The 72,089-nt window shown below is 43.2% G+C and overlaps 2 protein-coding genes across 2 annotated transcripts in view; both read right to left on the bottom strand.

The window, feature by feature from the left end:
• Positions 1–26,878: 26,878 nt before the first annotated feature.
• On the bottom strand, positions 26,879–62,651 carry MIEF1 (mitochondrial elongation factor 1). Its single transcript, XM_073592554.1, has 4 exons — positions 62,508–62,651; positions 57,408–57,588; positions 53,382–53,635; positions 26,879–29,742 (listed from the first exon to the last, which is right to left on the bottom strand). The coding sequence occupies exons 1-4, from the start codon at positions 62,649–62,651 to the stop codon at positions 28,930–28,932; spliced, it is 1,392 nt and encodes a 463-aa protein (XP_073448655.1). The 3' UTR covers positions 26,879–28,929.
• Positions 62,652–67,578: 4,927 nt separating this feature from the next.
• The window catches only part of MIURF (mitochondrial elongation factor 1 upstream open reading frame), a 13,423-nt gene continuing 8,912 nt past the window's right edge, over positions 67,579–72,089 (bottom strand). The window contains exon 2 of the mRNA XM_073592556.1: positions 67,579–67,827. Coding sequence (XP_073448657.1) covers positions 67,579–67,791 — 213 coding nt within the window. The 5' untranslated portion in view covers positions 67,792–67,827. The remainder of the gene's footprint in view (positions 67,828–72,089) is intronic.

Below are 72,089 nucleotides of genomic sequence, written 5' to 3'. Positions count from 1 at the left end.
CAGGGGTGGAAGCCTGAGGAGTGGACACCGGAGCCGCCACTGCCCGTACTGGAGGAGAGGAGGATGACAGCCCCGCCACTGAATGAGAGGAGGAGGACAGCCCCGTCACACAGTGGGTGGTCAGTGCTGTGGGTGGTCCAGCGGGTGCTGCTGTTGTCAGTGCCGCAGGTGGTCCGGCGGGTGCCGCTGGTGGTCAGTGCCACCCCCCAAAAGGAGAACCCATCAGCCACCACTGGCACAGAGCAGCCCCGATCCTCCTCTTCCCGGGTCCCTCTTCGCTGCTCCTGGTCCCTCTCTCCTATTGAGTGCCCCCACAGCCAGCAGCTCTCTATGGGGCACCTGACCCAAGTCAGAGCTCTGTGTATCCATTCAGACACGGAGCTCTGACCTGGCCCCACCCCCTCTCTCCCCTGATTGGCTGACTGACTTTGATTAACAGCCACGGGAGCCAACGACACCACTGCTGTGTCTCTGCCAATCAGGAGGAGTGTTCTGGGCGGCTTAGACACTCGTGGACATTTCTGGAGAGAGATGGGGCTCAGGTAAGTAAGTGGGGGTGCTGGGGAGGCTGCTACACACAGGTTTTTTATCTTAATGCATAGAATGCATTAAAGCGGAGTTCCGCTGAAAAAAAAATAAAAGTTTGCAGCTACAAATACTGCAGCTGTGGACTTTTAAAATAAGGACACTTACCAATCCAGGGCGCCCGCACTCTCCTCACCTGAAGCCGACCCGTCCCTCGGCTCCGGGTGCAGGCACCAGCATCTTCAGTAAGGGAATCAGGAAGTGAAGCCTTGCGGCTTCACAGCCTGGTTCCCTACTGCGCATGCGTGAGTCGCGCTGCGCATCCTGACTGGTCCCTGTCTGTCTTCTGGGAGACAGCGGGGGGGGGACAGAGGAGGGGCCGGATATGGCGTAGATCGCAGTGGATTCTGTGGTGATCTTTCGCCGGAAGTGGGAGCAAATACCTGTATTAGAGAGGTATCTGCTTCCCCCCTCCTGCCTGAAAGGTGCCAAATGTGACATCAGCGGAGGGGGGAGGAACCGGATAAGCAGAAGTTCAATTTTTGGGTGGAGCTTCGCTTTAAGATAAAAAAATCTTCTGCCTTTACCTAGTGCCTCAACGGGTTATTATGGGTGGTCATAAGGTTGTGGGTAATCGGTGCGTGTGTGTACAGTAGATACATATGAGTGTATATACAGCATCTCACAAAAGTGAGTACAACCCTCACATTTTTTTAAATATTTTATTATATCTCTTCATGTGACAACACTGAAAAAATGACACTTTGCTACAATTTAAATTAGTGAGTGTACAGCTTGTATAACAGTGTATATTTGCTGTCCCCTCAAAATAACTCAACACAGAGCCATTAATGTCTAAACCGCTGGGAACAAAAGTGAGTACACCCCTAATTGAAAATGTCCAAATTGGGCCCAAGGTGTCAACATTTTGTGTGGCCACCATTATTTTCCAGCACTCCCTTAACCCTCTTGGGCATGGAGTTCACCAAAGCTTCACAGGTTGCCACTGGAGTCCTCTTCCACCTCTCCATGACGACATCATGGAGCTGATGGATGTTAGAGACCTTGCGCTCTTCCACCTTTCCGTTGTGGATGCCCCACAGATGCTCAATAGGGTTTAGGTCTGAAGGCTTGCTTGGCCAGTCCATCACCTTTACCCTCAGCTTCTTTAGCAAGGCAGTGGTTGTCTTGGAGGTGTGTTTGAGGTCGTTATGTTGGAATACTGCCCTGTGGCCCAGTCTCCAAAGGGAGGGGATCATGCTCTGCTTCAGTATGTCACAGTACATGTTGACATTCATGGTTCCCTCAATGAACTGTAGCTCCCCAGTGGCGGCAGCACTCATTCAGCCCCAGACCATGACACTTCCACCACCATGCTTGACTGTAGGCAAGACACACTTGTCTTTGTACTCCTCACCTGGTTGCCGCCACACATGCTTGAAACTATCTTTATGTAGGGTAACAATTCTTTTTTTCAGATCCTCAGAGTTATTTGCCATGAGGTGCCATGTGGAACTTTCGATGACCAGTATGAGAGTGAGAGCGATAACACCAAATTTAACACACCTGCTCCCCATTCACACCTGAGACCTTGTAACACTAACGAGTCACATGACACCAGGGAGGGAAAATGGCTAATTGGTGTACTCACTTTTGTTGCCAGCGGTTTAAACATTAACGGCTGTGTGTAAGAGCCCTTGCACACTGGGGCGGTTTGCAGGCGCTATTGCGCTAATAATAGCGCCTGCAAACCGCCCCAAAAGTGCCGCTGCTTTCATTCCAGTGTGAAAGCCCCGAGGGCTTGCACAATGGAGCGATGCGCTGGCAGGACGGTAAAAAAAGTCCTGCCAGCAGCATCTTCGGAGCGGTGAAGGAGCGGTGTGTATACCGCTCCTTTACCGCTCCTGCCCATTGAAATCAATGGGACAGCGCGGCTATACCGCCGGCAAAGCACCTCTGCAGAGGCGCTTTGCGGTGGTATTTAACCCTTTCTCGGCCGCTAGCGGGGGGTAAAACTGCCCCGCTAGCGGCCGCATACCGACGGTAAAACGTTTTACCGCCGACGCCGCCCCCCGCCCCAGTGTGCAAGGGCTCTAAAGCTATTTTGAGGGGACAGCAAATTTACACTGTTATACAAGCTATACACTCACTACTTTACATTGTAGCAAAGTGTAATTTCTTCAGTGTTGTCACATGAAAAGATAGAATAACATATTTACAAAAATGTGAGGGGTGTACTCACTTTTGTGAGATACTGTATATACCTACACATATATATGCGTATATATTTTTTTCGGTACCCTTTTTTATTTTATTTTTGTCTTTCTTTCTTTAAACCAGTAAAAATGTATAGTTTGACACTGTTTCTGTAATTGCTTATCACTATATAATAAAATGTAAAAACTTTCTGGTGAGTGCTTTGTGAACAAAGGTATTGGCACAAGGATTTCAGTGGATTACAGTGGTCTTTTTGCATCAATTGAAAAAAAAAAAAAAAGGATATTGGCGACTTAATAAAGTGATAAAGTGATAGTATTGCATTGATTTTACACTGGATAGCAGTACTTAGTATTTTGCTCGATTTTGTTTATATGTACAGTGCATCCAGAAAGTATTCACAGCGCTTCCCTTTTTTCACATTTTGTTATGTTACAGCCTTATTATACAAACAATACCCCATAATTACAATGTGAAAGAAGTTTGTTTGAAATCTTTGCAAATTTTAAAAAAATAAAAAATCACATGTACATAAGTATTCACAGTATTTGCCATGACACTCAAAATTGAGCTCAGGTGCATCCTGTTTCCACTGATCATCCTTAAAGTGTTACTAAACCCACAACAGTAAAATCTGTCTGTATATGTAGAATAGCATGCTGGTTATACTCACTGTGGAACTTAAGGGGTTAATTCTCTGTATTATGTATAAAGGCTCTTTGATTCTGTATGGACAGTTCCTCTCCTCCTGCAGGGTCTCTCTTTGCAAGGCCAGATAAGACACAGTCAGAGTAGTAAGGCTGCACATGCTCAGTTTGGTCTCTATTGCTGGAGAGAATAGTTCCTGGTTGATCAGAGCTAGCTAGGTCACATGGTATTGACATCACACATTTGGGTGTGTATGCCCAGTAACTAAAAATGAACACAGTGGGTGGGATGTCATATCTTAATTGATGTACGACCCGCCTCCCATAACAGCATGAGGACATAGGCTATAGTGGAAATTTCCTCCAGACCCTGCAGTTTATCATGTGACTATAGTATACAGATCAGCTAAAAAGGTATATAGTGACAGTATTTTAATGTAAAAATATGTATAAGATTTGGGCACATGAACTATTTTCATACCACTGGGTTTAGTAACACGAAGATGTTCCTACAACTTGATTAGAGTCAACCTGTCGTAAATTCAGTTGATTGGATAAGATTTAGAAAGGCGCACACCATCTATATGAGATCCCACAGTTAATAGTGCATGTCAGAGCACAAACCAAGCCATGAAGTCCAAGGAATTGTCTGTAGATCTCAGAGACAGGATTGTATCGAGGCACAGATCTGGGGAAGGGTACAGAAGAATGTCTACAGCATTGAAGGTCCCAATGAGCACAGTGGCCTCCATCATCCATAAATGGAAGGAGATTGCACTAAGCAGGCTAGACACTGAGCCATGAAGAGGTAGAAAAGAACAGTCAATAGACCTGCGTAACAAGGTAATGAAACTTTACAAAGATGGAAAAGAATATAAAAAGATATCAAAAGCCTTGAATATGCCAGTCAGCATTGTTCAATCACTTAAGTGGAAAATTTGGGGATCTCTCGATACCAAGCCAAAGTCAGGTAGATCAAGAAAGATTTCAGCCACAACTGCCACAGGAACTGTTCAGGATACAAAGAAAAACCCACAGGTAACCTCAGAAGAAATACAGGCTGTTCTGGAAAAAGATGGCATGGTTGTTTAACGAGCACAATATGATGATACTTGAACAAAAAAGAGCTGCATGGTCAAGTTGCCAGAAAGAAGCCTTTACAGTACAAGTTCCACAAAAAAGCCTGGTTTCAATATGCCCAACAGCTTGACATGCCTCATTGGCTTTTTTATGGCATTGGCGCAGTAAAGGCTTCCTTCTGGCAGCTCAACCATGCAGCTCTTTTTTGTTTCAAGTATCGTTGAATTGTGCTCCTTAAAAACAACCACACCATCTTTTTGGAGAGCAGCCTGTATGTCTCCTGCGGTTACTTGTGGGTTTTTCTTTGTATCCTTCCACCAGTTGTGATCTTTCTTGGTCTACCTGACCTTGGCTTGGCATCAAAAGAGCCCCTATAATTTTCCACTTCTTAAAGTGGCACTAAAATTATGTTTGTTATTTAAAAAAAAAAAAAATGATCATACTTACCTCCACAGTGCAGCTCATTTTGCACAGAGTGGCCCAGATCCTGGTCTTCTGGGGTCCCTCTGCAACTCTCTCGGCTCCTTCCCGCTTCAGATAACCCCCTGGAAGAAGCGCTCTCCTGGGGGGGTTACCTTGGTGGCGCGCTCCCGCGTCCAGCATTTGGCGTCCATAGACGCCAAATACAGGACCCGGTCCCACCCCTGGGTCATTGAATTTGATTAACAGCAGCGGGAGCCAATGGCTGCGCTGCTATCAATCTATCCAACAGCTGAGAACCCCCTAGCTGAGAGATGGCGCATCCCTGTGGGACAAGTTCGAGGGTAAGTAAAGACCTGGGGGGCTGGGGGCTGGTCATTAAGGTGAAAAAACACTTAGCTTTACAAACCCTTTAATAAGTGATTAAACAGTACTGACTGGCATATTCAAGGCTTTGGATATCTTTTTATATCCTTTTCCATCTTTGTAAAGTTTCATTAACTTGTTTCGCAGGTCTTTTGATTGTTCTTTTCTACCTCCTCATGGCTCAGTGTCTAGCCTGCTTAGTGCATCCATATGAGAGCTAACAAACTCATTGACTATTAATACACAGACACTAATTGTGATTTATAAAGCGACAAATGTGGGAAATTAACCTTTAATTGCCATTTTAACCCGCGTGTGCCACCTTCTGTGTCTGTACCAATGCCAAACATTCCAGGGCATGTCAATTTTTTATCAGGGCCATTTGGGTGATTTCTGTTATCATTATGATTTAAAAAGGATCCAAAAAAACTATGTGATAAAAAAAAAAGGCTTCATGTGATTGCTATCCTTAAATCAAAGACAGTTTTTTGGCATGATCAGTCATACTTTCAATATTAATGCCAAAATTTCTGCCAGGGTATGCAAACTTTTGAGCACAACTGTATATTCATTATGATCGCTGTGTAAATGCATGTTACTATGTTATATCACTTTTACACCCCCTCTTCATGGGACTTCTGATGAAAAGCAGCTGCATATGAACTTTTCACTTGTGATATTATATTGTACATGTTATGATTTATTTTAAACTGTACCAATTATTGCACAATTGCACTTTATTATACCATATTTGGATGTATGCACATGTGTTGTGTGATTCGCATGAATTGTACCTTTTGCCTTAGCGCTGCACTTTTATTTAAACCTTTTTCTTTGTGCCCGATATCTGGGTTTCAGTGCTCAGCTGCTGGCTATTTTATGTACTAAGCACAGATATCCCTTTACACATGTAATATCACTGTATTACCTTGAGTGTAAAAAGATCTTCAGTGAAGATGTAGACTGAAACACGTCTGCACAGGCTAGGATGCTGCATGTAGTACAAAAATAAAAAAGGGAGCTGCTTTTTTTTTATTTTTATCAAACAATTTGAAAGCTTAGTTTAGGCAAGGAGTGTCCAGGTGTAATAAAATAGGCCATCTCAGTCAATAGCAAAACCTGTTTTTTTGTAAAATCTTTATTTATAAACAATTTAGCATGAAACAACATACAAAATCAGATACCATATTTATCGGCGTATAACACACACTTTTTCCCTCTCAAAATCAGGGGCAAATCGTGGGTGCGTGTTTTACGCCGATCCCCGCCATTCCCCCGTTGATTGTGAGAGGAGCGAGCGCCGGCCACCGAGATACATACATAGCCTAGTGTACTCGGCTAAGCTCGGCTAGTTCCGCTCACAGTCACGCCCAGTCCCACCCTATGATGGACATAAGACAGGGAACTGGGCGTGACTGTGAGCGGAGCTAGCCGAGTACACTCGGCTATGTATGCATATCGGTGACGCTCGGCTCCGCTCACAGTCACGCTCAGTCCCGCTATTGGACGTGTGGTATGTCCATCATAGGGCGGGACTGGGCCAGACTGCGAGAGGAGCGAAAAGAGCCGAGAAGAGCCGAGATACACAGGACCGACTGTATCTCGGCGGCGCCATTTTTAAACTGCAGTGACACTGACAAATCACTGCAGTTTAACTGCAGCCTGGGCAAGGCTGCAAATGATCTGACAAGGCCGCAAGTGACACTGACAAGGCTGCAAGTGACACTGACAAGCATGCAGATGGACGCTGTGCAAGGCTGCAGATGGACACTGTGCAAGGCTGCAGATGGACACTGATAAGGCTGCATTGATGTATGTAAGTTTTTTCCTTAAAAATTTTTTTCCCTAAAATTCCCTCCTAAACTTGGGGTGCGTGTTATATACCGTTGCATGTTATACACCAATACGGTAGTCAAAAACCGTACTGAAATATGCGAACACCAAGAAAAACATACAGACATGTATAAACTATCTTGAGAATAAAGAAGCGGAGAGGGCATCACAATATAAATAGAAATTACGCCTTGATACAGGTCAGTGGTTGTAACTCTTCCCTGGACTTAGAATGGCAGTGCTTTTTGTGATCAATATCCCAAAAATGTGTCTAGTGTTGACCGGGGGAGCAGAAGCTGGCACGCAGCCAGTTCCACCTCCACCGAGGTCTTGTGTGTTCAAAAGGATAGTGGGCATCCTGCTGGTGGTAGCCCCAGGAGAGGGGGGACAAATCTGCCTCCATCAACCTCTCCCGGCTCACCGCACCAGATGGGAATGCCCATGGTGCTCTGTTAGTGCTGGGAGGGAAAAAAACAAAGGCCAACCCCATTAGAGGAGGCTTGCCTCTCTACAGCTAGCCACTATGACCATAAGTCTAGTTGGTGCAAAAAAGTTATTGTAAAAGGACCAAAACCGTGTAACAAGGAGACTGTAAATAGTAGAAAAACAAAAGATAAGAGAGAGAGAAAAAGGGAAAAGATTAGAAGAGGAGGAAGATAAGGGGGGGGGGGAGGGGCGGAGCATACCTGCTATTTAAGGTAGAGTCTTCAATTCTGCACCGAGCGAGCTTCATTAGGGTTGAGCCACCTCCAAAGGGAGCGGATGAAGGGGGGGGGGTTTCAAGGGCCCATAGTGCCATTGTCTATACGAGATCTAAGGGACGGTTCTGCTAGTTCTAGCAGCGCCAGGTCTAAACTGGAGGTTACCTGCCCCGTGTTGGCCACATAGTCCATCCAGGGTTCCCATGTGATGTTGAAGCGTTCCACAGTACCTCTACAAGTTGCTATCCAGTGTTCGGCCTCTCTAATATCGTTTACTTTTTTAATCCATTCTTCCCTTGAGGGGATTCTGGACTGCTTCCAATAGATTGGGAGTAGACACCTGGCCGCAGTTAAGAGATGTGGCAGTGTGCTTTTTTTGTATCTGCTAAAAGGAATCTGGCGGACACATAGAAGGAAGTGGGCCGGTGATAAAGGGACATCCAGGTCTAGGATTTCTATTATTTGGGATTTAATGTCTGCCCAGTATGGCTTGATCCGGGGACACTCCCACCAAATGTGTAGAAGTGTGCCTTTGTGGCCACATTCCCTCCAGCACTGGTCTGACACCGAGGTGTAGATACGCGCTAGATCAGCTGGCACCCTGTACCAGCGCGACAGAATTTTGTAGTTAGTTTCTTGGGTTTTAGATTCAATAGAGCTGGAGTGAGTGAGCTGGTAGAGGTGTGTCAGCTGAGTCGCGGAGAAATCGAGTTTAAGGTCTCTCTCCCATGCCGTACGTAAGCTGGTCTAATGTCTTGGGTGGTAGAACTTAATAGGCGGTACAATTCCAAGATCATTTGAGAGATCGGTTCTTCTTCTACAAAAAGGTGTTCAAAGGGTCTGAGAGAGGAAATGTCTCTTATAGAGGGGCCATGGACCTCGAAAAAGTGGTGGAGCTGTCTATACCTCCAAAAATGTATTTGGGAGCCGCTATGTCTGGTCTGCAGGGACTCGAAGTTCAGTAGTTTACAATTTCTCATTAGCTTTCCACAACTGGCGTTGCCATCATCCACCCAAGGAGCCAAAAAAGGCCATTTGTTCGCCTGTCAGGAACCACAGAAACTCCCCCAACGGAGCCAGCGGGGACATGGGAGGGGATAGGTTTAAGGCTGGGTTTATCCAATCCCAAATTGAGAGAATGTGTGCCGTTAGCGGGGAGGTAGTGTCGACAGTCCTCTATGCTCCTGGGAAAGCCACGGTGCATAGGCTAAGTTCCTCCCTGCCAAACATTTTTCCAGGGAGACCCAAAGCTTGGACTGGGTGTGGAAATGCCAGTTGAGGATCATCTGAAGAGCGACAGCCTGTAGTCCTGTAGTATCTCAAGATGTCTGGAATCCCCAGACCACCTGCCTGTTTTGAGCGCCTTAGCACCCTCAGAACTATTCTGGGTTTCCGTGCATTCCACACAAACCCAGACAGCATACTAGACATCCGGGTAAAAAAATATCTGGGCAAGGGGACTGGTATCATCTATAAGAAAAAGAGTATGCGTGGCAGAATGTTAATTTTTATGATGTTAATGCGACTTAACCACGTAAAGGCGGTCTTGGTCCATTGGGAAAGATCCCTCTTGACTGCTTCAAGTAAGGGGGGATAATTTGCGGCATAGAGGGTGTCATAACGGTCTGTTAATCGTATACCCAAATATCTAATGGAGGACTTGGCCCAAGTAAAGGGAAAGGCAGCTTGTAGGCTATTTGCTAAGGAAGGAGTCAGGTGAATGGGCAGTATCCTCGACTTAGAGAAGTTAATCTTAAAATTGGAGAGCATCCCAAATCGCTTTAATGTGTTCAGTGTTTCCCACCTTCAGGCCCTTTATGTCCGCGTTCACTCTTACAGTGCATAATAACGGCTCTAATACCAGGGCGAAGAGGAGGGGGGGAAAGGGGGCACTCCTGTCTCGTGCCATTCCTGATTGGGAACCGGGGGAGAGCACTCCATTTACTTTGACCTGCATGCAAGGAGTAGAGTATAGGGCCATAATTGAGGTCAGCATGCGCTGTCCCATCCCCTGGGCCTCTAACACCGCCCTTAGGTATGACCAATCAACAAGGTTGAAAGCCTTTTCGGCATCGGTCGAAAGAATTATATAGGGCTTCTGATCGGGACTGGTGCGGGCCCAGTGGATGAGTTGGATGGCTCTTATGGAGTTGTCCCTCGCCTCTCTATTTTGCTGCCTGAGATCTGGAAAGGGCAAGTTTTATGATTCGCGATCGTAGTACCCTTGGACTTGGAGGTAGGGGAGGCACTGTGGAACCACTGATTGTATAAATGGGTGGTAGTCTAGGCAGGGAGTGATGGGCAAAATGGGTTTCCTGTAGGAAGACCACTTGTGCTCCTAACTTCTTAAGTTCCCACCATAATTTGTTTTGTTTCCCTGGGGAACAGAGGCCTCGTACGTTATAGGATATTACCTTAAGCGTAGTCATGGAGGATCTGGAAGACGGAGGGGATGCCGAATATTCCAACTCTCCCGATGCAGACTATGAAGCAGAGTGACGCTCCTGGGAGGGGAGGAAAGGGGAGGAGAAGGGAGAGAGAAAAAAGAAGAAAGAATAGAGAATAAACAGAGAATTATCTGTTGAAGCAAAGAAAACACAATAAAGTAGCATTAACCATATCAATAAACAAAACATCTGTAAGCCGAGTGTGGGAACCTCAGATCACAACCTAGTGTCCCAATAGGTAACTGTACCCAAAAATGCAGGGCCTACGTGGGGAACGTGTGCCAACATGGGGGGGGGGGTAGGAAGTCCCATCCCTGTCCACCGCATCTTACATGGTGTCAAGATCAGGTGAGGGGGTTATTTTGGTTAGAGCAAATGTTCACGGACTCCTAGTGAGGGTCAGAGTGGTAAAGTTGGGGAGCCCCATCTATGGCCCTGGTGGGGGCAGCAAGGTTCAGCTGGCAAGGAACCAGGAACATCTGTAGTGTCATGAAAGGGCAAAGGCTCCATCTGGGGCAGTCCCAAAGGCCAGACATGAGTGCCAAGTCACATGGGTCAGTCTAATAAGGGGTTCGGTATATGGGGGCAAGATCTCCCCATAGCAACTGAACAATGGAACGATTACCACCGGATTATCCAAAAAAGAGAGACATCAGCATCAGTCTCGGGTAGTGGATGGGCCCACTGAAGGATCATTATTCGGGTACTGTCTATCCCTCTTTTGTTTTTTGCACGTAGCTGTTGACCATGGTTGGGGAAGCTGTATCCCAGGGGCGTCAGGTGGTCCCGTCCAATCTTGGAAATTCACAGGATCCAGTCCGAGAGAGGAGAGAAAGTGTGCGAGATCATCTTTATTGCGTAGGGTGACCTGTCGTCCATCTTTAGTCACCTGCAAGAAGAAGGAGAAGCCCCAGCGGTAGGGCAATCCTGCCTCCTGGATCACAGTCAGGAGGGGGTGGAGAGCCCTGCGCTGCATGAGGGTGCGCCTTGAGATGTCCTGATAGAAAAATAAACGTGCACCATCAAAGTCATAAAAGGGCTTGCCATGCATTTTTTGCATAATGCGGTCCTTGAAGGTGTATTTGTGAAGCTTACAAATTATGTCTCTCGGATTGTCCACATCTTGAGACGGGGATCTTAGTGCTCTATGTGACCGGTCAATTTCAATGGGAGCAGAGGCTGGTAGGCCCAGTACGTCTCTGAAAATATCTGTCAGTGTGGGGATAATGTCTCTCAAAGCTGCGGCCTCAGGCAGAACCCGGATCATATTAGCCCTCCTGCTGCGATTTTCAACATCATCTAGTTAACACAGTAAGTTTTCAGTCTGCTGATTTTGCATTTGGCACTTAGACTGCAGCAAAGCAATAGTGGGGAGAGCCTCCTCTAGATTCTCTTCTAGGGATTCCACCCTGTTGCCCAAATGTGAGTTATCGGCCTTAAGCTGAGCTGTATCCTCAGTGAAAGCTTTTTCCACTCTGCATGTGAAACGTTCTAGGTCCTCTCTAGTGGGGAGGGACATAATATGGTGCCTAATGTCCTCATCCTCAAGGAAGTCAGACACCTCAGAACGTCCACCCAGGCATGCAGGGGAGACTGGGGGGGCTGAGTCACTCACCGACCCTGGGGATGGAACCGGAGAGGTTGGGGAAACTGTCCCTTTCGGTGGCCGAGCCGTGGCCAAGGCTGGCTGAGAGATTTGCTGCTCTCTGGGCCTTCCCGGTCGATGCCATATTGGAGGCCTCGCGGCCCTGTCCTTGGGTCCCCGGGAAATAAGAAGCCAGCTGTCCCTGCCGCGTTCTGTCAGTCTGTGATGGTTGGGAAGACTGCCGTGGTCGCTGTGACATGGGGGGAGCCGTTAACTGCAGGTAACCCCCGTTCTAGCTGTGTTAAAAGTGGCGATGGAGCAGAGCTGAGGCAAAGCACGTCCTCACTCCTCCATAGCCAGGACAGGCTCTCCTTGCCCAGCCTTTCAGTTTAGGTGGATGGCCATGTCTTGGTAGGCTTGCTGTGTGCCATACTCTTTTCATTTTCGGATAATGGATTGAACATTGCTCCGCGAGATGTTCAAACCTTGGGATATTTTTTTTATAACCTAAGCCTGCTTTAACCACTTCAGCCCCGGAAGATTTTACCCCCTTTCTGACCAGAGCACTTTTTACAATTTGGCACTGCGTTGCTTTAACTGGTAATCGCGCGGTTGTGCGACACTGTACCCTAATTAAATTTGCGTCCTTTTTTCCCACAAGTAAAGCTTTCTTTTGGTGGTATTTGATCACCTCTGCGTTTTTTATTTTTTGCGTTATTAACAAAAAAAGCAACAATTTTGAAAAAAAACTATTTTTTTAGTTTTTGCTATAATAAAAATCCCCAAAAATGTTTTTAAAAAACAAATTTCTTCATCAGTTTAGGCCAATATATGTTCCTTTACATAATCTTGGGAAAAAAAAAAACAAAAAACGCAATAAGCGTATATCGATTGGTTTGCGCAAAAATTATAGTGCCTGCAAAGTATGGGAAAGATTTATGGCATTTTTATTATTTTTTACTAGTAATGGCGGCAATCTGTGATTTTTATTGGGATTGCGACATTGCGGCGGTGTTCCCTCAGTGTGGTCTAACTGTATGGGGATAGGATCTACTAGGAACAAACGACATGTCTCCTCTCCCCTGACATCACAGGGATTTGTGTGTTTACACACACAAATCCCTGTGCTGGCACCCGTGCACGTGATCGTGCCTGCCGGCCACGTCCAGGGGGCGTGCACGTCCCCTTGCGGCTCTTAAAGGGCTGTGGGATTACGGGATTTTGCGCATCCGTGCCACTTTTCCGACGTGTATCGGCATGAGCCTGTCGGCAAGTGGTTAAACATCTCTACAACTTTTTCCCTGACCTGTCTAGTGTATTCCTTTGGCCTCCATGATGATGTTTGTTCACTAAGGTTCTCTAACAAACCTCTGAGGGCTTCTCAGAACATCTGTATTTATACTGAGATTAAATTACACACAGGTGGACTATTTATGTGACTTCTGAAGGCAATTGGTTCCACTAGATTTTAATTAGGGGTAATCAGGGTAATTAGGGGTAATTAGGGGTTTAACCACTTGCCAACCACCTCACGCTGATATACGTCAGCAGAATGGCACGGGCAGGCAGAATCACGTACCCATACGTCAGCAGAATGGCACGGGCAGGCAGAATCACGGACCCCCCCCCCCCCCCCCGGTGCCTGAGGCGGTCGGCTTTGGTCTGGGAGCGTTCAGAGATGAGGGGGAGGCCATCCTCTCGTGGCCCACCCCTCGCGATCGCTCCCAGCCATTGAGAATCTTCCCCTGCCTGTGTGTAGTACACAGAGGCAGAGGATGTGATGTCATCTCGGCTCGGCAGTTTCCATTCCGGCGCCAAGGAGAGAAGACATCTGAGTGAGTGCACAAACACACACACACACACACAGTAGAACATGCCAGGCACACTTTACACCCCTGATCACCCCCCGATCGCCCCCTGATCACCCCCCCCCCCTGTCACACTGACACCAAGCAGTTTTTTTTTTTTCTGATTACTGCATGGTGTCAGTTTGTGACAGTTAGAAGTGGTAGGGCAGTTAGTGTTAGCCCCCTGTAGGTCTAGGGTACCCCCCTAACCCCCCCTAATAAAGTTTTAACCCCTTGATCACCCCCCGTCACCAGTGTCGCTAAGCGATCATTAGTGTCGCTGGTGACGCTAGTTAGGGACGTAAATATTTAGGTTCGCCGTCAGCGTTTTATAGCGACAGGGACCCCCATATACTACCGAATAAATGTTTTAACCCCTTGATTGCCCCCTAGTTAACCCTTTCACCACTGATCACCATATAACTGTTACGGGTGACGCTGGTTAGTTCGTTTTTTTTTTTATAGTGTCAGGGCACCCGCCGTTTATTACCGAATAAAGGTTTAGCCCCCTGATCGCCCGGCGGTGATATGCGTCGCCCCAGGCAGCGTCAGATTAGCGCCAGTACCGCTAACACCCACGCACGCAGCATACGCCTCCCTTAGTGGTATAGTATCTGAACGGATCAATATCTGATCCGATCAGATCTATACTAGCGTCCCCAGCAGTTTAGGGTTCCCAAAAACGCAGTGTTAGCGGGATCAGCCCAGATACCTGCTAGCACCTGCGTTTTGCCCCTCCGCCCGGCCCAGCCCAGCCCACCCAAGTGCAGTATCGATCGATCACTGTCACTTACAAAACACTAAACGCATAACTGCAGCGTTCGCACAGTCAGGCCTGATCCCTGCGATCGCTAACAGTTTTTTTGGTAGTGTTTTGGTGAACTGGCAAGCACCAGCCCCAGGCAGCGTCAGGTTAGCGCCAGTACCGCTAACACCCACGCACGCACCGTACACCTCCCTTAGTGGTATAGTATCTGATCGGATCAATATCTGATCCGATCAGATCTATACTAGCGTCCCCAGCAGTTTAGGGTTCCCAAAAACGCAGTGTTAGCGGGATCAGCCCAGATACCTGCTAGCACCTGCGTTTTGCCCCTCCGCCTGGCCCAGCCCAGCCCAGCCCAGCCCACCCAAGTGCAGTATCGATCGATCACTGTCACTTACAAAACACTAAACGCATAACTGCAGCGTTCGCAGAGTCAGGCCTGATCCCTGCGATCGCTAACAGTTTTTTTGGTAGCGTTTTGGTGAACTGGCAAGCACCAGCGGCCTAGTACACCCCGATCGCAGTCAAACCAGCACTGCAGTAACACGTGGTGACGTGGCGAGTCCCATAAGTGCAGTTCAAGCTGGTGAGGTGGCAAGCACAAGTAGTGTCCCGCAGCCACCAAGAAGAAGACAAACACAGCCCCGTCGTGCCCATAGTGCCCTTCCTGCTGCATTCGCCAATCCTAATTGGGAACCCACCACTTCTGCAGCACCCGTACTTCCCCCATTCACATCCCCAACCAAATGCAGTCGGCTGCATGAGAGGCATTTTCTTTATGTCCTCCCGAGTACCCCTACCCAACGAACCCCCCAAAAAAGATGTTGTGTCTGCAGCAAGCGCGGATATAGGCATGACACCTGCTATTATTGTCCCTCCTGTCCTGACAATCCTGGTCTTTGCATTGATGAATGTTTTGAACGCTACCATACACTAGTTGAGTATTAGCGTAGGGTACAGCATTCCACAGACTAGGCGCCATTTCACAGGGTCTCCCAAGATGCCATCGCATTTTGAGAGACCCGAACCTGGAACCGGTTACAGTTATAAAAGTTACAGTTACAAAAAAAAGTGTAAAAAAACAAAAAAAAACTAACAAAAATATAAAATAAAAAAAAAATAGTTGTCGTTTTATCGTCCTCTCTCTCTCTATTTTTCTGCTCTTTTTTACTGTATTCTATTCTGCAATGTTTTATTGTTATTATGTTTTATCATGTTTGCTTTTCAGGTATGCAATTTTTTATACTTTACCGTTTACTGTGCTTTATTGTTAACCATTTTTTTGTCTTCAGGTACGCCATTCACGACTTTGAGTGGTTATACCAGAATGATGCCTGCAGGTTTAGGTATCATCTTGGTATCATTCTTTTCAGCCAGCGGTCGGCTTTCATGTAAAAGCAATCCTAGCGGCTAATTAGCCTCTAGACTGCTTCTACAAGCAGTGGGAGGTAATGCCCCCCCCCCCCACACCGTCTTCCGTGTTTTTCTCTGGCTCTCCTGTCTCAACAGGGAACCTGAGAATGCAGGCGGCGATTCAGCCAGCTGACCATAGAGCTGATCAGAGACCAGAGTGGCTCCAAACATCTCTATGGCCTAAGAAACCAGAAGCTACGAGCATTTTATGACTTCGATTTCGCCGGATGTAAACAGCGCCATTGGGAAATTGGGGAAGCATTTTATCACACCGATCTTGGTGTGGTCAGATGCTTTGAGGGCAGAGGAGAAATCTAGGGTCTAATAGACCCCAATTTTTTCAAAAAAAGAGTACCTGTCACTACCTATTGCTATCATAGGGAATATTTACATTCCCTGAGATAACAATAAAAATGATTTAAAAAAAAAAAAAAATTAAAGGAACAGTTTAAAAATAAGATAAAAAAGCAAAAAAATAATAAAGAAAAAAAAAAAAAAAAAAAAAGCACCCGTCCCCCCTGCTCTCGCGCTAAGGCGAACGCAAGCGTCGGTCTGGCGTCAAATGTAAACAGCAATTGCACCATGCATGTGAGGTATCACCGCAAAGGTCAGATCGAGGGCAGTAATTTTAGCAGTAGACCTCCTCTGCAAATCTAAAGTGGTAACCTGTAAAGGCTTTTAAAAATGTATTAATTTTGTTGCCACTGCACGTTTGTGCGCAATTTTAAAGCATGTCATGTTTGGTATCCATGTACTCGGCCTAAGATCATCTTTTTTATTCCATCAAACATTTGGGCAATATAGTGTGTTTTAGTGCATTAAAATTTAAAAAAGTGTGTTTTTTCCCCAAAAATTGCGTTTGAAAAATCGCTGCGCAAATACTGTGTGAAAAAAAAAAATGAAACACCCACCATTTTAATCTGTAGGGCATTTGCTTTAAAAAATATATAATGTTTGGGGGTTCAAAGTAATTTTCTTGCAAAAAAAAAAATAATTTTTTCATGTGATCAAAAAGTGTCAGAAAGGGCTTTGTCTTCAAGTGGTTAGAAGAGTGGGTGATGTGTGACATAAGCTTCTAAATGTTGTGCATAAAATGCCAGGACAGTTCAAACCCCCCCCAAATGACCCAGTTTTGGAAAGTAGACACCCCAAGCTATTTGCTGAGAGGCATGTCGAGTCCATGGAATATTTTATATTGTGACACAAGTTGCAGGAAAGAGACAATTTTTTTTTTTTTTTTTTTTGCACAAAGTTGTCACTAAATGATATATTGCTCAAACATGCCATGGGAATATGTGAAATTACACCCCAAAATACATTCTGTTGCTTCTCCTGAGTATGGGGATACCACATGTGTGGGACTTTTTGGGAGCCTAGCCACGCACGGGACCCCGAAAACCAAGCACCACCTTCAGGCGTAAATTTTTCATTTCACTCTTCACTGCCTATCACAGTTTCGGAGGCCATGGAATGCCCAGGTGGCAACCCCCCCCCCCCCCCAAATGACCCCATTTTGGAAAGTAGACACCCCAAGCTATTTGCTGAGAGGTATAGTGAGTATTTTGCAGACCTCACTTTTTGTCACAAAGTTTTGAAAATTGAAAAAAAAAAATGTTTTTTCTTGTCTTTCTTCATTTTCAAAAACAAATGAGAGCTGCAAAATACTCACCATGCCTCTCAGCAAATAGCTTGGGGTGTCTACTTTCCAAAATGGGGTCATTTGGGGGGGGGGGGGGGGTTGTGCCACCTGGGCATTCCATGGCCTCCGAAACTGTGATAGGCAGTGAAGAGTGAAATCAAAAATTTACACCCTTAGAAATCCTGAAGGCGGTGATTGGTTTTCGGGGCCCCGTACGTGGCTAGGCTCCTAAAAAGTCCCACACATGTGGTATCCCCATACTCAGGAGAAGCAGCTAAATGTATTTTGGGGTGCAATTCCACATATGCCCATGGCCTGTGTGAGCAATATATCATTTAGTGACAACTTTGTGCAAAAAAAAAAAAAAAAATTTTTAAAAATTTGTCACTTTCCCGCAACTTGTGTCAAAATAAAAAATATTCCATGGACTCAACATGCCTCAAAGCAAATAGCTTGGGGTGTCTACTTTCCAAAATGGGGTCATTTGGGGGGGGTTTATGCCATCTGGGCATTTTATGGCCTTCAAAACTGTGATAGGTAGTGAGGAGTAAAATCAAAAATTTACACCCTTAGAAATCCTGAAGGCAGTGATTGGTTTTCGGGGCCCCGTACGCGGCTAGGCTCCCAAAAAGTCCCACACATGTGGTATCCCCATACTCAGGAGAAGCAGCTAAATGTATTTTGGGGTGCAATTCCACATATGCCCATGGCCTGTGTGAGCAATATATCATTTAGTGACAACTTTTTGTAATTTTTTTGTCATTATTCAATCACTTGGGACAAAAAAAATGAATATTCAATGGGCTCAACATGCCTCACAGCAATTTCCTTGGGGTGTCTACTTTCCAAAATGGGGTCATTTGTGGGGGTTTTGTACTGCCCTGCCATTTTAGCACCTCAAGAAACGACATAGGCAGTCATAAATTAAAGGCTGTGTAAATTCCAGAAAATGTACCCTAGTTTGTAGGCGCTATAACTTTTGCGCAAACCAATAAATATACACTTATTGACATTTTTTTTACCAAAGACATGTGGCCGAATACATTTTGGCATAAATGTATGACTAAAATTGAGTTTATTGGATTTTTTTTAGAACAAAAAGTAGAAAATATCATTTTTTTTTCAAAATTTTCGGTCTTTTTCCGTGTATAGCGCAAAAAATAAAAACGGCAGAGGTGATCAAATACCATCAAAAGAAGGCTCTATTTGTGGGAAGAAAAGGACGCAAATTTCGTTTGGGTGCAGCATTGCATGACCGCGCAATTAGCAGTTAAAGCGACGCAGTGCCAAATTGTAAAAAGTGCTCTGGTCAGGAAGGGGGTAAATCCTTCTGGGGCTGAAGTGGTTAATCAGAGTAAAGGGGGCTGAATATAAATGCACGCCACTCTTTTCAGATATTTGTAAAAAAAAATTGAACACCATTTTCCTTTCACTTCCCAATTAAGTGCTACTATGTGTTAGTCTATCATATAAAATACATTTTTGTTTTCGGTTGTAACATGACAAAATGTGGAAAATTTCAAAGGGTAAAAATACTTTTCAAGGAACTGTAAATTATGGAACTTCTAGGTACCTGCATTTAGATTTTGTGGTCAGTTTACCAGTTTGGAGTGTACGAGTTTGCTTTAAACAAGAACCTGTGCCCGGATCACGAACACAAGTGTGTTTACATATTCTGAACAAGCAGTATAATTTATAAGTAAGGGATCCACACCCAATTATGTTTAGTGAAATTTCTTAAAAATGTTTCTTTCCTCTTTGTCCAACAGGTCCCAAAACGGCTGTTCCCATGGTGTGCACTTCTATCTGGAACTTGAACCAATCCGTGTGCATCCATAGACACACACAATGCCTAGAAAGTCATGCTCATGATTGATGGCAGCAGGAGCTTATCAGGGCTTGTTTCATTTGCAGCAGCCCTTGCCACCCCCCTGAATAGCGGATGTGCAGTAGATCACATTCCAGAGGGCGTTTTTTAGGCGGCTGGGAGAAAATATGTTGCTTCCTCTCCACCTATTTTAACTCTGTAAGCCTCTACCACCGTGCCGAAACTGCATGCATTGCACAGTTGAAGGGCATGGCCCCATTCACCTACATGGGTCGTGTTCAGTTGCAAGAAGAACTGTTGACAACAAGTATAAACTAGGCCTGTCTACTGTAGGACAAGGAAGTTTGGGGAAGAATGCAGACTGTCCCCAAACACTTGCCCATGGTTATTAACTGCTGCTAGCTCCAGGACAGAGGGTTGCAAATGTACAGGTGTGTTTTTGACCTTAAAGCTGTAAATGCATGAGGGCTAATTTATATAGGCACTTAGCCCCACAAAGCATGAAGAGACCTTTTTTTTCATACTATTCTGTCCTAGTGCTTAGCTGCATACAAAGCAGCCCCTATTAGTGAATGGACATGCATTGGTTGTACAGCTCACCCACACAGCCATGTTTGACAGGTACACAGGACCCTGATGCAGTGCCTGTTTTTCCAGTACCCTGCCAAACCAAGCGCTGGAAGTACTTGTTTATTGCAATTACTTGTTGAAAATGCTTGAGTAATTTTAAAATCATTTTTACTACCCTACGAAAAAAAAAGCCCAGTCCCAGCATCCATTCAAAGGCTGAGTCTGGAAAAAACCTCAACAGCGTTAGCAGTAAGTAAGCTACGTAAAGGCGAGAAGATTTCTCACTTTGTCATTCTTGCTGAGAAATCTGCTCTGTAACGGCTGTCCTTGCTCCATTTAGAAAAACACACAACTAGGATTTTAATAATTTTTTTATTGGTTATAATGCTTTCTGACACACGCTCCCTCAAAACAAACAAAATAAAAACATGCACAATATATCCTTTCAAACCATTTCATTGATAAATATTCAAGATACCTAGTAAAATACATAGGGGAGTAACATTTACCTCCATACACAGTGTGAAGTGAAACCCGTTACTGAAAAGGTTGCATAACCATAGTCAATACAGGAAAATTAAGGAACTTACACAAAACATTTCCAACTTACAACTAATACACGTTATTACAATGATGGATTATTACATGGAAGTGCAAATTTCTTCGCTATGCTCCATTAAAAAAAAAAAAAATGTGTGTCAAAATTATACCAAATGTCATCCTTATCCTTAGGAGGCTTGCTTTGAGTTCATCTAAAACTGGAAGCACAAGAGAAAAACCATTCAAAGATTCACATTCTATATTTAACTAGTAGTGCATTCTGGTTGAAGTTTACTAAAACTAGAGCAGACAGAATCTGGAACAGCTGTGCATGGTAAACAATCAGCTTCTATCTGTAACTGGCTCAGGTAAACTTTGAAAATGAAACCTAGAAACTAATTGGTTACCATGCAGAGCTGCTCCAAATTCTGTTTTCTCCAGTTTTTTTAAATTCCCCTCTATGTATTTTAGAACGAATTTGGTGTAAAAAAAAAAAAAAAAAATTATACAACCATACAATTATACAGCTGCTGCTCCTCCACGTGATTGAATAGACAACCATGTAGTAGAAGTAAATTGTGGGCAAAATGGCAAAACTTGTTAGAATGAAGTGCTCCTGACCTGGCAGCTGATCTACTAAATCTGAAGCACTTAAAAGGGGAACTAAAAAGGGCTCACCTTAATGTAACTAATGTTATCAATGTCTAGTGTGCTAAAAGCCATGTTTACTTATGTAATTATGCATTTGGGGGCAGCCATTTTTGCTTATGACATATGCATACCTTGCTCCGTGTAATAGTACTCTACAATGATTGCACCTTGCAGATCTTTAAGGCTGCTTTCACACTGGGGCAGGCGGGCGTTGACGGTAAAACGGAGCTAGTTTTAGCAGCGCTTTCCTGTTGTTTTAGCGGCGCTATTCGGCCACTAGAGGGGCGTTTTTAACCCCCGTTAGCATCCGAATAAAGGGTTAAATGCGCCCGTGTAGCGCCACTGCCAAAGCGCTTTGCAGGTGCTAGAGTTCTCCCAGGACAGGTTTCCCCATTGGACGATTTTCTTTCACCCTCTCTTCCTGTGCCTGCTTTAATAGGGCAAAGTTTGCTTTGACACACATTTGACAATAAATTGCGGGGTGAAGCAATAAGTTAGCTTAATGGTTGCCATTCTGTTTCATATACCTTCATTTCACACCCCAATGGCTTATAGAGAAAGAAAGCCAAAAATATGCAGCTTTATCTGCTGTTAGCGAAGCAGCCACCTTGGGCACGCTCATTAAAATTCACATTATGGCCGATTTTAGATGGAGCCAAAGAGTGTGGGAGAAAACTGGAGTACCCATGCAAGCCCACTATATAACTAGGGTGTCAAACAAATCAATATACCTTAATGTTGTACTTCAGCGTAAGGAACATTTCCTTAAAGCAAACCTGTGATTGGTCCATGCAGGGCAAAGCAGTAAGTTTGATTCAATGTTTATCAAAAGCAAATACACAGCTGCCAGTAGAGAGTAAAGAAGCTTTTTGTAAACTCCAGCTCGCTTTAGTCAAAGCTTACACAGGGCTAAGGTCTCTCAAGCCCCATTTGACAACAATCAGCTAATCACCAAGCCCCAAAGCTGCCACGTGACAGAAAGGTGAGCAAGTCACATATTCCATCATAAGTAGATGTACCAGGTATTTTATTCACTCTTGGTAGCAGCAGAGGAGCAAACTGAAGGTATTTGCTGCTGGGCATTAAGGAAAAACAAGGTTTGCTTCTTCATGTATTCTATATTCAAGGACGGCAGCATTATGTTTTTAGTGTCAGATTCCTCCAGTTCTCATTTCAACAGAATTGAACGATAGGATAGAGCATATGGCTTTCTCGGCACTAGTGTAAGAACAGTCATCGGATCAAGCTGGCAACAATACCCAGCATAAAAACAAAGTCTTTCTAGCACCAGTATCTCACAGTTTGACAAACTGTATAGGGCTTGGTATGGTCATATTGTTATGGCATGGTTTATCTAGCTGTTCTGTAAACTTAGAAGACATAGTTTGCATAAAGAACAATAAATGGTGGCACACCAAAATGTTATTTCATGCTCAATAAAATGCTAGAGGGTCATACAAGCAGTGAGGTAATCAATAAAGATTTATATGGACTGTTGCCACGCACAGGAAACAGATATGCACTGCACACACAACTATAAAGGAAATGCTCAACAGCCACAAAACAGATTAAAAGAATCTTGTTAAAAAAAAAAAAAAAGCTGGAAGATGTAATGAAACTGCCAGTTGCCCAACTGTCGAGCAATTATTTGAACACTTCTTGAGTCACTGCCATCAAACAAGCATACAAACCAGGAGTTTTTAGTTTACGTGTAATACATTTGTTCTGGGTGGTTAGTTACTCATAGAAAGGCACCCCCCACAGATTTAAACTGTCATTTCTGGTGTACACATCTGATAACAAAACACAAGAAGTGCATTGGCTGCTATATGCAACACCTGCTATAAAGATAATACCCTTTCTTTCCATGATTTGTATACCAGAACCATGAAAATTTGTTAAATACTGATTTGGGCAAAAAAAGGCAATAAAAAGCATAATCCAAAGCTCACATATGAACTGAAGCTTGGCAAAGTTCTGTTTCCTGAACAGCACCTGAAAATGATCATGCATATACAATTTTTAAAAAAACTAAATCTGGATAACATTCCTACTACCAGAAGGAAGAGAGATGTAGGCAAATACTTTGTTAATATCATTCATGTCACAGATATTTACACAGACGTTCTCAAAAAAGATCCCTTATCCGGCGCTTAGGAAAATAACTCATGAAGTAGAAAAGCAGCTGCTATCGTGTAAAAAATATTTCTGAAAAAAGAAAGCAATCAAAACTACAATTTAAAATAAATTTGATCAAAAAGTAGTCTTTCAAACTTCAGCAGCGCTAAAGATTTTAAATAAAAACTTGATAGTCTATAAATCCAGCTAAAATCAGAATACAAACACATTCTTTTGCATATAACAGTTCATAAGTGATTTATCTGCTGTTTAAAACATTCGACCATCGATACATCTAGTGCTTAAGATCCCTCTAGGAATTGCACTCACCAGAAACAAGATCAATCAAAGCCTCGTAGAGTATATGAAGTGGCTATGATCGCTGCCAAACGAACATCCGTCCAATCAACAGTGAACGATCAGCTGATATGAAGACCAACATTCACGTCCTCTGATTCAACAAGATCCGGTCAGCTGAAAGCTATCCATAATACTCGGACAAATAAGGAGAGAGGAAGCCTCATAGTGTAAAACTGTAAAGCTTTTTATTATCCAAAAAATCCCCTTCCCTTAATACATTAATACATAGACGCCTATTGATAAAGACGGATTCACGAAACGCGTCAGTGTACCACATGGCTTGCCTTACAGGTCATTGGCTCTGGTTTCTCCTCGGGAATCACCACGGATGATTACAGCTCTCCGACAGGTGGTGAGATTGACAGAACTGAATGCACTGCGCTACTATTTATTGGATGCCTTTTTTGATCATTCGTTTGTAAGTTTAATGTATTAATAGATAGCTTTCAGCTGACCGGATTTTGGTGAATCAGAGGACGTGAGTGTTGGTCTTCATATCAGCTGATCGTTCACTGTGGATTGGACGTTCGTTCGGAAGCGATTGTAGCCACTTCACATACTCTACGAGGCTTTGATTGATCTTGTTTCTGGTGAGTGCAAATCCTAGAAGGATATTAAGCACTAGATGTATCGATGGTCAAACATTTTAAACAGCAGATGAATCACTTATGAACTGTTATATGCAAAAGACTGTGTTTGTATTCCGGTTTTAGCTGGATTTATAGACTATCAAGTTTCTATTTAAAATCTTTAGCGCTGCTGAAGTTTGATAGACTACTTTTTGATCGAATTTATTTTAAATTGTAGTTTTGATTGCTTCCTTTTTTCATGTCACAGATATGACATATAGATGTGGACGTCAATGATACACATTTAGCAGCTGTGGAGTAAAAAAGTAGGCATTACAATCAATTTTCCTATCTTCAGACTCTGCCATAGCATGTGATTCACATCAACAAAACACAAATGTTGCTTATTTGACTGTCAGGTTATACAATCTGCCTGATGTTTTCGGCTAGTCTTCTTGTAATAAAATACAGTGGAACCTTGGATTACGCACATAATTCGTTCCAGAAGAATGCTTGTAATCCAAAGCACTCGTATATCAAAGCGAGTTTCCCCATAGAAGTCAATGGAAACTCCGATAATGTGTTCCACAGTAACTTCTATGGTATGCAGTACCGCATGTGACCAGAGGTGGGGGACTCCGGAGACATTCGAAAACACTCAAACAGCTCAGATGCACTCGGAGAGGCTCGGAAACACTTGGTAACCGAGTGTTTCCGAGTGACTCCGAATGTCACCGGCGCATCCCCAACTCTGGCCAAATGCAGTACTGCACACTGCAGAGGCTTGAATCCTGCTCGTTTTGCGAGACAATGCTTGCAAACCAAGTCAGGATTTAAAAAAATAATAGCTTGTATTATGAAACGCTCATTAACCGCGTTACTCGTAATGCGAGGTATTACTGTATAGAAGAACAGCATAGTAACCTGGCATTCACAATGTTAGCTTTCCAGAAGAAACATCCAATTATTATAAGCAGAATACAAAATGTAGTTGTTGAGGATCTCAATTCAATGACTGCTCACTAAAATGTATTATATGTGATTGGCATTAGACATGTGCAATTTGTTTCATTCCGAATTAGTTTTTTTAACGAATTGCGACAAATTAGTTCATTCGGAAATATCCGAATTAATGAAAACCCTTTTAACGAATTTTTCAGAATATTTGAAAATTCAAAAATCTGAAATAATAACCAATAACTTAACTATTAAAATTAAATTATAGGTATTGGAATTTCCTTTCAAATTTGGCTGGTAGTGAAAGTAACGAATGTGAATTTATCCGAAGTTACAAATTATCCGAAATAATGAATGCTGTAGCTAAATGAATGGAACGTAACGAATTAATAATAATAAATAATAATAAAAGCTTTTTATTATTATTATTAATTCGTTCCATTCCAGTTGTTTAGATGCGGCATTCGTTATTTCGGATAATTCGTAGCTTCGGATAAATTCGTATTCCTTACGTTCACTAACAGCCAAATTTGAAAGGAAATTCCAGTACCTATTAGTTTTCATTAGTTATTCTTTCAAATTTTTGAATTGTGATCATAACGAATGACCCGAAAAACGAAAAAAAAAAAAACAGAAAAAAACCCCCAAAAAAACTAATGAAACGAAAACAAACACATTTTTTGGCAATGCAAACATCTAATTGGCATCTTAGAAGGCATGATTTAATGAAACACGTATCTTTTTTTCTTACCAAAAGTGAATGTATTTTTCACTCTAGGAGAATATTTTAGAAAGCAGCTCATGCAACATTTATCATATATTCACTGCAAGTGAATGTTCCTGGTGCTAGTTTTTTAAATTACAGGGAATGCTTCACCTGCAGTAATTATTTGGTGAACGTCACACTCCCTGCTTTATCCCTGCCTCAATCCTGCAAGTACTTACTGATGTAGCATTTCCACATCTAGTATAACATGTGAGAGAAAAAAAGAAGTGAATAAAGTGGAGGTAAAATCTCAAATAGCCTCAGATGATACACAGGGATGAAACAAATCCTCCTACATACGTTTATCTGCAGTCTTCTCTTATCTACAACCCTTCAAAAGTGCAAATATGTGATACAATCCTTATGCATCTGTGAGGAGTACAGAGGAGGGGTGGAGAACTGCAGTTAGAGCTCTTATAACACTGTGTGAGAGCTGATTGAAGATAAGGGACAACACCTCCCCTTTACATAGGCAGAGGAATGAAGGAACATGCAGAGCTGTATTCTGAATAGACAAGCTGTGTGCTCATCTCCCTCCCTGTCACTAATTTCATTTCATGTGTCAGGAAAATGTCTCAGAAGTGACTCCTGCTGATGACAGAGGAATGAAACACACTGAAGAAATTACACTTAGAGCTTTGGAGAGAGACAAGTAAACACTACAGATATGTATATGTGCTTAGTTCAAATTTTATGACTGGCTTTACAACCACTTTAAATTACTACATAGTTTTTCACAACCATCAGATATTCAAGTAGATACCTGCCAGCTCTCAAAAAATCTCCCACGGTGCAAAGCTGACTCATCAACTTATAACTGGCCTAGGTATTGGCACCTAAAGTGGAACTAAACTGATCAACATAATGGCTTCCCAAAACACTTAGGGCTCTTTCACACGGGGCGGATCAGTGATGATCCGCCCTGTGAACACCCGCTTGCTCAGCGGGGATTGCTCCGGCGATCCCCGCTGAGCAGGAAAATGACAGGTCCGTCGCTGCACATTGTGCAGCGACGGACCTGTCAGAGCGCCGTTCTCCCCTATGGGGGATCGGGTGATGACGGACCGTAGAGTCCGTCGTCACCCGATCCGATCCAAAAACGGATGGAAAAGTAGGGTTTTCCTCCGTTACACTTTTCGGATCTGAGCGGGTCGGATGTCAGCGGACATGTCACCGCTGACATCCGACGCTCCATAGGGATACATGTATGTCCGTTTTTCATCCGAAAACGGAAGGATGAAAAACAGACATATGGATCCCCCGTGTGAAAGAGCCCTAACATTCACGGCATATCTTAATGATAACAGTCACAGTCGCTTGTGTTCTTGACTGAACTGTCAAGCCATCAAATGGCTGCTGTCATAACTGATCACATGTACAGCACAATGGCAACTGCAGATCAAACAGGGGCTAAAGATGGCAGCCTCTTTGGATGTAAAGGATAGGAGAGCTCAGCTCCGATTTAAGGGGCACCTGCACTTTCATTCCTAGACTTTACCTTTTAGCCCCCCCCCAGCGCTCTCCGCCATTGGCTGAGCACACTGATAGGTTGCCAATCGACATACCTTTTTTGGTTGTGCTCCTTCGACAGAAGCCGTACATGTGGGCCGAACGTCAGGCAGTTTCTATTAAACCAGCCGATGCAGCCCGATATTTGGCCGTGTTATGGCCCTTTAGTTACAATAGCCTTTAAAAAGATGTGGTAAGATAGAACTATATTATGGCTGCTGCATGAAATAACACCTGGAGGTTTTCCGCTATGCATTTAAAAATGATAAAATATGAGGTAGAAAATGACTGACAATATTGATAAAATAACTTTCTAAATATAGCATTTTTGGACAGAACTCAGCTAACACACTACCAACAGCATTCATACAAATAAGGACCAAAGGAAAGTAAGGGTGTTACCTACAACAAGCAGTCAAACTTTATCAGCTGTTTTGATAATGCAGATTGTAACATTAAAGCAGTCAATAGAACTCTTGGGCAACTACGTTGTTTTACTTTACACCAGTTTTTCTAGAGGAGCACCAACCATTTAATATAACTGAATAATATGGATGCATATAAAGGTAAACAAAATTTGGGATTTATGTGCGAGGTCCCTAAACACCTAAGTGATGGTCAAGTAGCTTTTTCAAGAACTTCATGGATAATCAAGTTCATAAAAAAAAAATATATCCAAACACAACATTTTACGATACATGTAAAATATCCACAACTGGCGCCTCCATTGCCTATATTAATTACAGGTACAAGAATTTACTCAGCTCTTTACCTATTGTACATTCAAATCAGTCCCTGCACTTAAAGGGTTACTAAACCCCTTTTTTAAGGAGATTTAAATCGAAGTCCCCACGCACAAGGTTACATACACATTCTAGAGCCAATTAACCTACCAGAATGTCTTTGAAGTGTGGGAGGCAACTAGAATACCTAAAAGAAAACCACGCAAAACAGGGGGGAAATGCAAACTCCATGCAGGTAGTGTCACAGTTGTTATTGAAACTACAAGTCAGGAGAGCTAACCACTAAGCTATCGCACTGCCTTTCAAAATGTTCTTGCAGAGCTAGATATGCTAGTATATCATTCAACAAGATGGAATCCTGCTTCTCTCAGCTGTGGCTCCTTTCCCCAGCTGTTACACACTAGTGAAATAGTGGTTAGGGGGATGAAACCACAGTGGGCAAATGCAGAAATCCAACACAAAGTGTTAGATGCTTTAAATGCTAGCTATACCCCCATCTCAACAAGAGCAAAAACTGGAGTCAATGGAGACACTAATGGGGAGTATTTTATACGCAGTTGACAATGATGTATTTGGTTACTTTTTTTGTTACAGTGAAAAATTCTGTTTACTATCATGTAAATCTTGAACAAAGACACTTCCTACCTGAGAGCAGCTGTGAGCAAACTGAAAAGAGTAAAGCCAAGTTACTAGGAAATAACATATGAAAGTATTTTTGCATTTTGTAATAACAGTACTGTTAGCTGGATTTTTGCATTTGTCCTTCAAAGTTTATCAATGTATTAACCCTGTATTGTCTACTCCCCATTACCACTTTCCCCACCACACATTCTCATTCTCCTGTCCTCAGCAGCACCTCTGGCTCTGATAAGGAGCAATAGAGAAAGTAGCCCATCTCATCCACCTCATCTGGTGTGAGTTCTGAAAACAAGTTCACCTTTAGGTCCAAGGCTGAAGGCAACTCTCCTTTTTCTAGGTAGCCAACCGTCTCTCGAAGTGCTTGAAGGAATCGATCTGCTAAAGACCCCTGTGTCCAGTCGTTGTCCTTTTCACAAATATGTAAAAGTATGTTGGTGAGGTGGGAAGCTGTGAGATGGGAAAGAGGCAGATTGTATCGACAGATGGCCTTTAATATTTTTAGGCAGAGGCATCGACATCCTGAATCCTGTTGGTCCCGCCCAATTAATGCAGCAGTTTCTGCTCCACGTTGACTTAATCTCCACATGTTTCCATATTGTTCTAGTCTATGAGATTTAGCAACTGCTAGGTGCTCCCCGAGCACAACTAATGGCAAAAAGTCTATGAAGAGCTTCCTGTCATCCTCATACTGAACTTCCAAGATAAGGCTTTCAGATGGCACTACTGGCCGAATCACATATCCCAACATGCTGCCGATGGCTGGCCAGTTGATTGAACCAGCTACAACTTTCTCAAATGTGGCTATCACCGCTTTTGGACATAGGTAACCCCCTACAACACAGCGATCCCAGTAACTGGTCCCACGAGGAAAGTACTCAACGTTTTCTCTACGCAAAAGGCAAAACCCTGGTAAGCTGAGGATAGTCTCTTCTCCAGGGACACATGACCATAAATTATTTTCCACTAAGAGTGGTACTATAAGCTGAATGTGATCTGCTCTCACCACCTGAAATATGAAGAGAGCACAAAGATAAATATTTTAAAGCATGCAAATGAATACTAAAAATAGATTCAGTCAGCGCAAAACTATAATATAAATCCTGATCACAGCAGCTGAACACTTAAGGCCAAAATATTGCAATCCTTAAATCAACATGCAATACAAAAATAGTGCAGCGCTGAAACGTTCACTAAAATGCATATAACTGCTATACAAAAGGCATAAAAGTCCCAGATAGAAGAAATGCTGTAGAGCTAAAGGATAATAACACCACCAACAGTCAGGAAGAAAAATCCTCAAAGGTGACCAGGGTGCTCAAGACTATCGTAAACCGTGTATGATCTTATCTGTGCTTCCACCACCACAAGTACAGGCCGCTCACCTTCGTGTATGGACCTCTGATTTAACAGAAAGGTCATACAAGCAGTCCCCACCGGGGTAATCATAAGATACAATTCTGTTTAACGGCTATCCAACAATCGAAATCCAGCTTCAGTAATGCAGCAGCAATAGGGCAAGTCTCTTATGCAGTCATGGTCCATGTAAAATTAATGAGACATATATAGTGCTCTCTGTTTTAACTAAAACCAGCTTTAATAATAATAAAATGTTACTTAGAAACATAGCACTGCAAACCCAGTGCTAGGATATGAGGCATACAGCATAAAATGCATGAATCAAGGAAGGTGGCTGTAATGATGTCACAGAACCCTTTGTCGCACGCGTATCGTCCTGTGGGCAGGACTTCATCAGCGAACTCATTACTGAAGCTGGATTTCGATTGTTTGATCAGCCGTTAAACAGATTTGTATCTTACGATTACCCCGGTGGGGACTGCTTGTGTGACCTTTCTGTTAAATCAGAGGTCCATACACTAAGGTGAGCAGCCTGTACTTGTGGTGGTGGAAGCATAGATAAGATCATACACGGTTTACGATTGTCTTGAGCACCCTGGTCATCATTGAGGATTTTTCTTCCTGACTGCTGGTGTTCTTATTATCCTTTGGCTCTACAGCATTTCTTCTATCTGGGACTTTTATGCGTTTGTATAGCAGTTATATGCATGTTTCAGTGCTGCACTATTTATTCAAATGGTTGATGTAAACTGCTTAATTTGTCATTCTTAATGTGTGTAAAATTCAACCAATATGCTTATAATTAAATTACCGTAATTCAAAACACAGGATTGCCCCCCCCCCCCCCCCCCCCCCCCCCATTATGTGTCCCACTTTATTCTACAGCTTAACTGCTTGGGATATTCAGAGAGTAGGAAACAATCTTACTCTCCTCATATTCCTCTTGCTCCCTTACTAAATAATCCTGAATCCTGAGCTACTCCCACACCCTTTTTGATAATGCGAAAACAAAGGCTTCATACGGATTGGTGACTTTATCTGGAAGGGATATTCAGCGTCTGGATTTCTTAAAAAACCAAAACAAACAATCAATCTACAATTACCCTCCTCTGCAGTGTTTCAATACCAGAAAATCGCAACCCTAAGCTTAAACAAGTCACCCAACCATTGCCATTGACAAAAATTTTGAGCTTTCTTGTAAAACCATTGGTTTCACGAAGTGCTGTATTTCTATACTATATAATCTTTTAGTGGATCTTACCCATAAATCTACAATGGGACAATGGGAGCTCAATCTCAACATAACACCGGACTGAATGGCAGGATATAGCTAACAATTTATATGAAATATGCATTTTAGGATATTGGGACCAATTCTATTTAATTTATACATAAATGATATAGAGGTTGGAAAAAAAAGCTCAATCTCAGCGTTTGCTGATAAAAAAAGCTAAAACAGGGAAATAAGCTCACAACAATACATAGAAACTTTACAAGAAGACCTCAATAAATTAAATGGATGGGCAACTACATGGCAAATGAGGTTTAATACTGATACATGAAAAGTAATGAACATAGGGGTTAAAATATGAATGCAAGTTACTCCCTGGGGGGGAAGACATTTAGGGGAATCAAAGATGGAAAACAATCTGGGGGGGTCCTAGTAGGTCAAAGGCTCAGCAATAGAATGAAATGCCAAGTTGCAGCAAGCAAGGCCAGCAGACTATTAGTAGGCATTAAAAAAGGAGATTTACTCCAGAGATTAACCACTTCAGCTCCGGAAGATTTGGCTGCTGAATCACCAGGCCATTTTTTGCGAATCGGCACTGCGTCGCTTTAACTGACAATTCCGCGGTCGTGCGACGCTGTACCCAAACAACATTGATGTCCTTTTTTCCCACAAACAGAGCTTTCTTTTGGTGGTATTTGATCACCTCTGCGGTTATTTTGGGCGCTCTAAACAAAAAAAGAGCGATAATTTTGAAAAAAAAAAAAACCACAATATTTTGTACTTTTTGTTATAGTAAATATCCCCATTTATTTTTTTTAAAAAGCAAATTTTATTTATGGCATTTTTATTATTAATTTTTTTTTTTTACTAGTAATGGCTGCGATCTGCGATTTTTATCGGGACTGCGACATTATGGCGGACACATTGGACACATTTTTGGGACCAATGGCATTTATACAGCGATCAGTGCTATATAAATGCACTAATTACTGTAAAAATGTCACTGGCAGGAAAGGGGTTAACACTAGGGGGCGATCGTTTAACCGTGTTCCCAGCTACGTGTTTCTAACTGAAGGGGGAGGAGACTGACTAGAGGAAGTGATGGATCGTGGTTCCTAGCTAATAGGAACACATGATCTGTCACGCCTCTCAGAACAGAACAGGGATTTGTGTGTTTACACACACACACTTCCCTGTTCTGCCTCTGGTGCTCGCCATCGCTCGTGGCCGGTGATCATCGCGACCGTCGGCCACGAGCATCTGCAACACAACTGTGCAGCAGGCATGTGCGCCCGCTGTCCCAATCCCGTGAGCCGATGTAAAGCTATGACGGTTCGCGGGATCGTGCCGACCTGCCTCAGTAAAATGACCGTGGCTGGTCGGCAAGCGGTTAAACTGTAATTCTACCACTTTACAAAATGCTGGTTTGGCCACATCTTGAGTATGCCATTCTATTTCTGGTCACCAGTCCTCAGGAAGAATGTGCTGGAAATGGAGAGTCCAGATAAGGGCAGCAAAACCAATAAGGGCACTGGAGGACCTCAGTTCTGTTACTACAAAACATTAAGCTTAATCTCCCTGGAGAAGAGACGCTTAAGAGGAGATATAATAGCAATAAAAAAAAAAAAAAAAAATGGTAATTTTAGCATAGGGAGAAAACTATTCAGTCTAAGGTCACTTAAGAAGACACAAAGCCACTCAATAAAGTTGTATAAAAAGTGGTTTAACCGTAATCTGTTTAATTCTTAGAGCAGTCAGCATGTGGAACTCCCTTCCACAATTGTTGGTGTCAGTGGGGAGTGTTGATAATAAAAAAACAAAAAAACTTTAAGATGGGCATCTTAAGGACTGTAATATACAGGGATATGGAGAATGATAGAGACATAAATACTTACACACATACACCTAAACAGGTTGAACTGGATGGACTGGTGTCTTTTATTCAACTTTACCAACCATTATTATTATTAGTATCTGGTTCATAGCGTACATTTAATAAAGCAAAAACTACAAGCACTGCATGTATTTCAGAAGTCATAAAAACAGTACTAGCAAAAGTGTGCCTGCTTGTTGCAGAGGCATAGTGAAAAAATAGGATTTTTATAACAGCTTACAGTACCTGACCGCGAGATTGCGTTTCCAGGGCGATCCCATCGCGCTGGTTCTCGGCGATAGGGTACTGTGCATCTCACGCTGGCTTGCTCATCGGGAAAGGAAAAATGTGTTTTTTCCTTTCCCGATGAGCGACACGCATTGCTGACAGCTGTCTGGTATAAATCATGAAGGGGAACGCCGCGCCAATTTTTAAATTAAAAACCAGCATGGGTTCCACTCCAGGGGCATACCAGGCCCTTCGGTCTGGTATGGATTTTAAGGTGAACCCCCTACGCCGAAAAATCGGCGTGGGGGTCCCCCCAAAATCCATACCAGACCTTTATCCGAGCGCGCAGCCCGGCCGGTCAGGAAAGGGAGTGGGGACGAGCGCCCCCCCCCCCGAACCATACCAGGCCGCATGCCCTCAACATGGGGGGGCGGCCCCCCACCCTAAGGCACCTTGTCCTCATGTTGATGAGGACAAGGGCTTCTCCCGACAACCCTGGCCGTTGGTTGTCGGGGTCGGCGGGTGTGGAGCTTATCGGAATCCGGGAGCCCCCTTTAATAAAGGGGCCCCCAGATCCCGGCCCCCCACTCTATGTGAATGAGTATGGGGTACATCGTACCCCTACCCATTCACCTAAGGAAAAAAAAGTGTCAATAAATAAAACACACTACACAGGTTTTTAAAGTAATTTATTAAGCAGCTCCGGGGGGTCTTCTTCCGACTTCGGGGGGTCTTCTTCCGACTTCGGGGGGTCTTCTTCCGACTTCTTCTCCCGGTGTCCGGCCTCTTCTCCCGGTGTCCGGTTTTTCTGCCGGGCTCCTCCGCTATCTTCTGCCGCTCTTTTGCTAGCGGTGGCCCGGTCTTCTGCGCTGTCTTCTCCCCTCTTCTTCCAATGTTGACATTACGCTCTCTCCCATTGTAATGCTGTGTGCGAGCTGCGCAAAGACTTATATAGGCGGTGAAGGGAAAGATGATTAATGCGCTACCCAAAAAAACAAAAACAAAAGACAGCTGCTACAAACCAAGTGACCAAAAGGAAAACAAATATGAAATAATTTGTAGCGCTAAAAACACATGTATTAGTAGTGAATATATAAGTTCAAAGTGCATATATGCGTAGTGTCCCAAGAAATAAAAACAAATATGTAATCCTAAAGGAACAAAAGTCCACAGTGGAAAAGAATAATCCGTGTGAATAATCTTGTCTGCTTCCCAACCGTCAGCTTGTATATCATCAACTTAAGCGAATAGATGAAATACGCTTAGTTGGATTCTACTGCCATAAGCATAGAATCAATGGAGCTTAGCGCCACCCAGGGCGAAGTAGTGGAATGTTGGAGGCAAGGGTAGAGCCTCTGCAAGACTGGGACATCCCCTCTTTATCCGCCAAAGCAGAGCCAAAGATGAATTCCAGAAAACGAAGTAGTTCTATAGGCGGTGACCCCGCCCCTTATGACGTCACAGTCGCAGCATGCGCTGGGACTGTGGCGTCACAAGGGGGCGGGTTCACCGGGTGACATCACCCAGTGACCATGCCCAATGCCTATATAAATGGTTGCGTAGCTCGCACGCAGCATTACAGTGGGAGAGAGCGTCATGTCAACATCGGAAGAAGAGAAGAGGGGAGAAGACTATTACAGTGGGAGAGAGCGTCATGTCAACATCGGAAGAAGAGAAGAGGGGAGAAGACGGTGCAGAAGACTGGGCCACCGCTAGCAAAAGAGCGGCAGAAGATAGCGGAGGAGCCCGGCAGAAGAACCGGACACCGGAAGATGAGGCAGAGCACCGGGAAAAAACGGACACCGGGAGAAGAGGCTGGAGAGAGTGGAGAAGTCGGAAGAAGACCCCCGAAGTCGGAAGAAGACCCCCGGAGCTGCTTAATAAATTACTTTAAAAACCTGTGTAGTGTGTTATATTTATTGACACTTTATCTTTATGAATGGGTAGGGGTACGATGTACCCTATACTCATTCACATAGGGTGGGGGGCCGGGATCTGGGGGCCCCCTTATTAAAGGGGGCTCATGGATTCCGATAAGCTCCACGCCCGCAGACCCCGACAACCAACGGCCAGGGTTGCCGGGCAGAGGCCCTTGTCCTCATCAACATGGGGGGGGTGGGTGCTTTGGGGTGGGGGGCTGCAGGGCGCCCCCCTCCCCCAAAGCACCCACCCCCCCATGTTGAGGGCATGCGGCCTGGTACAGTTCAGGGGGGGGGGGCGCTCGCTCGTCCCCACCCCCTTTCCTGACCAGCCGGGCTGCGTGCTCGGATAAGGGTCTGGTATGGATTTTGGGGGGAACCCATGCCGGTTTTTTATTTAAAAAATGGCGTGGCGTTCCCCTTCATGATTCATACCAGAGAGCTATCAGCAATGCATGTCGCTCATCGGGAAAGGGAAAATTTTTTTCCTTTCTCGATGAGCAAGCCAGCTTGGCGCTGGCTCCCGCGACGGGGCTCCCAGGTGTCAAATCTCGCTGATAACAACGGCAGTCACCTACCGTACCTGTAAAATCCTTTTTTTGGAGTACATCACAGGACACAGAGCAGCATAGTAATAACTATGTGGGTATATTGGCCACCTTCAGGTGATGGACACTGGCACACCCAAGACAGGAAGTTCACTCCCTATACACCCCCTCCAATTACCAGGAGTACCTCAGTTTTTGTAGCAAAGCAATATACCTAAACTCCAGAAAGAGGGGAGGGACATCTGTGTCCCGTGATGTACTCCAAGAAAAGGATTTTACAGGTAAGCTTGTTATAAAAATTCTATTTTCTTTATTGTACATCACGGGACACAGAGCACCATAGTAATAACTATGTGGGATGTCCCAAAGCAATGCTATTTGAGGGAAGGGAGACACAACAAGCAGGGCGCCAACAAACTTGAGGACCTATACTGCTGCCTGCAGCACATACTTATCTGAGCAGTTGTTTTTAAATAACCGCTCTCACTACATCAAGACAATGTAGTGACTTCTCCTCGCTAGAACATGGTTTCGGAAAAAACGAAGGTAGGACACTATCTTGGTTCAGGTGAAAACCTGAGACCACGTTAGGTAGAAAACTTGGATGAGGACGCAACACAACCCTGTCCTCATGAATAATTAAATATGGGTTTTTAAAAAGGAAAGAGCAGCCAATTCTGATACCCTTCTTTCAGAAGATACAGTGGGGACGAAAAGTATTCAGACCCCCTTAAATCTTTCGCTCTTTGTTATAGTGCAGCCATTTGCTAAAATCACTTAAAGCGGAGCTGCTGACTTTTAAAACATGGACACTTACCTGTCCAGGGCGCCCGCGATGTCGGCACCCGAGGCCGAAGCATCTCTCCGTCCTCGGGTGCTGCCGCCTCCATCTTCGGTAAGGGAACCAGGAAGTGAAGCCGTGCGGCTTCACTTCCCGGTTCCCTACTGCGCATGCGCGAGTCTCGCCGCGCAATACGAATGCTCCCTGCTGCCTCTGGGACCCGTGTGTTTCCCAGCAGGCAGCGGGGAGGGAGCAGGAAGTGGCGTAAATAACCGCAGATTCTGCGGCTATCTACGCCGGAAGTGGGTACAGATACCTGTAATATACAGGTATCTGTACCCCCCTCCCCCCTGAAAGGTGCCAACTGTGTCACCGGAGGGGGGGAGGAATCTGATGAGTGGAAGTTCCACTTTTGGGTGGAACTCCACTTTAAGTTCATTTTTTTTCCTCATTAATGTACACACAGCACCCCATATTGACAGAAAAACACAGAATTGTTGACATTTTTGCAGATTTTTAAAAAAAGAAAAACTGAAATATCACATGGTTCTAAGTATTCAGACCCTTTGCTGTGACACTCATATATTTAACTCAGGTGCTGTCCATTTCTTCTGATCATCCTTGAGATGGTTCTACACCTTCATTTGAGTCCAGCTGTGTTTGATTACACTTATTGGACTTGATTAGGAAAGCCACAGACTTGTCTATATAAGACCTTACAGCTCACAGTGCATGTCAGAGCAAATGAGAATCATGAGGTCAAAGGAACTGCCTGAAGAGCTCAGAGACAGAATTGTGGCAAGGCACAGATCTGGCCAAGGTTACAAAAAAATTTCTGCTGCACTTAAGGTTCATAAGAGCACAGTGGCCTCCATAATCCTTAAATGGAAGACGTCTGGGACGACCAGAACCCTTCCTAGAGCTGGCCATCCGGCCAAACTGAGCTATCGGGGGAGAAGAGCCTTGGTGAGAGAGGTAAAGAAGAACCCAAAGATCACTGTAGCTGAGCTCCAGAGATGCAGTCGGGAGATGGGAGAAAGTTGTAGAAAGTCAACACTGCAGCCCTCCACCAGTTGGGGCTTTATGGCAGAGTGGCCCGACGGAACCCTCTCCTCAGTGCAAGACACATGAAAGGTCGCATGGAGTTTGCTAAAAAAACACCTGAAAGACTCCAAGATGGTGAGAAATAAGATTCTTTGGCCTGATGAGACCAAGATAGAACTTTTTGGCCTTAATTCTAAGCGGTATGTGTGGAGAAAACCAGGCACTGCTCATCACCTGTTCAATACAGTCCCAACAGTGAAGCATGGTGGTGGCAGCATCATGCTGTGGGGGTGTTTTTCAGCTGCAGGGACAGGACGACTGGCTGCAAGCGAGGGAAAGATGAATGCGGCCAAGTACAGGAATATCCTGGACGAAAACCTTCTCCAGAGTGCTCAGGACCTCAGACTGGGCCGAAGGTTTAACTTCCAACAAGACAATGACCCTAAGCACACAGCTAATATAATGAAGGAGTGGCTTCACAACAACTCCGTGACTTTTCTTGAATGGCCCAGCCAGAGCCCTGACTTAAACCCAATTGAGCATCTCTGGAGAGACCTAAAAATGGCTGTCCACCAACGTTTACCATCCAACCTGACAGAACTGGAGAGGATCTGCAGGGAGGAATGGCAGAGGATCCCCAAATCCAGGTGAGAAAAACTTGTTGCATTTTTCCCAAAAAGACTCATGGCTGTATTAGATCAAAAGGGTGCTTTTACTAAATACTGAGCAAAGGGTCTGAATACTTAGGACCATGTGAGATTTCAGTTTTTCTTTTTTAATAAATCTGCAAAAATGTCAACAATTCTGTGTTTTTCTGTCAATATGGGGTGCTGTGTGGAAAAAAAAAATGAACTTAAATGATTTTAGCAAATGGCTGCAATATAACAAAGAGTGAAAAATTTAATGGGGTCTGAATACTTTCCGTCCCCACTGTATAGCAACCAGAAATACTAATTTCCTTGTCAGGACCAAGGGAGTATGTTGTATCGGCTGAAAGGGCTGTTTTTGTAACACCGACAAAACTAAGTTTAAGTCCCAAGGATTCAAGGGTAACGTAACTGGAGGTTTAGGCCGCATTACCCCTTGCATAAAACCTCGGACCAAATGAAGCAAGCGGTCTTTGAAATAAGACTGATAAAGCCGAGACTTGGCCCTGTTTTGGCACTGTGAAGAGGTTTGAATAGAACCCCAAACCTTCCTCTTCTGTAGGGATTTCCATGATCACCCCTTGAGCCAGTAATCTGTCTAATGCCTGCAAGAGAGCTTGCCTTTTCCCTGGATCTTTGGGAATGTTTGACCTCAGAAAACGAGGTGATGGAAACTCTTGAAACTCTAGTTTGTACCCTAGATCTATTGTGGAGATGACCCATCCATCCTGAATTTCCTTTTGCCAGACTTCTGAGAACTGCAGAAGTCTTCCCCCCACCCTGGCGAGCGGGGGTGCCCCTTCTGATGAGGCCTTAGAGTTCTGCTTTGGAGGCTTGCGCCCCCAGGACTTCTTCTGTCCCTGGGCCTGACCCTGAGGCTTTCCTCTAGACCCTGATGGCTGATGCCCCTGACCCTGGAGAAGGAGCCCGCTTAAACGAAGGACGTGTATTCCTTCTTTTGACTGGCAAAAGAGTACTTTTCCCACTAGAAATCTTTAGGATGTATTTGTCCAAATCATCCCCGAATAGCCGATCCCCATGGAAAGGAAAACCAGTCAGGAGCCTTATACATGGTGCCTCGGCTGAACAATTTTTTTCAACCACAAGATACTACACATGTGCACCAGCATAAATGCAAGGCGAGACGACGCCTGGTGAATATAATCCTTAATGGCATCAATGGCAAAACATAATGCCCTTGGCAATTCGGCTAAGTCCTGGGCCTGTTGTACAGGAATCTCCTTAAGGGCCTGTTTGAACTGGTCCTTTAGGGACTGGCAGATGCCTATTGCAGTGACTGCAGACTGAGTAACTGCACCTGCCAAAGAAAAAGAGGATTTTAAGAGGAATTCCAATCTTTTTTCTGTTGGATCCCTAAGCATTTGAGCATGGTCTACTGGACACGTTAGACTTTTATTCACACAAGAAATAGCAGCGTCAGCTGCTGGTACATTCCATCTTTTGGTGAATGTTTCCTCTATGGGATAAAAGTACCGAAAATCTTTTTGGAGGGAGAAAATGCTTATCTGGGTGATCCCATTCAGGATAAATGAGCTGTTCCAGTAATGCATGAACAGGAAACGCATGTAAAGTCTGAGGGGGTTTTAGGGAACCGAAGGAAGACACAGAACTTTCGGCTGACTCAGTTAAGGGCAGCCTGAAAGCGGAACGGACCATTTCTGTAAGGGATTGCACCAACAATTTCTCATATTGCAAGGATGAAAAGGGCTCTTCCATCGTTGATTCCTCAGAAGAAGAATCATTGAAAAGTCTTTCCTCCTGATCCCGAGGGTAACACCTCATCCTCCGTCCCTTGATGAAGGGCCTAAGGTGGGGGAGGGGAATCTACCACGCTCCCTATCCCTCTGGATGGAAGATGCGATTAAAGCCGCTAATCTCTCCTCTAGCCCCAGCAGAGCGGAGGAAAAGGCATCTTCAGGCACAGACAGGGGCTGAAATGTTAGAAGCAACTGCAACACCCATTGGTCCCAATGGCTCACCCTTACTAGCCACTTCAGGTAGTTCAGGTGAAGATGGCATGGTGGAGGCATGACTAAAAACCTTAGCGCCGGTGGGTGATGCTTTAGGTGCCTTTTTCAAGGTATTCGTACCAACCTTTTTGGGAGGCATAGTTCTAAGCACAAAAGCAAGGCACTTAAATAAATGCACCACTTGCTGACCTATTGTCCAGCAATAAATTGAGGCTATTAAAGTTCAGCCTGGTGCTGAGTAAAATGTATTTCCTCTTTAAATGGGAATGCCTGTATGCAACGCCGTACGTGCCCAGACCACTCCTGTGGATCAGGTAGCCGCACTCTCCAGCTTCCAGCTGAGAAGAGTCTGTTTTCTGGACTTGGTGGCCCCTGCGCTGTGTGTCTTCGTGGGCGCAACGTCCCGCACACAGCGCCGAGCTTAAGCCATGCCCCCTCCATCATCAACCCGCCCATCCTCTAGGCTGTCTGATTAAAATTTAAAGCAGTTGCACGGCGCCTTTCTGGCCCAGACCCAGTGAGGGGGGAGGAGAGGCCGGATCAAGGCGAATTAAAATGAACCCTTTCATGACTAAGCCTATTTTTGATATTTGGTGTTTACAAGTTAAAATCCGTATTTTTTGCTAGAAAATTACTTAGAGCCCCCAAACATAATATATATTTTTTTAGCAGAGAATAAAATGGTGATTGTTGCTATATTTTTTATCACATGGTATTTGTGCAGCGGTGTTTTAAACGCAACTTTTTGGGAAAAAGGGACACTTTCATGAATTAAAAAAAAAACCAAACAGTAAAGTTACCCCAATTTTTTTGTATAATGTGAAAGATGTTACGCCGAGTAAATAGATACCAAACATGTCACACTTTATAATTGCACGCACTCGTGGAATGGCGACAAACTATGGTACCTAAAAATCTCCATAGGCGACGCTTTCATTTTATTTACTGTTACCAGGTTAGAGTTACAGAGGAGGTGTAGAAATTGTGTTTTTAGAAAAAAAATTTTTTTTGATCACTTATTGCTGTCACAAGGAATGTAAGAATCCCTTGTGACAGTAATAGGTGGTGACAGGTACTCTTTATGGAGGGATCGGGGGTCTAAAAGACCCCCGATCCCTCCTTTGCACTTCACAGTATTCAGATCACCGAAAACGGCGATTCTGAATACTGTATATTTTTTTTAAACCGGCGCCATTGGCAGCCGAGTAAACGGGAAGTGACGTCATGACGTCGCTTCCGCGTTTACAATTAGAAGGCTGGACAAAGCCGCTCATGGCTTCGTTCCAGACTGACAGCAGCCGCCAGAGGCAGGAGAGGGGGAACTGCGGGCATCATTCCGGTATAACCCCCGAAAGCCGAGTACGCACATCTGTGTACGCTCGACGGGAAAGAGTTAAACTTAGGGGAAGCTGAACTGAGAGGCACCATAAAAAGGTATGTGCATTTACTCCATCTAGTGGAGAATTTAGGCATGACATTTTACTCAAGGAAGAAAAACCATAGGTGGACTTTTTACAGTTCCTAGGCTTCTTCCCTTACCTTATCCTAGCCACAGGATTCTGCTGATAACAGACAGATCCAACCTTCACCCATTACGGTGGGCTGCGTTTAGTAAACCTTCAAAGACCAGGTCCCTTTTTATCGGAGTTCCACTCCCTTGGACCAGTATAGCACCCTGCTTTGAAAACTTTATGGTAATGTGAGCATGACCAAAGCACTGAGTCCAGCCCTCCGAGGAGAGGCGTTACAGGAAAAACGTTCTTATATGAGACCCAGGTACCATCCACTTTGACCTCAGTGGCACTTTGGATGGATCCGGTCTGTAGAAGCTGTTTTAATCCAGTAAGGATCCTTCCAGGGGAGCTCGTCAGAGCACATCTTCAATTGTAACCAACACCTTAGACACTGACAAAAAAACTGAGGTACTCCCGGTAATGGGAGGGGTTATATAGGGAGTGAACTTCCTGTCTTGGGTGTACCAGTGTCCATCACCTGAAGGTGGCCTATATAACCACATAGTTATTACTAGGCTGCTCTGTGTCCTGTGATGTACGATAAAGAAATTTACTGTACAACAATATTGATGTGTAAAAAAAGTGATAGAGAAATAGAAAAATGTGTGAATGGGATGAATAAGGAAGCACGCTGTTTTAGTGGCAGTGGGAACAAAAGTGTGCATTAGTGCAAAAGGGCATATAAGCCAAGTGGCAGTGGGGTTAGAACCGCATGTTAGTGCTGGAAGGGTGTACAAAAGTAGTGTAATAGTGTGTTTAGGCGGGTGCAGAATTGCACATTAGTGCGGTGGGTTTAAAAGTGCACGTTAGTATAGTGCCAGTGGGTGCAAACGCCGTCTGTGCAGAAGTGCATGTCAGCTCAGCGGCCGGTGCAGGAGTGAGCATTAAGACAGTAGAGTGTGAGTGCAGTGTCAATGGGTGCAAAGTGTGCATTGGTTCAATGGTGGTGACCAGGGTGGTGCACGTCACTGAGGTATACTTCCTGTGCTGCCTCCAGCACCGTACCTGCTGCTCTACATTCTCCAGCTCGCTGCTTGTCCCCCAGCTCTCATCTGCTGATCAAGAGGGGAACAAGGGCATTCTCCCCAGTTCTCTGCACATATGTTCCCTGTTCCAACTCACCTATCTTTCTCTCCCCAGCATTCTTCCCCATCACCTATTTTTCCAAAGGGAATTGCCTAGCTGGCAAGCATAGCATTTTGTGGAAATGCATCCTGCACGCTACTAATCATGCACTCATTTTGGCGTCACATTGTGGGAAACTAGATGGTGGCAGTTTTGCATTTGTGGAAAATGGTACCATGCTAGGGGAGATACACTGTAGTCACTTGAGGGGAAACAGAGTGGAGGAATGTGCAAACAGTAAAATTTGCATCGCGTTCATTTATCACGTGTATGCGACTCCATCTTGCCACTATTGCTACAGAAAAAATTAACCTCCCTGGCGGTATGATTATGTCAGATTTTTGAGTCTCAAAGCGGTGCAATTGTTTTGCATAGAAATTTGGCGTTTTATATTGTAGGCCTGTAATTCTTAGCAATAACACACTTAAATCTGTCCAAACAAGAGTCTAGTAGACATCCCGGGTATGATAAAGTTTGAAACGCAAAATCATAATATAAAAACTATAAATAATTATAAAATAAATAGGATTTATAACAGCTTACCTGTAAAATTCTTTTATTGGAGTACATCACGGGATACAGAGCCACAGTAATAACTGTATGGGTTATATGGCACCTTTAGATGGTGGACATTGGCACACCCTAAACAGGAAGTTCAATTCCCCATATAACCCCTCCCCTTACCGGGAGTACCTCAGTTTTGTAGCAAAGCAATACATGTGTAACCAGAAAGAGGGGAGGGACCTCTGTGTCCCATGATGTACTCCAAGAAAAGGATTTTACAGGTAAGCTGTTATAAAAATCCTATTTTCTTTATCGTACATCATAGGACACAGAGCCACAGTAATAACTGTATGGGATGTCCCAGAGCAATGACACCTGAAGGGAGGGGACACAAACAAAAGTAGGGTGCAATCAGACCTGAGGACCTATATTGCTGCCTGCAGCACACTGCGCCCAAAGGCGATATCCTCATGCCTTCTTACATCCACCTACTAGAATCTGGTGAATGTATGGAGTGAGGACCAGGTTGCAGCCTTGCAGATTTGAGCCATGGAGGCTTGGTGATGCACTGCCCACGAAGCACTAACAGCCCTGGTGGAGTGCGCTTTGACCTGAAAGGGTGGAACCTTTGTCAAGCCATAAGCTTTAATTAATCCATTGCCGAATCCATTTGGCAATAGTGGATTTCAATGCTGCCTGTCCTTTCCTAGGACCTTCAGGCAACACGAACAAAACATCTGTTTTTTTTATTCTGAGCAGTCGCCTTCAAATAGATCTCGACTGCTCTCACTACATCCAAAAGGTGTGACTTTTCTTCCTTAGAACAGGGTTCTGGAAAAAATGAAGGTAAAACAATATCCTGGTTTAGTTGAAAACCTGAAACCACCTTTGGCAGAAAGCTAGGATGAGGACACAATACTACTCTATCCTTGAGAACGATTAAATATGGCACTTTAGAGCCAACTGCGATACCCTTCTTGCAGAAGAAATGGCTACCAGAAAAATTAGCTTCCTTGTTCAAAGGACCAAAGGAATATGTCGTATCGGCTCAAAAGGCTGTTTCTGTAATGCCGACAGAACTAAGTTCCAAGGGTTCGGGGTGCCCCAACCAGTGGATTAAGCCACGTTACCCCCTGTATACCCCCGGATCAAAGAATGCGAAGCAAGCGGACGCTGAAACAATACTGATAAGGCCGAGACCTGGCCCTTGCTATTACTCAAGGCCAGTTTCATTTCTAGCCCCATTTGCAGAAAAGCAAGAATTCTACCTATGACATACTTCCTAGGATGCCAACCCTTGGATTCACACAAAGAAACATGCCTTCCAGACTCTTAAATAAATGATTCTGGAAGCTGGCTTACTTGCATTAATGAAGGTAGGTAACACTGAGCCTAAAAGCCCACGATTCCTTAGAATGTGGATTTCAATAGCTAAACCGTTAAATTTAGCATTTGTAAAGTAGGATGGAACACTGGTCCCCGCGATAGCAGGTCTGGACGTGGTGGTAGGGGCCATGGGGCCCCTACCACCATCTTTACTATTTCTGCATACCAAGATCTTCTGGGCCACAAGAACTACTGACTTCCTTTCTCGCTTGATCCTGCGAAGAGGTCGAGGTAGCAGCAGAATGGGAGGGAACGCATAAATCAGTGAGAACTGATCCCACGGGGTCACCAAGGCATCTGTTCTGCATGCGAGTGGATCCCTTGCTCTTGACACAAAGTTGTCGACTTTGATGTTGAACCTGGACACTAATAGATCTACATCCGGGATCCCCCATCTTTAGCATATAACTAGGAAGATGTCAGGGTGAAGGGACCATTCCCCTGGGAACAACTGCTGGCGACTTAAGTAGTCTGCCTGCCAGTTCTCTACCCCTGGAATGAAGATTGCCAAAATGCACGGCACATGTTTTTCTGTCCAGGTTAGGATATGGTTTACCTCTCCCTGGGCTGCCTGACTTCTGGTTCCCCCCTTGGTGATTGATATAAGCCACTGCTGTGGCGTTGTCGGATTGAATCCTGACAGGAGAATTCTGCAACCTGAATGTCCAGGCCCTTAGGGCTAGACGCGCCACCCAAATTTTTAGAATGTTGATGGGCAAGTTCCTTTCGGTTCTGGACCATTTCCCCATCCATTCTGGACAGACGCTTCTTCCAGGACTGCTCCCCAACCTGAAAGGCTTGCATCTGTTGTTCCCACCTTCCAAGTAACCGGTAGGAAGGATATCCTCCACCAACTGAGGCTCTGGCGCACTTCTGGCGACAAACGCATTGGAAAATCTAGTGCCTGACTCTTCTTGTGCCAGGCCGATAGGATACTGTTTTGCAGCAGTCTCGAATGAAACTGAGCATAGGGAACTGCTTCGAATGAAGCCACCATCTTCCCCAATAACCTCATACAAAGGCGAATGGAAGGACCCTTCTTTGCCCTCACCCTTTGGACCAGCTCCTTTATGGCGCTGATCTTTGCCTGGGGTAAAAACACCTTCTTCTGGGCTGTATCTATGACCAGACCCAAGTACTCTAATCTTCTTACTGGCTTTAAAGAAGATTTCTCTAGACTGATGACCCAACCTAGGTATTTCAGGTAGTTGACCGTGGTGACCACATTTTGGTCCAAGCGGACTACTGACCAGTCTATTAAGAGACCAGGTCGTCCAGATATGCTATTATTGTTACACCTTGAGTCCTTAACCTGGCCAGGGGAAGAGCCAGAAGTTTTGTAAACACCTGAGGTGCAGTAGCTAGACCAAAAGGCAAGGCTACAAACTGAAAATGAAGTCCTTCTACCTTGAAAAAAAACAGATACTTCTGGTGAGCAGGGAAAACAGATACATGCAGGTATGCATCCTTGATGTCGATCGATACCAGCTCTCTCCCTTGTAGGATGGAGACTACTGATCGTTTGATTCCATGCGAAAAGAGCAAATCTTCAGGAATCGATTTAGATCTTTGAGATCTAGAATTGGCCTGACATCCCCATTTGGTTTTGGCACCGTGAAAAAGTTTGAATAAAACCCTGATCCCTGCTCTTCCACAGGAACCACCATGATGACCTTTTGCGAAAAAGTCAGTCTAACGCTAGAAAGAGAGACTTCTTTTTCTCTGGATCTTTGGGGACATTTGACCTGAGGAAGCAAGGAGATGGGAATTCTCGTTTGTGACCTAGAGCTATTGTGGAGACCACCCATCTGTCCCGAAATTCTTCCTGCCAGACCTTTGAGCATTTCAGAAGTCTTCCCCCCCCTCAAACGAGCGGGGGCGTCCTTCATAAAGAGGCTTTAGCACTCTGTCTTGGTCCATTCCTCTCCCAGGACTTATTTTGTCCCTGAGGTTGACCATGAAGTTTACTTCTTAAACCTGGCGGTGGAGGCCGTCGTGACTGTCTGGAGGCTGATGTCCCTGGCACTGGAGCAAGAGACGTTTAAATGAGGGACGTTTACTCTTTTTCTTAAGCAAAAGGGTACTTTTCCCACTTGATATTCTTTGGATCTATTTGTCCAAATCCTCCCAAAACAGCTTTTCACCGCGAAAAGGAAAACCAGCCAGGAGCTTCTTGCATGACGCTTCAGCTGACCAACCCCTTTAACCATAAGATTCTATGCATATGTACCAACCCAAGGGTAAGGCGAGAGGTTTGAAGAATAGAATCTCTGATTGCGTCAATTGCAATGCACAAAGCTGCTGGCAGCAGTGTTAATTTTGGCAGCAAATTTCGATTTAGTTTTAGTCTTAGGACTAAAATGGCATTAGTTTTAGTCCCATTTTAGTCTTATGCAATTATTTTAGTTTTAGTCCTATTTAGTCGACTAAATCTCCAGTACATTTTAGTCGACTAAAACCTCCAGTACATTTTAGTCGACTAAAACTTATTTTAGTCATCTAAAATCTAATGGGTGTAATTAAATTGTAATGCATTAGTTAACATTTCTCTACAATTTCCAAACTCATTATATACTGCTGGAGTGAAAAATCTCATATTATTTAAGGTATTGAGGTATGAACATGCACTACAGACCAGTATTAATTTTGAAGTCAAATTTCAATTTAGTTTTAGTCCCATTTTAGTTTTAGTCGTATTTTAGTCTTCTCAATTGTTTTAGTTTTAGTAGTATTGTAGTCGACTAAAATAGTATTCATTTAGTCGACTAAAATGTTTTAGTCGTTTTAGTCGACAAAATTAACACTGGCTGGCAGCTCAGTTAATTCCTGGGCCTGCTGTTCAGGGAACACCTTGAGCACTTGTTTCAAGTAGTCTCTCAAGGATTGCCATACCCCAATTGCCGCCACTGCAGGTTGAGCTACTGAACCAGCCAGAGAGAAAATGTTTCACAGGAATTCCAATTTTTTATCAGTTGGATCCCTAAGCATTTGCGCATTGTCAAACGGACAAGTCAAACTTTTATTCACAGAGGATATAGCAGCGTCAATTGCTGGTATACTCCACATCTTTGTGAATTTTTCCTCCATAAGATAAAGTGTTGAAAACTTCTTAGGAGGAAAAAAGTGCTTATCTGGGCGATTCCACTCAGAATCCATAAGCTTTTCTAATAATGAATGGACAGGAAAGGCACACAAGGCTTGCGGGGGCTTTAGTGAACCCAAACAGGAGGTGAGCTCTTCAACTGACTCCGTTAAGGGTAGCTTAAATGTGGCGCTGACCATTCCAGTAAGAGAATGCACCAGCAACTTCTCAGCATGTAAAGCTGAAGATCCTTCCCCACTTGATTTCTCGGAAGAGGAATCATCAGCCTGTTCACGGTCCCCTGAGGGGGATTCATCTTCCCCCTCCCACAGTTCCTCCGTTCGGGGATCCTGGGTGGTAGAAGGGGACCTAATGCGTTTTCTGCCACTCTGTGAAGATGTGATTAAAGCCACTAATCTTTTCTCTAAGCCACTCATAGCTGAGTGGCTGAGCTGCTCAGTTATAAAGACAGGGGCTGAAGTGTCGGAAGCAATTGTAGCCCCTGATGGCTCACTCTGACCAGCCTCCTTAGTAGGGGATGGTGTTGCAGAGGGAGGGTCCTTAGGACCTCAGGGCGACCCCTTTGTGTCCTTGGTCTTTGCGGCATTTGAACCACCTCCTCTGGTCATAGTGCCGAGCACAACACAGAGGTACCACCAAACAAATGCACCCACTGCTGAGCAATAGTCCAGCAACTGCCGCTGTTATTAAGCTCAGTCTGATGCTTAAAGTAAATGTGCCTAGGAGTGCCTGTGTCACTCACTCACATGCCACCCGTCTGTTCTGTGTCCCTCCTAGCTGTATGCACCTGAAAAAAGGTGCATTTTATAGCTATGCAGCCCACATTGTGGACGCTAATTCGTGCCAACGATGCTATGTGCCCCCCCTTCCTCCGACCACCCATCGCGGCCCCCCCCCCCCCCATCTATTTTAAAATAGAGTGTTTTCCTGTGCAAGCGGGCTCCGATCCTACCCGGACCGCATGGAGAAGGGCTGGGGGAGGAGGAGAGCTGCCGATGGGAACCGCCGTAATGGCAGCAAGAGAGGCGCGGCACACCGTCGTCTGATGCCATGCTCCTACTGTCTGGAGGAAGCTATCCAGGTGGGGGGACATTCCTAGAAGGAGAAAAACCCCCCTTTCCCACAACTTTACCTGGAGCCTGGGCCAGAGGAAGTGTGCAGCTTGTACACTGAGATGAGACTGACAAGCATGGAAAGGTACGTGCTCTTGATGGCCCCTGGTGGTGACTATGGCATAGCAACATTTGCTTTAAAGGAGAAAACCCACAAGAATTAGAAAAATTCCTTAGGAATCTCCCTTACCTTATCCAGCTGCAGGGTTCTGTGGTAAGGGACCCAATCTTCACCTCTCACGGTGGGCTCCGTTTAGAAAACCTTCAGGGACTGGGGCCCCCTTTTTTTAAATCGTGGGATCCACAGTTCTGGGCCCGTAAAAAGCACCCTGCCAGGAATATGGCTGAAAAAACCAAATACTGGATCCCGGGGTCCAGCTCTCTAAAAAGAGAAGCATTACAGGTAACCTCGTTTCTTCGGATACGAGGCCCGGGTACCATTCAATTCGGCCTGGAAAAGACACTTTGAATGGATCCGGTGGCATGGCTTGCCCCAGTAAGGAATATTCCAGCGGAGCTCAGCACAGCACATCTTTACTCGTGACCAACACCTAAGACACTGGCGAAAAAACTGAGGTACTCCCGGTAAGGGGAGGGATTATATGGGGAATTGAACTTCCTGTTTAGGGTGTGCCAGTGTCCACCACCTAAAGGTGCCATATAACCCATACAGTTATTACTGTGGCTCTGTGTCCCGTGATGTACGCTAAAGAAATAATAATAAAATGAATTTCCCCTACGATTCACCATTGCTCCGCTCAATTCTGCAAGTGTTCTAATTTACTATCGCTGTTTTCTAGCTGGTCTGAAGCCACTTTTGATGTAAAGGGACACTTTTTAGTTGCTATGGACAAGTTTCCAGGCAGAAAGAACTACATATATATATATATATATATATATATATATATATATAAACTGCATGCAGGGCATTGGACAAAGCACTAGGGACAAAAGGTATGTGAAATAATTTGATACAGTAATGTAATCTATAAAATTACTGTGTACTGTATGTGTCATGAATTTTCTGAATTTGCCACCAGGCTCCGCCCCTGCGCGTCGCGGTGCTCGCAGAGAACGGAGCCTAGCACACAGAGCTTTGGGCCGAGAACAGGGCCCGCAGACACAGCAGGGGGACATCGCAGGATCCTGGGGACAAGGCAAGTAACCTGTACCAGGATCCTGCAATGCAATCCTGATTGTGGCTCCGGGTTACCGCTAATGGTACTGAAATTTAACCCCAAGCCACACTCGGGAAAACAAGCCAGGGAGGTTAATAGGGAATGCGCAGATAAAGAACCCTGCTTAACCACTTGCTGACCGCCTTCCACATATATGCTGCGGCAATGCAGCTTGGCTTTGCAAACCGACGTAGCTGTACGTCGGTCTGTGGATGAGATACAGTGGGCGTGCATGAGAAACAAGGCGGATCCCCGCTCTGACAGGGGACAACATTGAGATCTGCTGCTTCCTAGTGATCAGGAACAGCAATCTCTGTGTCGTCCTAGTAAGCCCATCTCCCATACAGTTAGAACACACCCAGGGAACACAGTTAACCCCTTAATCGCCCCTTAGTGTTAACCTCTTCCCTGACAGTGTCATTTATACATTGATCAGTGCATTTTTTTTTTTTAGCACTGATCACTGTAATAATATCACTGGTCCCTAAAAAGTGTCACTTGGGGTTAGATTTGTCCGCCATACCCCCGCTAAAAATCGCAGATCGCCACCATTACCAGTAAAAACAATTAAATAAAAAAAAAAGTCCATAAAGCTATCCCCTATTTTGTAGACGCTATAACTTTTGCACAAATCAATCAACATACGGTTATTGCGATTTTTTTTTTTACCAAAAAATATGTAGCATACATATTGGCTTAAACTTATGAATACTTTTTTTTTTTTTGGGATATTATAACAGAAAGTAAAAAATATAGTTTTTTTCTAAAATTGTCTGTCTTTTTTTGTTTATAGCGCAAAAAACAAAAACCGAAGAGGTGATCAAATACCACCAAAAGAAAGCTCAATATGTTTGGGTAAAACATCGCACGACTGCGCAAACGTCAGTTAAAGCGACGCAGTGCTGTATTGCAAAAAAATGGCCCGGTCATACAGGGGGTAAACCCTTCCGGGGCTAAAGTGATTAAAGGGGCTCTATACACAGGGCAACCATCAGGGGGGACAGCCAATGCACTAAAAGCCCGGTCGGGGGGGCCCAGGGCCGGCTCGCACCCCCTACAGCAGCATAATGACATTAAACTTTTGGCAGCCAGCCGCTGACCCGCATGCCGCCTGCAACAAAGAAGCACTACCTGCACACAAGCAGCCAAAGGCGGGACACTGATCCCCCCCCCCCGCACAGGTGATCCGCAATCCGTGCTCTGGCACTTGCTCCGCTTCCCTGCTGAGGTAGAGCCTGCTGCTAGAATAGTAATGTGATTGGGCGGGACACGAGGAGGGGTGTGGCCAGTCTTGTCAGTGGTGGGACCCAGCCCTCTCAGGTGCATGATGCAGATATGGCAAATCACTAAGTCAGTGTGTGTGCAGCGGTGAGCTGCTGTCGATTGGTGTGTGGAGTGGACTGTGTTTAATCTCCCCAGATGGGACCTCATACACCTGGCCCTGATAAACTGACATGATGGATTTACATTGTGAAAATGGATGAGGACGTTTTTGGGTGGAGATGAGAGTTACATTGTGGAGAGCCTCCACAATGTAACTCTCATTCCCACCCAGAATCATCCTCATCCCTGTCCACAATGTATCCCCATCCCCACCCAGAATCATCCATCTCTCTCCATCATCCTCATCCCCACCCAGAATCATCCATCCCTCTCCATCATCCTCCTCCATGTTCACAATGTATCCCCATCCCCACCTAGAATCATCCATCCCTCTCCATCATATTCATCCCCATCCAGAATCACCAATCCCTCTCCATCATCCTCCTCCCTGTTCACAATGTATCCCCACCCAGAATCATCCATCCCTCTCCATCATCCTCATCCCCACCCAGAATCATCCATCCCTGTCCACAATGTATCCCCATCCCCACCCAGAATCATCCATCCCTGTCCACAATGTATCCCCATCCCCACCCAGAATCATCCATCCCTCTCCATCATACTCATCCCCACCCAGAATCACCAATCCCTCTCCATCATCCTCCTCCCTGTTCACAATGTATCCCCAACTAGAATCATCCATTCCTCTATGGGTGGGGGGGGGGGGGGGCCACAGGCCTAAAGCTGTGTAAGGGGTCCTGAAATTTTTGATGGCTGCCCTGTCTACAGGCAAAACATTTTTGTATTGTATGCCTTCCTTGCAATAAGGTGAAAAATAATGCAGCTGTTGTATCGCCCCCATCCTCCACAATAGTTACCTATCTCGAGCCAGCGCTGTGCCCACCTGCAGTGGCTCTCTCCTCACAGGAACTGCTGTCAATCAAATCCTGTGAGGAGGGAACGGGCCCAAGCCAAGTTGTGTGTGTCTATAGAGATACACAGCCCATCACAACAGTGATCCAGCAGGTGTGCCTGGCTAGGAAGGGGTTTCCTATGGTAACACACAGATAAGAGGAGGAGCCGAGAGCTCCGGTGGGGGACCCCAGAAGAGGAAGTTCAGGGCCACTCTGTGCAATACCATTGCACACAGTAGGTAAATATAACAGGTTTATTATAAAAATACAAAAGTTTTCAATTGCTTTAAGGAGTCCAAATGTATTTATTATAATAATAATTTATTATAAATTTAACTTTCAAGCTTTTTTATTTGCTGGCTTCAAAGCTATATCTCTCTGCCCACCTGACCCAATCAACCTTATTCACCATTGTTCTGATCCAGCAATCTCAATGCCAGACTGGAACTAAAGAGAGAATTAAAGTCTTACTTTTATATTTGTCTTTTACAATCGCTCAAGGAAGTTTGACACAATGGCATCATCTAGCACCTACAAACTAATAGAAATGGCTAGGGTTTGAATACGCTTTGCACATTACTACCAGTTCATAGTAAAGCCTGAGATGGGATGAGGTGAACCTACTAATGCCCTGAGGGCAGATGGTTACTTTGTGCAGCTGCAAGGGCACAGCAGAATATTTATCTGAAAAAATAACTATGAAATATCCATTCTGCAGCTTAGACGTTTAACACTTGCTGAAGTACAAACTGATTAACGTAACCTGTAGGTTTTAAAGTCTAAAAGGTGGGTTCTAAAACAGCGTTTCAGAATGGCAATAACTATTTTGACTGCATAAATGAAAATTAAGCAAATCCAAGAATGTTACCTGCAGATCATCATACAGGCTTCCGCTAAGGTGCATTTCTTTCAATGGTATGTCAGGAAACTTGCTGTGGATGAAGTTGCGCAGTTCAGCACAGATGTCTATTGCAGCTTGCTTAGCACAGCTCTGCTCTGCAGGTGGAATAGCAACATGTTTCTTGTAATAGCTGAATAGCTTCTCCTGAAGAGAAAGCTTCAACCGTGATTTTTTCATATCTGACTGGGACTTGCGACTAGGGGGTTTGGGGCGAAAAGACTCTGAAAAAAAAAAGTTTTAAATCAGAACAGGATTAGTAAAAGGATATATATATTAAAAAAAAATTCTATGAACATTTAATCTGCAGTAAAACATGAACCACAATAGTTGCAAATATTTTCAGGATACTAGAGTGAAAACCAGTCCTAAAAGATATGAATTTTTCAGCTCTCTATATAATACAGGACTTCACCTCCCCCTGCTGCATTCTTTTGTTACCAACTGTATTACCCACCCTTGCTTTTATCATGGACTTTATGCAGAGCACAGGAGGTGTTGGTGCAATATAATAATAATAATATCACAGTGGTGTGAATTTCTGCTTTAGTGAAAGGCTATAGCACCGACAACCTTTTCTTTGAAAGTCTCCTATATATTAGGCATTTTACTGTATCTTTGGATACTAAGAGTATCCTACTGTTCACATAATTGTAGGATATGTATAATAGGAAAAGCCATTCCCCATGAGAGATCATAACCCTAATAAAAATACTGTATATATACACAATTCTAGGTCAGGTTTTTTTTATCTCTGGGCGCTTCACCCAAGCAAAATAATAAAATAAAAAAAAAACAAAAAACAAGTGAAACTTCGCTTTAGTTACACATACCGGGGTACATGCCCGCACCCATCTCCAAGTCTTATTCCCCCATGCATGCCAAAGATAAAGTATAATAGTCAAAAACTACATAAAAAAAAAAAAATACAGGTTGCCATCGTTGGGCTACTGAAAATGCCAAGTTGCTTGTCTGTGGCTTCAATACTCTAGATCAGGAGTCTCAAACTGACGGCCCTCCAGCTGTTGCAGAACTACAAGCCCCATCATGCCTCTGCTTATAACGGTCAGCCTTGTAATGCCTCATGGGAATTGTAGTCCTCCAAGAGACCCCTGCTCTATATCATTAAAGTAGTTGTAAAGAGATATAAAAAATGATTGATAGATAGAGATATATCTATCTATCTATCTATCTATCTATCTATCTATCTATCTATCTATCTATCTATCTATCTATCTATCTATCTATCTATCTCTTTTCCTTTTCAATTAAAATGATGTTTTGCACTGCTGCCGATACCAAGAATTTTCACAATTACTCATACTTGTGAAAATGCTCCGATACCCGAAACCGATACCTTTGCAGTGCAATTTGAATACATACAAAATGAATGGGCTCAAATTGCACTGAAAAAGGATCGAAAGTGATTTGAACAGGAATGGGGTGCGATGACTGTCTGAATCGCATGCGGTTTCCCGTACCACTCCTGTGTGAACCCAGGCTTGTCATACTGATTTCAGTCTGGGTCCACACAGGAGTGGTGCGGGAAAACGCATGCGATTCCGACTGTAAATCGCACCGCATTCCTGTTTAAATTGCATGCGATTTGAGCCCATTCATTTTGTATGGTCTCAAATCGCACCACAAAAGGTATCAGTACTCTTTCATTTAAAATACACCTATAGACCCTTCATTTGTTTGCAAACTTACAAAATCTGCAGAGGATCAAATATTTGTGTGTGTGTGTGTATATTTATTTTTAATTTTTTTTCCCTCTCCAGTATTTATACTTAACTCGTGAATTACCTTCCATTTCTCACAGCCTTCTCCAGACATCCAAATTCTTTTTTTCTGCTGCTGTGGTCTGACTTGCTATTACAGAGTGGCTATGTTTGTTCTTCATGTTCCCACTGTATGTAGGAATGTAGCCACCCTCTCTTGCTTGCTTCTGAGATGGACTAGGGACTATGGACTGTACACTATGGGAATTGTAGTGTGCATACAGTATATATGACTGTAACTAAGGTGTACTGCTCATTTTGAAAAAACTGAAGGGGAAATAGAAGATGCTCAGAAACTCATGGAGGATGTTACAAGGAGGTAGAAAAACACAGTAAGAAACAATTTCATAAAAATGGATTTCAGGGCCCTTAACCACTTAAGGACCAGCCTCGTTTTGGATTTTAGGTGTTTACATGTTTAAAACAGGTTTTTTTGCTAGAAAATTACTTAGAACCTCCAAACATTATATATAGTTTTTTTTCTAACACCCTAGAGAATAAAATGGCAGTCAATGCAATACTTTTTTCGCACCGTATTTGCGCAGTGGTCTTATAAGCGCACTTTTTTTTGGAACAAATTCACTTTTTTGAATAAAAAAATAAGACAACAGTAAAAGTTAGCTCAATTTTTTTTATATTGTGAAATATAATGTTACGCCAAGTAAATCGATACCCAACATGTCATGCTTCAATATTGCGCCCGCTTGTGGAATGGCGTCAAACTTTTACCTTCAAAAATCTCCATAGGCGACGTTTAAAAAATTCTACAGGTTGCATGTTTTGCATTACAGAGGAGGTCTAGGGCTAGAATTATTGCTCTCGCTCTACCGGTTGCAGCGATATCTCACATGTGTGGTTTGACCGTTTTCATATGCGGGCGCTACTCACGTATGCGTTCGCTTCTGCGTGCGAGCTCGTCGGGTCGGGGGAAGGGGGGGGGTTAAAAAAAATTTTTCAATTTTTATTATTTATTTTACATGATTTTATTTTTACACTGTTTTGAAAAAATTGTGTCACTTTTATTCCTATTACAAGGAATGTAAACACCCCTTGTAATAGAAAAAAACATGACAGGACCTCTTAAATATGAGATCTGAGGTCAAAAAGACCTCAGATCTCATATTTACACTAAAATGCAATAAAAAACAAAAAAAAAAGTCACTTAAAAAAATGACATTGAAAAAATGTGCCTTTAAGAGGCGTGGGCGGAAGTGATGTCGCTTCCGCCCAACAGTGTCATGGAGACGAGTGGGCGACATCTTAGCCTCACTCGTCTCCAGGCACAGAAGGGAGGAGGACGCGATTGCCTCCTCCACTACCGACGGCTCCAGTAAGCGGCGGAGGGCACCGGATCGCGGCGGTAGGGGGCCCTCTCCCGCCACCGATAAAAGTGATCTCGCGGCGAATCCGCCGCAGGGACCACTTTTATCTTAAAGCCGACCGCCGCACGAAAACGGGGATACCAGTTGTCTGGGCTAGATGTTGCCATAACAACGATATCCGCCGCCAAATTTTGGAGGTACATTGGCGTGCGGCGGTCGGCAAGTGGTTAAGTAGAGAATGAGTAGGGATATCAGTTAGTGTCACTTTGATACATGGACATAGGGGAACTGAACAGCCATGATACTACAAATTATAGACAAAACATGTGAACCATTATTACAAAAGGCTCAAACACACTTTTTTTTTCAGTTACTCTTTTTTTTTCTAGTTCTCTTGATTGTTCAGTTACTCTTAGATGTGCTATGTGACTCACACATTACTGCATTACCAATACATCAGAGATCTTTACATATCTAAGCCCATATCTGAGTTATGGACTCAAGGCAACGAAATAGGTATTCCTCTCCGTTCCTGATCACCTTGTTTTCCGGTGTTTATCCAAAAGGACCTCAAAAATTTCTTAGGAATAAACTACAGCATATTTTTTTTGTTGATCAACAAGGAACAATCTTTTCATAGTGCTGTAAGTGTAGTTTGTACCTTTTTTGTGTATTATACAAGAAAAGGAACATAATGGCAAGCATGATAAATTTGTTTTCTATACAGTAATCCACTTTGAAATGGCACGATAAATCAAACAAAGATGATCAAAATCTAAAAATAGTCTATTATAAAACTACATTTTGTGACCTAATTATTTTTTCAAAGCTGATTAGCAATACAATCTGTTCTATTTGGTGATCAGCCTGAAGAAAAGTAAAGAAGCCTTCACCTGGTTCGAATACTGAACTGTCTGTTGGTAGGGTCTGCAGACTGCGACTTACAGACGTCTTCATGTCTTGGTTCAACAGTCGTGTAGATGAGCCCAACCAGCTTGGCTCTTCCCAGCTCCTTTTACCAGACTGACTAGAACGTGAAGGACTGGCAGGAGCACTGATAGCACGATCATACATCTAAACAAAACAGGTATACAAGTTATTAGAGATACTGAGGAAATAGGAGCATGCATAATCTGAGCAGTTATTTTATTAATAATGCATTTTAGAACCTCTGATGATGGAATTAAAATGAACATAAAAACTAATGTAATCTTTCCATAGATTCTCATTATAGATATTTTGTTTCAACATAAACCTGTACTGTATTAGGTTTAAAAATTGGATATGGGGACCGAAAGCCAGCTGGCAATCAGTATTGCTCGTGTGTGTATATACACACATACATAAAATATATAAAATGCGTAGGTGTATAAAAATTCTGTAAATTAAGAATGGTTTCAGAAGTGTTAATAGTTTATTTTTAACAATTAACAAAATGGAAAGAAAAATCCAAATCAAGATTTGATGTGACCACCCTTTGGCTTTAAAACAGCATAAATTCTTCTAGGTACACTTGCAGTTTTTGATGGAACTCAGGAGGAAGTTCTCCAAGATGTTTGGAAAAAAACTAACTACAGATCTTCTGGGAATGAAGGAAAATCCTTCATTCCCAGAAGAAATCCTTCTGTCTCTTGAATCCCAAACAGACTGGATGATGTTGAGACCAGGGCTCTGTGGGAGCCAAACCATCACTTCCAGTACTCCTTGTTCTTTACACTGAATATAGTTTTTAATGATTATGTTTGGGGTCATTGTCCTGCTGCAGAATACATTTGGGGCCAATAACACACCTCCCTGATGGTATGACAGAATAGATAAGTATCTGCCTGTACTTCTCAGCATTGAGGGTTTGAAGCCAACATCCAAGAATGACTTGAAGACTGCAGTCCACAAACAGTCACCAAATTTAATTGAACTTGAGCAGTTCTGCAAAGAAGAGTGGGCAAATATTGCAAAGTCTATATGTGCAAAGTTCGTAGAGACATATCCCAACAGACTTTAATTAAAGCAAAATGTAATTCAACAAAATACTGACACACGGGATGATCCTTTTTCCAACTCAGTGATTTTGTTTTTTATTTTATTTTTTTCTGACATGTTGGTATTGTATCTTTCACTTGGATGTTATAAGTTGCACTCAGTAAATGCAGCTGGATAAAACAAAAACTGTGTCTTCATTTCAGACTGCAGAGCAACAAAATGTGATTTTAAAAGGGGGCAATTCTTTTCTATACCCATTGTATGTATTACTGTTTGAAAGTTTAAGGCGGGTGTGAAGAAATGCTGTAAAGTAAGAATGCTCTAATAAAAAGGCTAGAGGCTGTAATTAAAGAAAAATACTGACACAAGGAGGGGGGAAGAGGGTGATCTTTTCAAAATTTGTTTCTGACATGTTGGCGTTATACCTTTCACTTGAATGTTACAAGTGGCACTGAGTAAATACAGCTGGATACAACAAAAAACGTGTGTCTTCATTTTAGGCTGTAACGCAAAAAAATGTAATTTTAAAGGGGGGGGGGGATTCTTTTCTATACCGTGTGTGTATATATATACACACACACACACACGCATACACACACACAGAGTATCTAACAAAAGTGATTACACCTCTCACATTTTTGTAAATGTTTTATTATAACTTTTCATGTGACAACACTAAAGAAATGACACTTTGCTACAATGTAAAGTAGTGAGTGTACAGCTTGTATAACAGTGTAAATTTGCTGTCCCCTCAAAATAACTCAACACACAGCCATTCATTTCTAAACCGCTGGGAACAAAAGTAGTACACCCCTAAGTGAAAATGTCCAAATTTGGCCCAATTAGCCATTTTCCCTCCCCGGTGTCATGTGACTCATTAGTGGTAAAAGGGCTCATGTGTGAATGGGGAGCAGGTGTGTTAAATTTGGTGTTATCGCTCTCACTCTCTCATACTGGTCACTGGAAGTTCAACATGGCACCTAATGGCAAAGCTCTCTCTGAGGATCTGAAAAAAAAAAGAATTGTTGCTCTACATAAAGATGGCCTAGGCTATAAGAAGATTGTCAAGACCCTGAAACTGAGCTGCAGCAGGGGGGCCAAGACCATACAGTGGCTTAATAGGACAGATTCCACTTAAAACAGGCCTCGCCATGGTCGAACAAAGAAGTTAATTGCACGTGCTCAGCATCATATCCAGGGGTTGTCTTTGGTAAATAGACGTATGAGAGCTGCCAGCATTGCTGCAGAAGTTGAAGGGGTAGGGGGTCAGCCTGTCAAAGCTCAGACCATACGCCGCACACTGCATCAAACTGACCTGCATGGCTGTCGTCCAAGAAGGAAGCCTCTTCTAAAGATGATGCACAAGAAAGCCCGCAGTTTGCTGAAGACAAGCAGACAAAGGACATGGATTACTGGAACCATGTCCTTTTGTCTGATGGGACTAAGATAAAAGTATTTGGTTTAGATGGTGTCAAGCGTGTGTGGCGGCAACCGGGTGAGGAGTACAAAGACAAGTGCGTCTTACCTACAGTCAAACATGGCGGTGGGAGTGTCATGGTCTGGAGCTGCATGAATGCTGCCAGCACTGGGGAGCTACAGTTCATTGAGGGAACCATGAATGCCAACATGTACTGCGACATTCTGAAGCAGAGCATGATCCCCTCCCTTCGAAGACTGGGCCGCAATGCAGTATTCCAACTTGATAATGACCCCAAACACACCTCCAAGACGACTACTGCTTTGCCATAGAAGCTGAGGGTAAAGGTGATGGACTGGCCAAGCATGTCTCCAGACCCAAACCCTATTGAGCATCTGTGGGGCATCCTCAAAACGGCAGGTGGAGGAATGCAAGGTTTCCAACATCTACCAGCTCCGTGATGTCATCATGGAGTGGAAGAGGACTCCAGTGGCAATCTGTGACGCTCTGGTGAACTCCATGCCCAAGAGGGTTAGGGCTAAAAAATAATGGTGGCCACACAAAATATTGACACTTTGGGGCCAATTTCGACATTTTCACTTCGGGTGTACTCACTTTTGTTGCCATCAGTTTAGACATTAAACTGTGTGTTAAGCTGTGTGTTGAGTTATTTTGAGGGGACAGCAAATTTACACTGTTATACAAGCTGTACACTCACTAATTTACATTTTAGCAAAGTGTAATTTCTTCAGTGTTGCCACATGGAAAGATATAATAAAATATTTACAAAAATGTGAGGGGTGTACTCACTTTTGTGAGATACACACATATATATATCTATTTATCTATCTATGTATCTATAGATCAATATCGATAGATAGATAGATAGATAGATAGATAGATAGATAGATAGATAGATAGATAGATAGATAGATAGATAGATAGATAGATAGATAGATAGATAGATAGATAGATAGATAGATATAAAAATAAAAAATGAAAAGGCTTGGAATAACCACTGGCATTAAAAGTCTACTTAACCGTGTCATTTTTAAAATGCTGCTCAACTACCACAAGGATGATTTTGAACTTTTTTTTTTTTTAAGATGCATTTTATTGATTTTCAAACATGTTACAACAAGAAATATACAAAAGAAAGATTTCCATTACTACATACTATAACAGTGTAGCCGTGCCTTTTGTCCAATCAACACATAGAGGTTGCTTTACTAAAAGGCAAATATTCTGTGCACTTTAAGTGTATTTGCTCTAGATATGAGGGGAAGCTCTGAAATGAGGGAAGCTCTGCTGGTTTCTATTATCCAATCATTTACAACAACAACAAAAAAAATCATTTTTTATTTTCGTTGTATGCGATTAAGTATTCTTTGCAAAGTGAAGTTTTAACTTGTTTACTAAGCTCTGAAGCAAGTGCACAGTATATTTGCCTTTAGTAAATCAACCCCATAGTGTAAGTTCATTACATACGGTAAATAATAAAGGGGGTAAAGTACATAAAGAGGCAATTCCCAGACCCCAGATGTTATCAAATACACTTGAATTACCCCCATCTTTACAGGTAGATTTAAACGAAGAAAGTAGGGAATTTATTGCTTGCAACCAAACAGGTAATATGGGGGGGGGGGGGGGGGGGGCAGAATCACTTGCGTGTTCCCTGAATATATTTCGGCATAGGAAAGCATATACCAGGAAGTTTTTTTGGAATGACTCCTAAGTGTCAGCTCAGCTAGCAGACAAATCTCTGGGTTAAATATATTGGAGATACCAAAGAATTAGCAATAATATCCATTATTTTGTGCCAGTTTTCAGCATGTGTTAGCATGGTCAGAAATTGTGAAAAAAAGTCTGCACTTATTGGGCATCCTTTGAAACCGTGGTCTGAAGAGGATATTCCAAGTTATTGCAATTTTGCCAGGGTGTAATAAATTTAATGAATGATTTTTAATTGAATTACTTCATCTCTATAGATTGTTTTATGCACATAGGTTTCCTAAAATAATTTTGCAGTTCTATTGTCAGTGATTAAATTTTTGCCTTTGGGTACTGTTGCAGTGTTATTACTTAAAATGTTTTTGATAGTTTTAATTAATTATTGCACAGCATATAAAACCACTTTGTGTTACTTATATGCATTTCTGTTGCCCTGCACTAAAAACATGAATAAAAACATCAAACTATCATTTGCTCCAATTCATGTTAAAAAATGCAGATTTAGGTACAGAAGAGCTTCTAAAAGGAAAGGACACCAATTAGGTAATAAAGAATACATAAATATAATGTGCCAATCAAGTGTTAGTTGTTAGTTGTATCCAAATCTACTAGTTCATCCAAAACTCCACTCCCCTCCCTCCCTCCAGATTAACAATGCTGCTGTCCAAAGGGGCCTGCTGTGCTCCTTCATCCAGAGTGGGGCATTCTAAATACAGGAGGTTACTGGCCAGATCACCTAGTGAAAACAGAAGGCAAAAAGACTAAAAATAAAAAAAATAAAAACTATTGCAGCCACCACATCTAATGATCATTTTTGGATTGGGGTTTATTACCAATAAGGTGAACAATCAATATCTCAACATACTCGCTTCACTGCAAGAGTAGCTATCCCTAGCATCGCAGCTCCTCCCACTCCAAGAACCAGACGGGCATTGGATAAGACAAAGTCTATGGCAGTCCCAATGCCGTTGTCATCCTTCTTGCCTTTCTTCTCACCAGCTCCTGCCATGATGTCCTGTAGAAGAACAAATTAAAAATGTAACACAGGAAGCACAGTTCTTCTATGCTGATGAATAAATTATTTTAAATAAGTAAAAAAAATAACAGTTAAAACAAATATGACCAATCCCAGCGCTCAATAGATAACAGTTGTGCACTGCAGCAGCTATTATAAAAATACAAGATGTATAAAAAATATGCAGAGATAAAACTCAACATTAACAGTGCTAATACATATCTAAAATTAATATGTTCAGTAATAGAGCATACAGTGGGCTATGGACATTGCACACAGATCAAGTGAACATCTTGTATGCAGGGGTTGAGTCTCCAAATAAATTACAGTATTACGCTATGCTGAGCATTCCCTTGTGTTTTTTATATGTTGAAATGATTGAGCTGAGCTGGTACAGGATTCATCTCTGGTAACCCTTGGAAGAGTGTTCCATTTACTTTTTGGAGATGAAAAAAAAAAGGAAAAAAGAGCGCACCAGCCTAGTGCATTATCCTTTACAAATTTATTAATCAAAAACAAGATAAAATCTACTTACAAAGGTTGAAGGAACAAATCGCATTTGTAAATTGCCACAGCGGTAATAAATCCAGTGGTAGCAGTTTTCCAGGTCCCAGGAAGGAGGCGTACGGACTACTGCTGGCTAACGCGTTTCGAAGGTTACCCTTCTTCAGACCCCTCTGATGAAGAAGGGTAACCTTCGAAACGCGTTAGCCAGCAGTAGTCCGTACGCCTCCTTCCTGGGACCTGGAAAACTGCTACCACTGGATTTATTACTGCTGTGGCAATTTACAAATGCGATTTGTTCCTTCAACCTTTGTGAGTAGATTTTATCTTGTTTTTGATTAATAAATTTGTAAAGGATAATGCACTAGGCTGGTGCGCTCTTTTTTCCTTTTTTTTTCATTTTGGCATTAGGACATCCCATCCTTAAGAGCAGCAAGGCCGAAATCCATAGTCCTTCCTGAACCCTTGGGATCTTTTAGCTTACACACCCGTGCGCAAGAGTATTTTGCTTTTTTGTCCATACTACTTTTTGGAGATATCAGGCTCATCTTTTTCATCATTGCGGCGAGTGCATCACCAAAGGGGTGCTCACGAGGTGGATTGGTGACGGGATTCAGGACAGGAACTTTTGCCGTTTCATATTTCTGATGATATGCGGCACCTCACACTACTTAAGATTTCTGCATGGAATTTTTACTGAGCTCACTTGATCTGTGTGCAATGTCCATAGCCCACTGTATGCTCTATTACTGCACATATTAATTTTAGATATGTATTAGCGCTGTTAATGTTGAGTTTTATCTCTGCGTATTTTTTATATAAACTTTAAAACGAGTAATAAAACTGTAATTACCAAGGAGACATGGATGAATGAGTGAGTTTGTTTTGAATATTAAAAATGAATTAAATAAAGTTTATGGTACTCAGATGGAGTGTAGTTACGCTTTACAGCAAGTTGTTTTACTTCCCCTCTATCAAGGTTTGTGTAACACCCATGAGTGGCATATCCACCAGCGGGCACATATTTTGCACTGTATAAAATGCACCCACATTATACATCGTGAAAGGGTTTTGCGATGGGTTGTTACAATGTGTTTACCTTCTTTTCTTTTTATTTTATTGGAATGACCCAAACAACATTTAAAATGTATGCACTGCAGTGTGTTGTGTTGCAGTGTAGCGCATCAAAACATGCTGTGCAAGAATGAAGCATGTCCTACTATTTTTCAGCACACACCAAAACAGCACATTCGTTTAAACTAAAGCAATAGGACATAAAGCAATTTGCCTTAGCCATGTGTTGGAACTGCGTTAGGCAATCTAATGAAGGGAAAAAAGTAAGGCAGATTTGATGAAATGTATGTAAAACCAAAAGGTTTTTTTACTTTTAAATATAGTAGGGGATGTTTAAGACCCCTGTCAATTTTTTTCCAGTCAAGGTGATCCCCCTTTACTACCTGTCCAGCAGGAAGTAAAATCAAATCTCTCCAAAGTGATTGGAAATTACCTTAGACAGTTGGCACTAGAAAAGATGCCCCAACTAAAACATTTCCCATTACTTTCTAAACTGGAGACAGTAGTTACCAGGACTAATGGAGAGGGTGTATCTCCTCAATAGGGAGACAGACAGTACAGAAATTTTGAGGTTTTAAAACTTCAATACTCTTTATCTAAAACAAACACACTTGGCTTTACAATTTAAATACCGAACAAGTGGCAGCTACATTTTTTTGCTAAGGCATTCGCTAGGGATGCATCGAAATTTTGGCCGCCGAAACATATTGGCCGAAAATGGCCCTTTCGGCAAAAAGCCAAGAGAGAATTTTTGCCGATACCGAATGGGGTGGGGCTCCGCCCCCGGTGCCACCTATCAGGGGGGCTTCCTATATCGTAGAAGAGAGGAGAGCTGCCGCCTGTTTGATTACAGCGCCGGGAACATCAATGCTTTCATTTCAATAGCTGTGTGTTCCCCGCTGCGCGCCGTCACATACAGCCCCTCCCCCTTGTCCGGGCACTTTGATAGACAGATCACCCGTCCAATGGGATGGGTGATCTGTCTATCAAAGTGCCCGAACAAGGGGGAGGGGCTGTATGTGACGGCACGCAGTGGGGAACACACAGCTATGTAAATGACTTTGTCATTGGTGCCAACGTGCACCATGACAGCCGGTTCTTCCCCAGCCCCTCCCAGTAATCTGTCCACAAGATCCGTGATGTGTCAATGAGAAAAAGCATTTCCTATGAAGCATAAAAGTTCCAAATAGATGAGTGTTTAGAAAGAAGAGCATCACTGCTTTTCGTATGGCTTTTATGTGAAGAATGGAGCCTTAGGCCCCTTTCACACTGGGGCGGCATCGGCAGTAAAGCGCCGCTATTGTTAGCGGCGCTTTACCGTCGGTATTCGGCCGCTAGCGGGGCGGTTTTACCCCCCCCCCGGTTAGCAGCCGAGAAAGGGGCTTTCACACTGGAGAGACAGCAGCGGCTGTTTCGGGTCAGTTTGCAGGCGCTATTTTAATGCAATAGCGCCTGCAAACTGCCCCAGTGTGAAAGGGGCCTTAGCCGGCAGTCCCAGCTCCTCCCCACTTCTGAGTACCCCCATAGCAAGCCAATTGCTATGGTGGCACTCAAGTAGGTTTGACCCTGAGCCGCACTATGTGTGTCCATCGACACACACAGTACGGCTCAGCCCTGCCCCCAACTTTCTCCTCACGGAACATGGATCCTGCAGCAACAGGAGAGGAGAAGGAGAGAGAGAGCAGCACTGCTGCTCTGGGGCACAGCACTGGATCAAGATTGGGCTTAGGTAAATAAGGGGGGGGGGGCTGCACACAGGGTTTTTTTTTTTTACCCTGATAAAGAGAATGCATTAAGGTAAGAAAAACCTTCTCCCTTTAGAACCACTTTAGGTTGTTTTTTCCATGAAACTAGCAGGGAAAGATGGAGGGAACACACACAGTGGAGTAGTGGAAAAGAACAGGTGTTGCATATTTCTTGTTGCTACAATCATGACAACAGCTAGTCTACAAAGAAACAGCATAGAGAGTAGTGTTTTGTCAAGCCAGAATTTCTAAAGTGTTCAGGATAAGAACTATAGCTTGTTTCTTGTTTGAGGGTCAGGCAGATAAGAGATATCAGCTTTAAATGAAAACAAGCAGGAGTGACTGAATGAGAGGCCCAAAGGAGTGGGAAGGGTAAGATAACAACTAGACAGTAAGCATGATGGGATGTCTGTATGTAATGTACTCAGACCTGATAAAATACCATTAGTCCTCAGAATGTGGGTTGTCTGAGTTGATCACCATATCTCATTGTGGATATCCAAAATAAATCATAATAAAACTAAAAATTTGTTTAAACAAAAATATAAATTTTATTTGTCCTATGTAAAATCCATAAAAATTTTAAGATATTTGATCTATAGTGAACTTTTTGGAGGTAGAGTTTGTTGACCATATGCTTGAACGTTGAAAGATATATAGCAGCTGTGAAGTTTGTGGATTGTAATGCAAGGGTAGATGTTGAGATTCAGAGATGACAGAAAACACTGCATTTCCTGTTCCTGAGGTTTCGGAAGTCAGCAGGTAATTACAATTTGAATGCAACGGATCTTGTAACTTTCCGTTATCAATATAACATTATGATAAACAATCTTGCTATGGCCACGTTTTAACATAAAGATTGTATACAGAATAATACAAAAGTACCAAATCCTGAAAAATCAAAAGTAATACTATTACAATGTGTTTTTACTCCACTGGTAAAACATCCATGCTACTGAGCGTTCTTAAGAAAAGATCAAATGGCATAAATATTGCCACTTACATCCCACTTGCAAAAATTAAAGAGTATCTATAGCAAAAACATTTTTCTAGTTTGAGTGGAGTAAGAAAAGTTAGAACCCCTGTTAGGTTTTACTGCTACCTGGGACTCTGTTACAGGGATTTCTCCTCACACTCTGTTTTGGTGACACAGTTTTACCAGACAGGAATTGTGGACGAATCTGAAACAGGGACACAGACATTACTTAAAAGCTGACAGATGTTCCAGCATTCCCCTACTTAACTTAAAAAAAAAAAAAAAAAAAATGACTTTGGCGTTACCTTTGGAGAGTTCCTCACTTCCTGTCTGGTGAAGTATGTTACCAAAACAGGAAGTGAGAGGAAATCTCTGATCAATCTCTGTACAGCAGTACAATCTGACAGGGGTTCTAATCTTTACCCACACTATTCAAAACTAGAAGAAAAAAATGACACTATAGATACACTTTAGCTTGCTTCAAGCATAATCAGAGTATCAAGAATGTGTCACCAAATAATATAAACACAGTGGCAGTGATCACTACGTTTTATCATATTTATCAAACAGGTGTTTTACCTTTTGTTAAAGAAAACAGCTGATAATGGATGAAGAGCACCCTTCACACTAATCCCCCTAGCTTGGTCTGGAGGAAAAACTGTCCTTTTGCCAACTGCTTCTCTCTGTCCTCCAGTTTTGACAGAATCTGATTCTTCCTAAATTCTTGACGTATGTAAAATGAGTAGTAGTCACGGTCAGTAAACTGGAGTTTTCGTCCCTCTCGCAGAAGAGCACGATACAGCTTTAGGACTGCTTCCCGGGACCAGCCTGCCATGGCAGGTGTGAAGAGAAAAGAGCTGGTCCTGCCAGTCTGCAGACAAAGACAGAAGTGTTACATGAATGACATGTTGGAGAGTATAATGTGGATCTCCTTCTGCAAATGCTAGCAAAACGGCAGCCTATGTATTAATCCCATACCAGTTGTCCTCTAACTCAAGCAGAAATATTCACCTCCCAAAGGTTTCCTTAATCGTAACTAACAACATGAACATGAATAAGAACTTAAGGCCCCATTCACACAAGTGTTTTTCAGATTGTTTCCCTACGTTCAACGTGCAGAATCCCATTCTTTCTAATTGTCCCTGATTACAGTTGTATGTTCAATCATCCTACACACTATGCCCAAAAAGCACACAAGCTTTTTTTGAGCGTATTAAGCACCTGAGAAAAAAAAAAAAAAAAACACACACTTCAAAAATCACCAAGAATACGCTCTGCTCAGATGTATAGGCAGGTTTAAAAAAAAATAACATGTTTTAAATAGTAGCAAGATGTTGGATTAAATATTTTAGCTGGAATTGAAAAAATGGCTGAAGGTAAAATGGTTTTACTGTTGGGTTAAAACATATACAAGATAACGTATTACTTATTTAACAGGAAACGTCAAAAGTGAATAATTACAAATAAAGATAAATTTGACTCAGCTTACTAATGAAATATAAAAACAAGGCTGCTTCTATTACTTACTTGGTTTTCAAAGGTTCAGACTATGGAACCGTCATCTTGAGCCTGGCTTCGCTATCTAGTGCTCTAGTGACCAACCCGGGGCCCTTTGACACTTACTGCATATACCTTGGGGATTTTGGTGTTTACTCAAGTCCGTGAAAGAACAGTGGGGAGAATTTATCAAAACTGGAGCAGAATCTGGAGCGACTGTGCATGGCAACCAATCAGCTTTGATCTTTCATTTTCAAAGCTTAACTGAACAAGCTAATGTAGAAGCTGATTGGCTTCCATGCAGAGCTGCTTCAGATTATGTCTGTTCCAGTTTTGAAAAATTCCCTACTAGACCTCTAGTAGTTAAAATGGTTGGGTTTATTTCTTTCACACTTTCACGTATTCTGTACTGTCTATCCATTTCTCTTTGTATATTGTTTTTCTCTGATCTTTTTGAAGGTATCCTTCTTAGAAATACCGGTAATGGCACAAGTCATTTCTAAGGGGATTTTTGGGAATACAAATGTGAAGCATTTATTTGTAGATGGGCTGTATCAGCAGTGATCTCTAGCCATTTAATTGTTGTGTATGTAGCCTATGACAGTCTCCTGAAGCATATCTCCAGTCTCCAACATCTTCTGCAGCATGTATGCAGTCTCTGGCCATCTTCTGATGCATGTCTGCCGTCTCTGGCAGTTTTTTGCAGCATTACATTTACTGATTATTATGTGTACCCTTTTGGTGATGTCACTAATCTAGTGACTCACTCACCTAGAACAAACATGCAGCTAACCATGTCTACATTTCTAGCCTGCATACTTGTTTTTAGTTCACCAACTCTCAAGAAAATAATGCCAGGTAATAAGACCATAGGCTCGGTATGGACATGGAGCTGGAGGAAGAGTCAGTAGGAGCCTGGCAGTGCACACACAGCCCACTAGAGCCTGGCAGTGCACACACAACCCACTGATTGAGACTTCAATGCTTAGCAGACTCATTTGCAAAAAAAAACAAATAGACATACACTATAAGGCTGATTTATTGAAGCCGTGCGCCATCAGTAGAGGCTCAACTCACATTTTCATATTTACGAAACAGTGCGCCGGGAACAGAGCGTGAATCCCCCATTTACTATAGCGATCTCGGCGCACGGGAGAATGCTATCTGTGCGCCACTATGGACATAGCGCACGGCATCTTCAATTCAATATTAACAGAAGATGGAGGTGTCAATATTATGGGGTGATGTGAGGAAGTTTAGTAACAACTGCCCAAGTAACAAATATGCCCAAAATAGAATGAGAAAGTAACTTTTTCAGAGCAAGCCTGCTGTGCCTGCAAGTACGTTTAGAACTGCGCAAGATCAATGTCAGCACTGCACATGCGGCTCTTGCGCTCGTTCAAATGCGTTTGTTCACTGCACGGCCAAAATCTTAGTAAATGTCAAGCAACGCAAATGCAAGTGCATGGGTTGAACGGGCGCACCTCTAAACTTGACAATTTTTTGCTTACGCTGGTTCACCTTTATGTATTTTTTTAATGATATTTGCGCACAGGTCATGTTAGCACGTTAAGTTGCCAACATGTGACATGCACCTTGTTAAAATTATGTAAAAAGACTCTCGCTGCTCCTAAAAGGGCATTTAACCTTCCCCCTCTAATGCATATGATTTCTTTGGGCTAACTGTTGCTTTTAAAGGGGGCACAATATTTTTTCGTTTGGGGTGGGATTTTTCACGTGGGGGTTCTCATTTTAAGTCTTAACAGACCCAAATGACCTTGTATGTATTGGGGGGGGGGCAGGTTATTTTTTTTTTTGGTGTTAAAATCTTGCAGCTGCAATGTAGATTCGTAACTTTTCTCTAAAGCCATACATCTTTGAAGCAGCATTTTGGATATATGCTACAGCTGCACAACTTTACAGGCAGAGCAAGCCCCCCCCCAGTTACTAGCTTTTCAGCAATTTTTCATTTTTAAAGGCACTTCTTGTTTCGTTTTTGGGGTTGTCCAAATTGGTGACATTAATATATGTCCCTTAGGATGGGCCCTGGGCCCCCATACCCGTTTTAAGGCCAATAACTAAAAGATAAGCCAGCCAAGTGGGGACTAGCAAAATTAACAAGTCAGTTCCCGTAGACTGCAATGGTATTTGTTGTATAACTTTTGCCCATGTTAGGCTCTTTGTTTGCCCCCCCTGGACCGGGGGGTGTTTGTCCCATCTGTAATTTTGTAGCATGCTGGATGATGTGCTCAATTTTGGACAGGAGGGTGGCTTTTTTGTGCTAGCTGCATTTGGGTTGGTCTGGGCATGCTCAGTGACTTTGCTTTTTTTTTTTCTTCTTTTTGTGTGTGAACAGCACTTGGATTTTTCTGGCCATGCTCAGAGAGTGTGTATTTTGGGTTAGTAATTTAACCCTTTCATGACTAAGCCTATTTCTGACATTTGGTGTTAAGTTAAAATCCGTATTTTTGCTAGAAAATTACTTAGAGACCCCAAACATTATATATATTTTTTTAGCAGAGAACTTAGAGAATAAAATGGCAATTGTTGCAATATTTTATATTTTATTTTATATTATGTCACACAGTATTTGTGCAGCGGTGTTTTAAAGCAACTTTTTTAGGGAAAAAGGGATACTTTCATGAATTTAAAAAAAAGAAACAGTAAAGTTAGCCCAATTTTTTTGTATAATGTGAAAGATGATGTTACGCTGAGTAAACAGATACCAAACATGTCACGCTTTATAATTGCACGCACTCGTGGAATGGCAACAAACTACGGTACCTAAGTATCTCCATAGGCGACGCTTTAAATTTTTTTTTACAGTTACCAGGTTAGAGTTACAGAGGAGGTCTAGTGCTAGAATTATTGCTCTCACTCTGACGATCGCGACGATACCTCACATGTGATTTGAACACCGTTTACATATGCAGGCGCGACTTCCGTATGCGTTTTCTTTGCTGCGCGAGCTCGCGGGGACGGGGGCGCTTTAACCACTTCAATACCATGGGCGCCATATGACGTCCTTTACTTTGTTAGGGGATATTTGAATACCTGTAGCTACAGGCATCATCCAGATATCATTCTCTCCAGCCGGCAATTCTGTGTACGATAAGAATGCTCATAGCGGCAGTTCCGCCGCTTGATCGTTCTTATAGGCAACGGGAGTGGACGTCCCCCCCCCCGCTGCCATCTGGTGCTTCTCTGGGCTCTCCCGTGCCATCGGAGGCCCAGAGAAAGAAACGGCCACCGACGGATGAGGACCATAGAGATTTCCGGTGACCGGACGGTCACCAGTTATCTCTATGACCATCGGAGGCCCGGGCGCGACGTTATGACTAGGGCTGCAACTAACGATTATTTTCATAATCGATTAGTTGGCCGATTATTGTTTCGATTTATTGGTTAATAACCTTAAAAAGAAGTGTGGTGTATAATTTAGTTAATATGTAAAGTTTAAAAAAAAGGCAATTTATTCCTAAATATCTTTATATGCAGTGGTAAATATAAATAACCAACTATATAGTTAGGGAGTAAAATCTTTAATCCTCTCTGAGAATAACAGAAGAGATATACTCTTCTGTAGAGGAATCTTGTAAATATCATCAGACTCAGATCAAATTTTTTTATTTAAAG

The sequence above is a fragment of the Aquarana catesbeiana genome, linkage group LG07 (assembly GCF_042186555.1).
Source record: "Aquarana catesbeiana isolate 2022-GZ linkage group LG07, ASM4218655v1, whole genome shotgun sequence".
Classification (NCBI taxonomy): Eukaryota; Metazoa; Chordata; class Amphibia; order Anura; family Ranidae; genus Aquarana; species Aquarana catesbeiana.
The sequence above is the reverse complement of the archived record's forward strand: the minus strand, read 5'-3'. Positions and strand labels throughout refer to the sequence as shown.

Bases quoted from the DNA above. Each gene is read 5' to 3' on its own strand.
- MIEF1 (XM_073592554.1), bottom strand. From the start codon at position 62,651: ATGGCAGGAGCTGGTGAGAAGAAAGGCAAGAAGGATGACAACGGCATT. The intron at 53,636-57,407 runs GTGAAGGCTTCT...TTTTTTTTTCAG, and splicing joins CAGTTCAGTATTCGAACCAG to AGTCTTTTCGCCCCAAACCC. The intron at 29,743-53,381 runs GTAACATTCTTG...TTCATATTTCAG, and splicing joins GCCTGTATGATGATCTGCAG to GTGGTGAGAGCAGATCACAT.